Below are 70,685 nucleotides of genomic sequence, written 5' to 3' on the forward strand. Positions count from 1 at the left end.
TCTATGAACACAATTTATTTATCTGGTTGTGGGGTTTTTGGTAATTTATCTCAATAATGTTTTATAGTTTTCAGTCCTAAGATTTGCAAGTCCTGTGTTAAATTTGTTACTCGTATTGTTTCTGTTATTTTTTGATGGTGTTTTAAACGCAGTTATCTCTTATTTTCCGGTAGTTTGTTGACAGAGTATAAAAACGCAATCGATTTTTGTGTATGTTGGCCTTGTATCCTGAGACCTTGCTAAACTCATAGTTTCGCTGATAGTTTTGATGATTTTTTAGGATTTTCTACATAAACAATCATGTCATCTATGAATAGGCAGTTTCACTCCTTCCTTTTCAATCTTTATGCCTTTTGTTTATTTTTCACACAGAACTTGTACTTATTTTGTTAGATTTATACCTGTATTCATCTGTCTCTAATTTGGGGGGGAGCAGTTTTCTCTGTCACCTCAATTCTCTGATGGATCTAAGGAGAAACATTGATTTTCAGTCTGCCCAGCCCTTTTCTTCTGTGAGGATGGGAGTGACGACTTCCAAGCCCTTATATGTTGGGACAGAAACCAGAAGTCCCTCTGCTATTTTCTTCTTAGCCAAACTCTGCATTAATTTCTTGTGTCTGCTGTGGAGATTATATTATGCATCTAATGCAATTTACCAGAACCCAGTTAATGTTGTGCTATTTCATGTAAAATAAAAGAATCTTGGAACGGTATGTTTCTGTCTAACCTCCTCTCATCCTTTTACTATTATTATCATATATATTTTATCTATATACATCATAAACCCCACCATACAGTTTTATAATTTTTGCTTTAAACATTATATATATGGGCCCAGCTTCAGTCTCTGCTGCTAATGAATGGGACCTTCCACAACAGGAGCCACATCAGCACGGGTGAGAGGGGCCCACATCAGGCTTCAGGCCATGGCCTCTTTGCCATCGAGGCTGCCATGTTCACGGGCCCACTGGGTGAGCACCGGAGTGACTAGCTGACACTTACAGAATATCCCGTCCAGCAGATTCTGTGCCTCCTCCACAGTGGATGTTTAAGCTGGGCATTAATGTGCAGTGTAGGGAGTTGCACACTTGGGGCACGTGACCGCTGGCCCATGCACGTGCTTCGTCCTGTTTTCCCCGTCAACAGCAGGGAAACAGCCAACAGCTGTGTGTTGACTACCCATCTGTCTCACTGGGCTGCGGGAACAAGCTTCACAGCTCATTTCATTCCCTACAGAGCACTTCATTCTTGCTACTTTTCATGAGAATGTTGCCCACCTGGCCTCTGCTCAGCCAGAATTCTGGAATCAAACTAACCTCAGTGATGCAGGGAGGCCCATCTTAGGGCAGCATCTCCTATCACCAGTTCTGGTCCACAGAGAACAGCAAGCCCTGCAAAACCAGTGCCCCCAATAACTGGAGCATCCCTCCTGTGTCCATGAAGGGAGTGCCCTCTAGGCCCCACGTGCAGAGTTAGCTGGTGGGTTCTTAGGTCTCATATATTAGAGTCATTCTAACATGTCCACTCTAGCCCCCAGGTGCAGAGTTAGCTGGTGGGTTCCTACGTCTCATATATTAGACTCATTCTAAAATGCCCACCTCACTGAGCCTTTCACGTCCTTTCCTGGCACCCTGGAAATTGCCTGGGCAATTCTGGTAGCATTGGGCAGTACAAGTGGTCTGCCTGTTTCCTAGGTTCCAGGAGCTGCCCCAGTAATGGCTCCAGTAACCCTTGCCAGGGCTGAGAAACCCTGAGTCATGGGTGAGTTCCCCCAAAGAGACAAACTTTCCCTTATCTTGTCTCATATTTTGCATGCACACACACATACACACACATGCATGCACCATCTCATCCCATCTACACACATCCACACACATATCCACACGCCATCTCATCCCATCTACACACATCCACACACATATCCACACACCATCTCCATCCCATCTACACACATCCACACACATATCCACACGCCATCTCCATCCCATCTACACACATCCACACACATATCCACACGCCATCTCATCCCATCTACACACATCCACACACATATCCACACACCATCTCATCCCATCTACACACATCCACACACATATCCACACACCATCTCCATCCCATCTACACACATCCACACACATATCCACACGCCATCTCCATCCCATCTACACACATCCACACACATATCCACATGCCATCTCCATCCCATCTACACACATCCACATACACGTGCACACTCCATCTCCATCCCATCTACACACATCCACACACACATATCCACACGCCATCTCCATCCCATCTACACACATCCACACACACATATCCACACGCCATCTCCATCCCATCTACACACAGCCACACACATATCCACACGTCATCTCCATCCCATCTACACACATCCACACACATATCCACACACCATCTCATCCCATCTACACACATCCACATACACATGCACACGCCATCTCCATCCCATCTACACACAGCCACACACATATCCACACTCCATCTCCATCCCATCTACACACATCCACACCACCATCTCCGTCCCATCTACACACATACACACACATATCCACACGCCATCTCCATCCCATCTACACACATCCACACACATATCCACACGCCATCTCCATCCCATCTACACACATCCACATACACATGCACACTCCATCTCCATCCCATCTACACACATCCACACACACATATCCACACGCCATCTCATCCCATCTACACACATCCACACACCATCTCCATCCTATCTACACACATCCACACATATATCCACACGCCGTCTCCATCCCATCTACACACATCCACATACACATGCACACTCCATCTCCATCCCATCTACACACATCCACATACACATGCACACTCCATTTCCATCCCATCTACACACATCCACACACATATCCACACGCCATCTCCATCCCATCTACACACATCCACACACATATCCACACGCCATCTCCATCCCATCTACACACATCCACACACATATCCACACACCATCTCATCCCATCTACACACATCCACATACACATGCACACTCCATCTCCATCCCATCTACACACATCCACACACGTATCCACACGCCATCTCATCCCATCTACACACATCCACACACCATCTCCATCCTATCTACACACATCCACACATATATCCACACGCCGTCTCCATCCCATCTACACACATCCACATACACATGCACACTCCATCTCCATCCCATCTACACACATCCACACACACATATCCACACGCCATCTCCATCCCATCTACACACATCCACACACATATCCACACACCATCTCATCCCATCTACACACATCCACATACACATGCACACTCCATCTCCATCCCATCTACACACATCCACACACGTATCCACACGCCATCTCATCCCATCTACACACATCCACACACCATCTCCATCCTATCTACACACATCCACACATATATCCACACGCCGTCTCCATCCCATCTACACACATCTACACATATACGACATATATGTATGTATATATACATATATACACACACTCGTGTGTGTGCTCATGTGTGCTCGTGTGTGTGCTCGTGTGTGTGCTGTGTGTGTGCTCGTGTGTGTGCTGTGTGTGTGCTCTGTGTGTACTCTGTGTGTACATCCACACATATATCCACACGCCGTCTCCATCCCATCTACACACATCCACACATATATCCACACACCATCTCCATCCCATCTACACACATCCACACACACATGCACACGCCATCTCCATCCCATCTACACACATCCACACACATATCCACACGCCATCTCCATCCCATCTACACACATCCACACACACATGCACACACCATCTCCATCCCATCTACACACATCCGCACACACATGCACACGCCATCTCCATCCCATCTACACACATCCGCACACACATGCACACGCCATCTCCATCCCATCTACACACAGGGTCGAGCGCTCTCAAGATCCATCCCCAGGCATAGTCTCCGCACTCCTGCTGGTTCCTGTTCGCCATGTCTCAGCCCCACCGGCAGTAACTCATCCCCTCCATGAGCAGGGCTCTCCCTTCCCAGGTTGCCCAGGCTGAGAGTGGACACAAGTTAAGCGCTTCGCAGACAGAAGGGCCATTCTTAAGAGGGCAAGTGTAGTTTTGCTGGGCATGGGCCCTGAGTGGGGCTCCTCATGGGCTTTGAGTAGGGGGGCTGGTGTTTCCAGAAAGGAGGGATGAGTCCCACCCGCCCACACTTCGGACAAGCTGAGGCCCCTCCTTCCCTCTAGGGGCCCGCCTCTGGGAGCTATGCTGAGGCCGAGATTCAGCCGTCTTCAGTTCTCCAGCCTCACGGCCACATCCTGCTCCTGACCCACAGCACAGCCGGCCCTGGGAAAGGAAGCAAGAGCCCCTTCGACTCTGTGAGGAGGCCTCTGTGCCCTTTGCCCGGCCCTCATTGTCCTGGAAACTTTTCTGGGTTTCTGGCGAGACAAGATGCTCCCGGAGACAGCCGTTTCCAAGGCTGAGGGTAACACAGGAGACGGGGAAGGCCAGGGCGGGAACAGTTGCCCCCAGAGCCCTCCCCACCTCCACACACAACAGCCCTCTCCCCACGCAGCAGGAGGGAACAGGATCCAGCTCCTGAGAGGTTGCGCTGGGCATTCTGGGTTCAAGGACAACAGCAGAGCCAATCATGGGAATTAAATAAAAGGCCTCCTGCTGATCAGAAAAGGGGGCCGAGGCCCCGGGTGCAGGTGGCGAGACGTGGACCCCAGGCGTGGCATTGAAGGCCCCTCCAGGGACAGCATTGATTTGGCTGCCCAGGACAGGCACAGCTCATGCTGTGTTCTGGAGCTGTGGATGGAAGCCCTTCCCTCTCAGCAGTGTCTCTGTGTGGATGATAGATTGTCAACACCCTACTTAAGAGATGAGAACTCCAGACGGTGACTATTGCTGGGGCTCCCCTAAAGCAGACAGCCCCGCCTCTTCCCCCGGCTTCTCTCAGGAGCTGACACCCAAGGGCCACCAGAGAGGCAGAGACGAAAAGAAGAAAGGAACTCACTAGAAACTGAGACAATGAAGAAAAAGGAACACCTTTCCAAAAAACCTTAATAAATATCCTCAGAGAAATCAGAAGAAAGGGCTGGGCGCTGTGGCTCACGCCTGTAATCCCAGCACTTTGGGAGGCCGAGGCGGGCGGATCACGAGGTCAGGAGATCGAGACCATCCTGGCCAACATGGTGAAACCCTGTCTCTACTAAAAATACAAAAATTAGCCAGGCACGGTGGTGGGCACCTATAATCCCAGCTACTCGGGAGGCTGAGGCAGGAGAGTTGCTTGAACCCAGGAGGTGGAGGTTGCAATGAGCCAAGATCGCACCACTGCACTCCAGCCTGAGTGACAGAGTAAGACGGTGTGTCAAAAGAAAAAGAAAAAGAAAAAAAAAAATCAGAAGAATGAGGTGCTTTATTTTTAGAAAAGGAACATTTAAAGAACAAGAATTTGTTAATTAAAAATGTGAAAGCAAGATTTTTTAATTAATAAAAGGATTGGAATATAAAGCTGTGAAAATATCCTACAAAATAGAAAAAAGATAAAAATAAGGAAAATAGGAGAGAGAAAAACGGAAATGAGGGACTGAGACTAACAGGCACATCACAGAAGCAGGGGTCCCAAAAGAGCAGAAGAGAGAAGGTGGGAGGAAGAATTGTCCCAGAAATAAGGTGGGGACGTGTCCCAGAGCCCAAGCCTGGGGGTTTCCAGATCGAAAGGGCTCACTGGACGCCCAGTTACCTAAATTAAACACACCCCACAGCCACCGAGAGGAAAGAGGAGCTCATGTACCCGGGTCCGCAAAGCAAAACCGCCCAGAATTCTCAACAGCAGCACCAAAGGCTCAAAGCAACCACGTCCTCTGCATTCTGAGGTTGGCAACCCGTCAAGTGAGTAAAAGAGGAGAAGCGCGTCTGTGGCCAGCAGGCTCTCACCGAGGGCTTTCCCCCCACTTTCTCCCACGGCGACCTCCTCGCGCGGGCAGCTGGTGTGCGGAGGCCTCCTGGGCGGGGCCCGGAGGACGGGGCGTCTCTGGGGAGGACGCTGCGGTCAAGCAGGTGGGGCAGGTGCCTGAGGGTCAGTGTCGCCGGCGGGGGGCGCCTCAGCCCAGGTACTGGGAGCCCGTGGGAAGCCGTGTGCGGGGACCCCCCGGAGCAAAGGGAGGCCCAGGGCTGTCGATGCAGAGGCCCGCGGGGTCCCCGTGGAGACAGGAAGGTCCACGTGGAGAGAAATCCTGGCTCGCGTGGCGCCGCTGAACGCTGAGGGACTGTTTTCACTTCGCTCAAAAGTTTGCAACAACTTATTGGCAGATTCATGGAAAGAAATTAGTCATTAATTTTCAGGAAAATATAAGTTCTGCAAGAAAGAAGATACAGTCAGGGAACACCGCGTGCCTCACCCACAGACAAAGTTTATAACCGTCATAAAGTAGGCACCGAATACTGATTTGGCAATAAATACACATGCATATGCCGTAACTCCAGCGGGAGGGAGGGAGAGAAGGTGGTTTATCCAGCTGGAAACAAAATCCCAAGGCTGCATAGTAAGAAATCAGTGAACTAAAATTAAAAGTGTCTAAAATGGGCAAGGTGCGGCGGCTCACGCCTATAATCCCAACACTTTGAGAGGCCGAGGTGGGCTGATCACCTGAGGTCAGGAGTTCGAGACCAGCCTGGCCAACATGGTGAAACCCCGTCTCTACTAAAAATACAAAAATTAGCCAGGCATGGTGGCTCACACCCGTAATCCCAGCTACTCGGGAAGCTGAGACAGGAGAATGGCTTGAACCCAGGAGGCGGAGCTTGCAGTGAGCCGAGATCGCACCATTGCACTCCAGCCCGGGAGACAGAGTGAGACTCCGTCTCAAAAAAGAAAAAAAAAAAAGTGTCTAACATGGAAACAACAAGGATAACAGTGATGACTTTTCCTTAAATATGGAGGTTTAAGGTGCATTTTCCCAAAGAAAGTGGTTGCTTATGAGGATAGAAAGGAGTTGAAGAAGTGAAATCATAGTACAATTGACTTTTAAACTGTATGTATTATTAGTTTGATTTAAAACTCAAATATATATTAGTGTAATTTACCACATCAACAGGTTAATCTAGAGAAAAAATAAATGATCATACCAAAAGATCTTTTAAATTTGATAAAATGCAATACCTTTTCTGATTAAAAAAAAAAAAAAAAAAACTCCAGCAAGCTAAAAACAGAAGAAATTTTCTTAATTTGTTAGAAGAGATCTACCCGGCTGGGCGTGGTGGCTCACACCTGTAATCCCAGCACTTTGGGAGGCCGAGGCGGGAGGATCACAAGGTCAGGAGATCAAGACCATCCTGGCTAATACGGTGAAACCCCATCTCTACTAAAAAAAAAAAAAAAAAAAAAGAAGAGATCTACCACGGTCCCCGGCAAGCCCCATCCTGACGACTGAACTCAGAAGCGTCCAAGCCTGCAACCCGCCTCTCTTCAAGATCGCAGACCCTGGCAAGAACAATTAGACCAGAAACATGCAGAGGGTTTGGAAAGCAAGAAACAAACACAGATGATATTAAAATAACCTGTTAGAACTGAGAATAAATTTTAGCAATTGTTGCTGGGTACAAAATTAGTCTAACCAGATCAGTAATAGTCTATAAACCAGGAACAAGCAAATACAAAATGTAGTTTTTACACTTGATCTTAGCCAAAAGGCCGAGAAGCGATAAAATGTAGTTTTTAAAAAGACAACATTTAAGCCGGGCGCAGTGGCTCACACCTGTAATCCCAGCACTTTGGGAGGCCAAGGCGAGTGGATCATGAGATCAGGCGTTCGAGACCATCCTGGCCAACGTGGCAAAACCCCGTCTCTACTAAAAAAAATACAAAAACTAGCCGGGTGTGGTGGCACATTCCTGTAATCCCAGCTACTCGGGAGGCTGAGGCAGGAGAATCGCTTGAGCCGGGAAAACAGAGGCTGCAGTGAGCTGAGATCGCGCAATTGCACTCCAGCCTGGGCAAGAGAGTGAAACTCCGTCTCAAAAAAAAAAAAAAGACAATATTTACAACTAACATGCATCTCGGGGAAGATCTAACGAAGATCATGCAAGGCCTTGACAGAGAAAAAGTATCAAACTTGATTGAAAAGCATCAAAGACGACCTTCATAAGTGGACAGAGAAGCCTGTTCAAACATGCAAGGACTAAAAACCGTCAAGATGGAATTCTCCCAAATCAGCCCCAAACCCAATGCAGTTCCAGTCTGAGTCCTGGAGGGCGCTGTGTGGCACTTGATTGTCTTACCTAAATGCAGGTGGGGAGCGGGAGGAGCCGTGGGAGTGAAGAAGAACGACGTGGGAGTCATAAGAGACAATGAAGCCACATGAGGAGAACGGCACAAATGTGGACTCTCCGTCTACGTGACAGACGAGGTCACAGCTTAGAAATAATAGGGTTAATAAAGGCGCCAAAATAATCAGCTCAACACATGATAAAAGAGAAGAGGTGCGGGAACAATTGGTTCTTCACTGTGACGGTTAATGTTGAGTGTCAATTTGGTTGGATTGAAGGATGCAAAGTACTGTTCCTGGCTGGGAGCGGTGGCTCTGGCCTGTAATCCCAGCAGTTTGGGAGGCCGAGGCAGGTGGATCACTTGAGGTCAGGAGTTTGAGACCAGCCTGGCCAACATGGTGAAACTCCATCTCTACTAAAAATACAAAAATTAGCTGGATGTGGTGGCGCATGCCTGGAATCCCATCTCATCGGGAGCGTGAAGCAGGAGAATCGCTTGAACCTGGGAGGCAGAGATTGCGGTGAGCTGAGATTGCACCACTGCACTCAGCCTGGGCGATAGAGTGAGACTCAGTCTCAGAAAACAAGCAAGCAAAATATTGTTCCTGGGTGTGTCTGTGAGGATGTTGCCAAAGGAAATTAACATTTGAGTCAGTGGACAGGGAAAGGCAGTCCCACCCTCAATCTGGGTGGGCACTGTCTAATCAGCTGCCAGTGTGGCCAGAATAAAAGCAGGCAGAAGAACACGGAAAGACTCGACTGGTTTAGTGTTCTGGCCTCCATGTTTGTCCCGTGCTGGATGCCACCTGCCCTTGAACAGGGACTCCAAGTTCTTCAGCTTTGGGACTCGGGCTGGCTTCCTTTCTCCTCAGCTTGCAGATGGCCTATTGTGGAACCTCACGATTGGGTGAGTAAAGACTCCTTAATAAACTCCCTTTATATATACATCTATCCTACTAGTTCTGTCCCTCTAGAAAACCCCAATACAGTCATACAATAAAGGACAAAGTTATAAAAGACGCATATATGGATATCTATAGATGCAGATACACACACATATAATAAGAATGATAAAATGGGATCTCTGCCTCACAATATAAACAAAAATGAATTCCCAGATGGATTAAAGGCCTAAATATGAAAGCAAAACTGTAAAACTTTTACAAGAAAAGGAAACATCAGGATAAGGGAGAATTTTCTAAGCAACAAACAGGAAGCGCGGCCTTAAAGGGAATAATAATAAATGTGATCTGTTTTTTGCCAAATGAAAAGACAACTACATTCCAGGATAAGGTATTTGCAGACTCAGAGGAGTGGTATCCAAATTATGTGACATGGACTCCTAAAAGTCGATCAAAAATAAAAAGAAAACCAGTTTGTTTTTTGTTTTTTTTTTTGAGATGGAGTCTTGCTCTGTCCCCCAGGCTGGAGTGCAGTGGCGCCATCTTGGCTCACTGCAAGCTCTGCCTCCCAGGTTCACACCATTCTCCCGCCTCAGCCTCCCAAGTAGCTGGGACTACAGACGCCAGCCACCAAGCCCGGCTAATTTTTTGTATTTTTAGTAGAGATGGGGTTTCACTGTGTTAGCCAGGATGGTCTCGAACTCCTGACCTTGTGATCCACCCCCCTCGGCCTCCCAAAGTGGTGGGATTACAGGTGTGAGCCACCGCGCCCGGCCGAAAACCAGTTTTTAAAGCTAAGGAACAGGAACACAGAGGAAGACACTGAGCCATCAGTAAAGACGCCTCACTAGTAACTGTGGAAACGCAGATGAGGTCAGCAAGGTTGACCTCACACCAACAAATGACAAAATCACACCAAGTGCTCAGCAAGGCAGAGGAGATGGGTTCCCTGTGCTGCTGGTGTGACTCACAGATGTTGTATGTTGGGACCTTCACGGAGCATAGCAACCCTGCAGTGCCTGGCAGACATGCCCTCTGACCCACGCCTGGGTGTGGGACCTGAAGAAAGTCCCATCTCTGGGCCGGGCGCGGTGGCTCAGGCCTGTTATCCCAGCACTGTGGGAGGCCGAGACGGACGGATCACGAGGTCAGGAGATCGAGACCATCCTGGCTAACACGGTGAAACCCCGTCTCTACTAAAAATACAAAAAAATTAGCCAGGCATGGTGGCGGGCGCCTGTAGTCCCAGCTACTGGGGAGGCTGAGGCAGGAGAATGACGTGAACCCGGGAGGCGGAGCCTGCAGTGAGCCGAGATCACGCCACTGCACTCCAGCCTGGGCGACAGAGACTCCGTCTCAAAAAAAAAAAAAAAAGAAAAGAAAAGAAAAAAGTCCCGTCTGTGAGCAAGAAGGCAGGTCAAAGGATTTCCACTGCAGCGCTGATTAGAATCGTGAAAAAGGAAATAGGCAGAGAGCCTCAGAAGCGGGATCCTAAATAAACTGCAGTTTCTCTGCATGGCGGGATACGATGTATCAATCAGAGTGAGTGAACCAGATTCATATGCATCACCAGGAATGAATCTCAAAAACATGATGTTGAGTGCAAAAAAGCATATTGCATAAAGATTAAATACAATATGACATCATTTATCTGAAGTTTTCAAATATACAAAACAATACAATATCGTGCGTACAGGCACAGTTATGGCACAAGCACAGAAAAATGCCCTCAGCCAACGCCCGGCCAGCCGCAGGCGTGAGGTGACCACAGGGTGGGGGGAGGGTAAGGGGAAGCTCTGGCTACTCCTGTAAGTTTACGTCTTTAAAAATAAAAGGGAAACGTGGATCAAATATGGGGAAAATATTTTAACTATTATAACTTAAATTTTTTGTATTTTAATTTTGATATCAATGCAAACTGAATCTCAATGATAGGTACATCTGTGTATATTATGTCCAGTACTACATGCTCGACAGTTTTCCTAATTCAAAATTAAAGAAGCTTGTGGGGAAAAGAGACTACTCTAAGTTAGACTAGTCAGCAGCCACCAGCTTTGAGCTAGCCTGGGTGACAGAGTGAGACTCTGTCTCAACACCCCCCCCACCCCAAAAAAGAAAATGATTTGGGGCTGCTTTTCATTAAAAAGAAAAGCCTTACCAAGGACTCCCATGCCCTTGCTATCTGCCTAAGCAATTCCTTCTTAACTCCTCTATCACTAGCACCTGGCATGACAGCACCTGGTGTCCCAGCACCTAGACTCCCAGCACCTAGAGTCCTAGCACCTGGGTGTCCCAGCACCTAGAGTCCCAGCACCTGGTGTCCCAGCACCTAGACTCCCAGCACCTAGAGTCCTAGCACCTGGGTGTCCCAGCACCTAGAGTCCCAGCACCTGGTGTCCCAGCACCTAGAGTCCCAGCACCTAGAGTCCCAGCACCTGGCATCCCAGCACCTAGAGTCCCAGCACCTGGCATCCCAGCACCTAGAGTCTCAGCACCTAGAGTCCCAGCACCTGGCATCCCAGCACCTAGAGTCCCAGCACCTAGAGTCCCAGCACCTAGACTCCCAGCACCTAGAGTCCCAGCACCTAGACTCCCAGCACCTGGCGTCCTCGACCTGTTTGATGGGTGTTGAATGAAGAAAATGAAAAAGACTCGTTAGTAGACAGCACTGAGTTGAAGGTCTTAGGGACAGGCATGTGTAGAGCATGTGAGACAGACTGAGGATGGGTGGGTGGAGGGTGGAGCCACCAGCAGAGAAGGGAAAGCTGTCGAGTTTGGGGGAAAGGCTGGGTCTGGGGTCTTGGGGGACCCTGAAGGGGTGGTGAGCGGGCAGATGTCAGCACCCAGAGGTCTGGAGGTAGGTCGTGGTTTTCACAGCGCTCACCCACTACCTGGGCTTATCAAGCTCCCACAAATGCCACCTGGGAACAGAACCTGGGTCCTGCCTTGCAGCTGGAACAGGGCCGAGTCCAGATTCCAGGAGAGCGCCTGAATCAACAGCTGGTGTCAGCTCCATCCTTGATCACGGAAGCATGTTCTACAAGCCTCCATTTTCCCACCTATAAAGTGATTGTTTTCAGGATAAGGGAGGCAGTGAACCCACAGCCCTGGCAAACAGGGTCTGGCCTGTGATATGCCCACAGGACAATTAGCTTTGATGAGGTGGTGCTGATGCCAATGAATTCGGTGTGCACTTGGCATGCGGGCAGCGTTGTCTGGTTCACTGCAGAATCCCAGAGGCTCACGCAGAACCTTCCCTGAATGCTTGTTAAACACGTTATCATAACCTTCAGCAGGTGACAGGCACCAAGGGGCGTGGCTGCCTGGAGCCTAGAAAGTCCTTGGAGCCTTCTGTTCCCAGCGCAGCCTTGAGAAATGGGTGGGGATGGGCCAGACATGGAGAGTGGGGTGGGCTCCACAGGAGCTCGGAGCAAATTCCACACAGAGCGGTTCCTTCCAGCAGCAGCGTGTGTGGGTGGCACAGTGGCAGATGAGCTTCAATGTGGGAGAACGCAAAGTCACGCACTTAAGGAAAAAATAACCCGAGTTACGCTTAAAAAGGCAGGAGGGGCCTCCTGGGCAGGCCCCCGCACACTCTCTGAGAGTATCTTTCCTGTTCCCACGGGGGCTGGGGGAGGTGCAGGCACCTGGAGGGCCTGAGACAGCTGTGGGAAACTCTGCAGCGAGGGGGCCAGCTCCAGGGAGGCTCCCAGCAATGGTGGCCTCTGGCTGGCCCAGGACAGTGGGGAGGGGACAGACCTTAGGGGTGGTGGGAGCAGGCAGAAAGAAAGCTCCTAAAATGAACAGGATTGAGGCCAGCCCTGAAGCTTCTGCGGCTGCGCTGAGGCAGGGAGACCCCCAGGAAGGGAGGGGCCCCCAGAGGGAGGGGAGCCCCCTGGAAGGCGGCACAGCGGCCACTTTGGAGGGGGAGTGACAGCACCCGTCTGGATTTGCAAAATAATTCAGTTATTTGTGGCTGTTATATGAAAATATTTGCAAATAAGCCAAATGTATTTTCAGAAAGGATTTCCCCTTAGGCAATTACTTTTAATGATTCAGCTTTTTTTTTTTTTTTTTTTTCCATCTGACAGATCTATTCAGATTTGTGAATACTCGTGGTCTGCCATGGACTGGGCCTTTGACCAACCACAGGGCAGCATCCTTGCCGCCAGCTGCCTGAGCTCCACAGCAGCCAGCCTGGCACCCGCATTGCAGGAGGGAGACGCCAACCTCGAGCTTCCACTGAGCTCTGCATCAGGTTGAATGGTGTCCCCCCAAATTCTTGATCCAGAACTTCAGAATATGGCCTTATTTGGAAATGGGGTCTTCACAGATCACACTGGATTAGATGGGCATAAATCCAACAAGAGTGTGATTGTAGGAGACCGAGAAGGGCACACGGACACACGGCAGAGAGCCCCCATGAGGGCAGCAGAGGCTGGCACAATGTGGCTACAAGCCACGGAAGCCCAGGGTGCCAGCAGCCATCAGGAGCCAAAGGCCTGGGACAGATTCTCCTTCACAGCCTCTAGAAGGGGCCAGCCTGGCCAATGCCAGGATCTTGGACTTCCAGTTGAGAATCCACAGTTACTGTTCTAAGACACCCAGGGTGTGGTAGTTTGTTACAGCGCCCCAGGAAATTAATACAGGTCCTAAAATGTCTAGGCCTCTGAGGCAGTCCAGACCCCTGAGGCAGTACAGATCCCTGAGGCAGTGCCAGGCCCTAAAGCAATACAAACCCCTGAGGTAGTACAGGCCCCTGGGATAGTCCAAGCCCCTGATGGAGTGCAGAGCCCTGAGTTGGTATGGAACCCTGAGTTGTTGGTATGGAACCCTGAGTTGTTGGTGTGGAACCCTGAGTTGTTGGTATGGAACCCTGAGTTGTTGGTATGGAGCCCTGAGTTGTTGGTATGGACTTCGAGTTGTTGGTATGGAACTCTGAGTTGGTATGGAACCCTGAGTTGTTGGTATGGAACCCTGAGTTGTTGGTGTGGAACCCTGAGTTGTTGGTGTGGAACCCTGAGTTGTTGGTATGGAACTCTGAGTTGGTGTGGAACCCTGAGTTGTTGGTATGGAACCCTGAGTTGTTGGTGTGGAACCCTGAGTTGTTGGTATGGAACCCTGAGTTGTTGGTATGGAACCCTGAGTTGTTGGTATGGACTCTGAGTTGGTATGGAACCCTGAGTTGTTGGTATGGACTTCGAGTTGTTGGTATGGAACTCTGAGTTGGTATGGAACTCTGAGTTGTTGGTATGGAACCCTGAGTTGTTGGTGTGGAACCCTGAGTTGTTGGTGTGGAACCCTGAGTTGTTGGTATGGAACCCTGAGTTGTTGGTATGGACTCTGAGTTGGTGTGGAACCCTGAGTTGTTGGTATGGAACCCTGAGTTGTTGGTGTGGAACCCTGAGTTGTTGGTATGGAACCCTGAGTTGTTGGTATGGAACCCTGACTTGTTGGTGTGGAACCCTGACTTGTTGGTGTGGAACCCTGAGTTGTTGGTGTGGAACCCTGAGTTGTTGGTGTGGAACCCTGAGTTGTTGGTACGGAGCCCTGAGTTGTTGGTATGGAACCCTGAGTTGTTGGTATGGACTCTGAGTTGGTATGGAACCCTGAGTTGTTGGTACGGAGCCCTGAGTTGTTGGTATGGAACCCTGAGTTGTTGGTGTGGAGCCCTGAGTTGTTGGTATGGAACTCTGAGTTGTTGGTATGGAACCCTGAGTTGTTGGTATGGAACCCTGAGTTGTTGGTGTGGAACCCTGACTTGTTGGTATGGAACCCTGAGTTGTTGGTGTGGAACCCTGAGTTGTTGGTACGGAGCCCTGAGTTGTTGGTGTGGAACCCTGAGTTGTTGGTGTGGAACCCTGAGTTGTTGGTACGGAGCCCTGAGTTGTTGGTATGGACTCTGAGTTGTTGGTATGGAACCCTGAGTTGTTGGTATGGAACCCTGAGTTGTTGGTATGGAGCCCTGAGTTGGTGTGGAACCCTGAGTTGTTGGTATGGAACCCTGAGTTGTTGGTACGGAGCCCTGAGTTGTTGGTATGGAACCCTGAGTTGTTGGTATGGAACCCTGAGTTGTTGGTATGGACTCTGAGTTGGTATGGAACCCTGAGTTGTTGGTACGGAGCCCTGAGTTGTTGGTGTGGAACCCTGAGTTGTTGGTGTGGAACCCTGAGTTGTTGGTACGGAGCCCTGAGTTGTTGGTATGGAACCCTGAGTTGTTGGTGTGGAACCCTGAGTTGTTGGTGTGGAACCCTGAGTTGTTGGTATGGACTCTGAGTTGGTATGGAACCCTGAGTTGTCGTGATTCTTGCTTCCAGTTCCATCATGTCACTCCAGACACCTGACACGTCCTCACTGCCTTGTCCAATCAATATCACAGTCATTTTTGCTCCTACAAATCTCTTGGACCTCCACCTCCCTCTCCTCCCTGCAGCTTCAATGACCCTTGGAGGCCCCTCATCCCTTCAGAGGTTCTCCCCTTCCTTTGCCAGGGCTCTGTCCCCTCACTGCCTTTATACCTTCCGGGTTCTAGTACCCAGGTGTGCACGCACTCCTCCCTAGAACCGCCACCCTCCCTGGAGCATCCCCCATTTGCTGCCATCCTATCACCTGGGTGCTGGACTGGGGCATTAAGCACATTTTCAACAATGGCGGGAGCCGAAGTCAGTCTCCCGTGCCAGACCAGGTTGTCCTTTGTCACCTAACAAAGCTGAGTCTACACACAGTAGCTGCCTCCTTAGTGCCCTCAGTGAATGAATATGAGGAGGTAGTACCAGTGTTGAAAGTCTCCAAGTTCACGAGGCAATCGAGAGCTCTTAGAAAGCTCTTACCTTGTCAGAGCTGGTCTGTCCATCCCACCCATCCTTACAACAAAAGCTTGCACCCACCAGCTGCACCCACAACCTGCATTACATCAACTGCACCCCACCAACTACACCCACCACCTGCACCCACCCCCTGCATCTGACCCCTGCATCTCATCCCCTGCATCCCACCCCCTGCACCCCACCCCCTACATCCCACCCTCTTCATCCAACCCCCTGCATCCCACCCCCTGCATCTGACCCCCTGCATCCCACCCTCTGCATCCCACCCCCTGCATCCAACCCTCTGCATCCCACCCCTGCATCCCACCCCCTGCACCCCACCCCTGCATCCCACCCCCTGCATCCCACCCCCTGCATCCCACCCCTGCATCCCACCCCTACATCCCACCCCCTGCATCCCACCCCCTGAATCCCACCCCTTGCATCCCACCCCCTGCATCCCACCCCTGTATCCCACACCCTGCATCCTACCCTCTGCATCCCACCCCTGCATCCCACCCCCTGCATCCCACCCCCTGCATCTCATCCCCTGCATCTCATCCCCCTGCATCCCACCCCCTGCCTCTCACCCCCTGCATCTCATCCCCCTACATCCCACCCCCTGCATCTCACCCCCTGCATCCCATCCCCTGCATCTCACCCCCTGTATCTCACTCACTGCATCCCACCCCCTGCATCTAACCACCTGCATCCTTCATGTATCCACCACCTGCATCTTGCCACGTACCTGCCACTACCTGCATCTTGCCAGGTACATCTTAGCACCTGTGTCCCACCATGTACATCCTACCCCCTGCATCCTATGACCTGCATCTTGTGTACATGGCTGGTTCTGTTGATAGAAGGTTCAGAGGATTCTAGTCCTGCCTTCAGAAGCTCAGGGGCTGACCAGGGGTTAGGCTGGAAGCTTAGGCACTTCTCCCGCTCAGAGAGTGGCTGATCTGGTTGCTACAGGCTCCTGTGCAGATGAATGTGTGCATATGAGGTCCAGACAACTCCATGGGGAGGCTACTCTCAGGCCTTACGTTGAATAAAATGTTGGCATTTTCCAGATAAAAAGGCAGAAAATGATGCTGTGCATGGAGGGACAGCCTAGGAGGGCTTAGAGGCTGAACATGGTGCCCAGGCAGGTCTTGGAGCTGGAGTGAAGTGTGTGGCTGAGGATGACTACAGCAAGGCCCGGTGAGTGGTCCTGTCTGTGACCCGAGGGGCCTGGGGAGCTCTTGGTGGGCCTGGAGGGCAGGGCCTCCTGCCTAGTTTATGTCCTGCCCAACACTGCTGGGTACTTGGCAGGTTGTGGAGAAATACTCACAGGCAACCTGGCTGCCCCGAAGGAGCCTCTCCCAGGCATATGGTGTGAGGCTTTGCCACTCCTGGGGGCGAGACACTGGGGCTGGCAGCAGGCTGAAGATGCAGGCATGCAGGCACTGCACTGTCTTCTGTCTTTCTGATGTCTCTTTCCCAAGTCCCTGGGGAGAGGATGATGAATGGTCCTGTGTGGCCTCTGGGAGCCCCTTGAGAAAGCATCTAATGCCCCTTTACCAAGCTGCAGAGCCTGCAAGTCCAGACCCAAGAGGAGGAGTCAGGCACAGCTGTGTGGACCAGACATTTATAGCATCTGGATGCTCCTCTGAGGAAAAGAGTTGAGAGTGTCCTACTATTGTAAAATGCACAGAAATGCACGACTAGGTGGGGATAAGGCTGGGCCTGTGGTCCTTCTTCCCCTGAGGGCCAGCTTCATCTGGTGCAGGTGGGTCTGGGAGGCCAGGGGACCTGAACACATGCTTTGGGCAAGTCCCTTTGCAGCTCTGTCTTCTCATCTGTAAATAAGGCAACACGGGCCTTGCGAGGACAGACCAGGCCAACGGCATGAGCACTGGAGCCACGGACTTGTTCGCTGCCATGTGGCTGCCACTGTCCCATCATTCCCACAAGTCCTGCCTGCACTGGCTGTGTTCCTTCTCCCAGCCTCCCTGCATTCACCTCCAGTCAGTCGCCTGCCTCCCCAGTGCATGCCACCTGCCAAGAAAGACACATGATCCCCTCAAAGTGTCTCTGGCCTTGGCCTCAGCCTCAGCACTTTCCTGCTGACCCCATCCACCTGTCTAGTCCCATCCCTCATCCCCCTTCTCAGTCCCAGAAGGCCAGGCCCATCTCAGGGATCCCCTCTTCCACAGGGCCATCCCCACCACACCCCTCAGGCCCCCAGTGTTTGCCCAGGGACCACCAGCTTCAGTGGTCACACCCATTTTCCCAGGTACCCACGAGGCAGGACCCCCCTTACCACTTCCTCCCTGGCTCCCAGTTGCCTGAAGCAAAGGCTGAAAAGTTGGCCTGAGGGCCCACAAGGTTTTACTTTCCTTCTTCAGAAAAAGCACAGCTCTTGAAGGTTAGGGTAACCTGATCTGATCTGAGTTCTATGAAAATGTTGCATCAAGAATGGAGGTGAAGGCCAGGCGCGGTGGCTCACATCTGTAATCCCAGCACTTTGGGAAGCCAAGGCAGGTGGATCACCTGAGGTCAGAAGTTTGAGACCAGCCTGGCCAACATGGTGAAACCTCATCTCTACTAAAAATACAAATATTAGCCGGGCATGGTGGCAGGTGCCTGTAATCCCAGCTACTCAGGAGGCTGAGGCACAAGAATTGCTTGAACCTGGGAGGTGGAGGTTGCAGTCAGCAGAGATCACGCCATTGCACTCCAGCCTGGGCAACAGAGCAAGACTCCATCTCAAAAAAAAATAGAGATGAAGTAAAGAGATCAGGCAATGATGTTCAGACCGTGTAAAAGGGAACTAGCAAAACGTGATGGGGCCATGGCAGGTGCACAGAGGCTGAACCCAGGCCCTGGAGGATGGGAGGAGGGCAGTGGAGGTGCAAAGCCCTCCAGGTGCCATTGGAAGTGTGGGCTGGGGCTGCCCAAAGCCGCTGCCAAGTCCATGGGGGAGGCAAAGAGCCCCCCTGCTCTCAGCACACTGTCTGGCCACTTGCTACCATATAGTCCACCAGAAACAGGACAATGACCACACAGGTGAGGTGAAAGATTGTTTTGTGGAGTATATTGTATTTTAAAACAGCTTTTATTGATCCAAAAGTGACATTCTGTTGAGGATCAATAGCAGATAGAAGGCAAAATGTAGATCGTATCAGCTGAAGCCTCTCCATGTGAAATCCACGTGAATAGTTGGACTCTCTGGTAAACGTGGAGGTTTTAAGAAAGCTGCTATGGACCAGGCTCTGGCATGGAGCCCTCAGGCTTTCCGCTGTCACCCCAAGGAGTCCTCAGGAGAATTCAGTTGTGGGGACATAATGATATTTGCACACTAGTTTCCTAAATTATTTTCTTCTTCCATTTTGTTGCTGTTTTTCTATCACATGCTGGAAGGCAGCAAGTTAAGCAAAGGCACAAGGCCACTGAGAAACCGAACCCGCTGCCATCAGGCCGCTGCCTCTGCCTCATTTGAAAAGGCAGGTACATCAGTGCACAAACAATGCATACTTATTTACATGCCAGAATTCACTTTTCTTAAGGTTTCTACCATTTAGAAATTTTCTCTTGTATTTTAGTGAAAAAAATAACGCTTTGGAGTAATGATGACTTTGTGGGGCACTGAAGGACACCATTGCTGCTCAACAGAAGAGCTGGCCTGAGGGTGACACATGGGGGTGCTGGCCTGGTCAGCACCAGAGTCAAGTGTAGCAGTGCCTGAACACCATGGACCTGCCGTGGGGCCTAGGAACTCCTCCTGGCACATCCGCCTCTCCGCCCCTCCTCCCACTGCTCACCCGAACTCCAGCGCTCTCCCTAAACGGCTCCACCGTGCTGTGCTGGCCCACAGGTGATGGCTGCCCCGCGAGCCTGCTCCCACATGGACATGACACAGCATTCAGGGAACCTGCATGCAGCTCAGCACTGACAGGGCGCCCTCCCAGGGACATACTTCCTGAGTGCTTATGCTAAGATGCTGTGGCAAGGGCGGCCAGGACAGCATGACCCAGTCCACAGCCAGGCCACAATGCCTTGCACAGGTTCCTCCTGCACCCTAGATGCTCTGCACAGGGCTGCTGGCCTGGCCCTCAGACACTACCCAGGAGGCCATGTGTGTGCATGTACAAGTGTGCACCCACGTGTGGATGTAGGTGTACTGTGTGTGTGCAAGCATGTGAGCGTAGGTTCATATATACACGTATGCATACATGCACACACACACGAGCATGTACCCATGTGTGTATGTGCAGGTGTACTCTGTGTACGTGTGTACACATGTGAGCACGTGTTCATATATACATATACGCACACACACACATTCAAGGCTTCTTCCTGCAGTGCCTCAGGACACCAAGCAGGAGTAAAAACTTCAATCACCTGCAGTTTGATCTTCACAACAAAAAACCATCTGACTGATTTTTAGAATTAAATTATTGTTTAATTGCGTTTTCAGTCAAAAATCTCAGTTATGTGGCTCAAATTCATGTTGTCAAGGCCAGAGCACCTGCTCCAACCAAGGAAAGGTGTGGAACTTCAGATACCTAAGACCCTGGCTTGCTTGGTGACCGTGCTGCCCAGTTCTGCACAGCATCATGTGTTACCTCTGGTAAGCAATCCCTTAAAGTCGATGCCTCGCCAGCCACATGAGCTGTGAGCTCCTACTGCTGAGCCGAATCACAGCTTTGTGTTTAAAACAGTAACTTACAAACTCAGCATTTTCCCATGTAAAAATGCTAAAATGTGTTTAATTTTTTATCTCATCGTCATGATAAACTCTTGACAGGGAAGCAGAATAAGACTCATTTTTAGAAAGGTCCAAGAACTGGCTGGGCGTGATGGCTCACCCTGTAATCCCAGCACTTTGGGAGGCTGAGGCGGGCGGATCACCTGAGGTTGGGAGTTTGAGACTAGCCTGACCAACATGGAGAAACCCCGTGTCTAGTAAAAATACAAAATTGGCCGGGCATGGTGGCACATACTTGTAATCCCAGCTATTCGGAAGTCTGAGGCAGGAGAATCGCTTGAACCCAGGAGGCAGAGGTTGCAGTGAGCCAAGATTGCGCCATTGCACTCCAGCCTGGGCAACAAGAGTGAGACTCCGTCCCAACAACAACAACAACAACAAAAGAGAAAGAAGGAAAGAGAGAAAGAAAGAAAGAGAAAAGAAAAAGAAAGAAAGAAAGAAAGAAAGAAAGAAAGAAAGAAAGAAAGAAAGAAAAAAAGAAAGAAAGAAGAAGAAAGAGAAAGAAAGAAAGAAAGAAAGAAAGAAAGAAAGAAAGAAAGAAAGAAAGAAAGGGAGAGAAAGATCCAAGAACTGGCATTATTTTGCAAGTAGCACAACAAAGAACCCACTCTCAACCACTAACTTCAAGTTTTAAAAAGGTACAATGAGCATGAATAAAACTGCTGCCGTGAGTTGGATAACCTCATTATTCAGCGCTAGGGCAGTAACTAACATGTCAGTGGTAATTAGGAAGGAAGATTGATGTCTTCGTGATGCTCCACTCATTTCCCTGAGAATTGATCTTTGGGGCAATTTGAGTTTAGAGGTATGAGGGATTCTATTTCCTCTGGTAAACTAAAACAAAACAAAAAAAAACCTTAGTATGCCACATCAGTACACGAACACCTATGACAGTGGAGGTAAGAATAGTCCTGGAGTTAGGGACACTCAATCTTAAAACAACTCATCTAACTTTCTGGTATGGAAGAGGCCAGTTTGCCCCAGCTGGGTCTTTGTGCACCCCTGGATTATCCTGCCACCCCGGCCAGGGAGGTGTACACAGAGACAGGAGGGTGTGCACGCAGGGACAGGAAGGGAGTGCACGCAGGGACAGGAGGGTGTGCACGCAGGGACAGGAGGGTGTGCGCGCAGGGACAGGATGGGTGTGCAAACAGGCGACAGGATGGGTGTGCCCGCACGTACAGGAGGGTGTGCCTGCAGGGACAAGAGGATGTGCGGATGTGCGTGCAGGGACATGAGGGTGTGCACGCAGGGAAGGAAGGTGTGCATGCAGGGACAGGATGGGTGTGCACGCAGATACAGGAGGGTGTGCCCGTGGGTACAGGAGGGTGTGCGTGCAAGGACAGGACGGTGTGCACGAGGGATAGGATGGTGTGTATACAGGGACAGGAAGGTGTGCATGCATGGACAGGAGGGTGTGCACGCAGGGGCAGGACAGTGTGCACGCAGGGACAGAAGACTGCGCACACAGGGACAGGAGGGTGTGCACGCAGGGGCAGGAGGGTGTGCACGTGGGGACAGGAGGGTTGCACGCGGGGATAGGACGGTGTGCCGGCGGGGACAGGAGGGTGTGCACACAGGTACGGGAAGATGTGCACGCATGTACAGGAGGGTGTGCATGCAGGGACAGGAGGGTGTGCACGCAGGTACGGGACAGTGTGCATGCAGGGATAGGAGGGTGTGTCCGCAGTGACAGGACGGTGTGAAGCCTACTCCTGGCCATGGGCCTCTGCCTTCTGTTCTGTCCCAAGAAAAGCCTGACACTTTAAACAGGTCGCCGATTTTGATCACAAGTTTGAAAGACTCATAAGGCATCTAACATTTTAAGCTGTACAAACAAAATTAAGACTAAACACTTTGGAAAACAAAAAGCACACAGGAAATTTGGCTTTTTGCATCTGCGCTGCCCATGCATTTGCTCCAGCCAGGGCAGCGCCAGGCAGCCTTCTGCAGGGAGCCACCAAGTGCCCATCCCCGGGCAGATCCACCTGGCTCCCCTGTTGCGTAGTTCTGGGAGGCTGGCCTTGCAGCCACCTGAGAGGCCTCTACTCAGAAAGCAGGAGGCACCTGGTAATGCCACGCTGATTGGATGTAGGCAGACAGAAGGAAGTATCTTAAAAGTCACACTGCTCTGCCAGCGATCACATTTTTGCTTAGGTTGATGACTGCTGGGCTGGTCGTCCTGGGGCAGGAGAGGATTGAGCTGTAAATGGACAGTGGGACCAGTCAGGTCATGCCCTCTGTCCGGCTGGACCCCCTTTCTCACTCCACCATTCAGGGAGACCTATTATGAGCCAGTATCTGAAGAAGCCTGTGGATAGAAACCTAGTAGATTGGCTGTGATTCTTTGTCCTCTAGCAGCATCCACATAGCAAGGAGAGGACACTGGCCCATGGCATCTTTGACCAGATTCCCGAGCTTCGCAGTAACGGAGCAGGCATCAGCAGGGGAAGGTTTGCCAGCTCTGGAGATCAGCCCCCTGAATGGCGACAGGTTTCACTTCTCATCATGGAAATGGGGCTGCAGCCTCCTCCCTCTTGTGGCCCCTGCAGCAGCAGGGAAGCCCAGCCAGGTGCCAGCAGGGATGGGGGCCTTGGTCACCAGGGGTACAGGGAGCTCCAGCTTTGGGCAACTAGGGGCTGAGGAGAGGCCTCACTCCAGAGCCTGCACCTGAAAACTATGCTCTGTCCTTAAATTTGGATACTTTTTCACAGCTCTAAGTAGACTTCCATACACAATACAGATATTACACGTGGTTTCTGTAGCTTCTCTCTCCTAACTGCTCTGTGCTGGCACTCACCCCGCAGAGCACTGGCTGCCTCTCCGGTCCCGGGGCAGGAGGTACTCATCTTTCCCACCAGGCTGTGGCTCTGCTCCCAGCTGCTCAGGGTCAGCAGCTTCCTGCCTGATGCCACAATTCCAGCACGTGGGAGTCGGATCACCTTTTCCCAAGACTTGGAGCCGGACTGGATCCCAGCCAGCCCAGCAGACAGATGGAAACACACTCCACCAGCATATGGAACTCATTTCATATCATGTGTGAAAACACACACACATAGCCTCATCATTTAAAAGTACGACCTTCACATCAATTAAGGCGATTATGGGGTATATTTTAAATGAAATGCTATCATACTGAAAATTACCAGATTAATGAAATAATCAACAGGAAAATTATCTATGCCAGAAAAACTACGATTAATTTTCCGAAATAGGATTAGATTGTTCATATGTATTAACCAAAAATAAGGTCTGCTTTGCAGTCGAAACCACACAACCAGTTTCAAAAAAAAAAAAAGAAAAAAGAAAGGTATGGGATGTGGCATCAGTGTCTCTACACACACGGAAAGTTAGCTTTAGAAAGAGGCTGGATTCAGTCAACTAGCTAGCAGAATACAACTGTTCACACTCAACATTTGTCTGACCAAATGAAGCCATTTCCCCCCACACTGACTTGTGCGTAGACATTCTCTAATTCCAATTTGATGAATATTCTCCAATAACATAGCAATTAATTTAATAAAGGAACTCACCAATTTTAAATTGCAATAAATTTACCAAACATTTTCACTATTTATGGAGAGCTTTACAGTAAGAAAGTATCAACAAAAGCAGGCACATCCGTGTACAAAGTGTTGCTGTTGGGTGTTTTCACTTCTTCTTTCTGAATTACCAGCTGCTCTGCGTCTCCGTCTGCTCTTCCTCCGTGGGAAGTCGCCGTCCTGGGGCGCTCGCTGTGTCCCCCTCGCCTCGGACCACCAGGCAGAGCAGCCCCAGGGTTTGGACTTGCCAAGAAAAGTGCAGTCGGGCTAGCCAAGCCCAAACATTTATTGTAAACTTGAAAATGGAATCCAGATATGAACGACACAAATAAGAAGAGAAACCTCCCAGACACAGAAATGGTCACATCAGGGGCCCCCTCCTGTGGTCACGGAGCCCGCAGAGGGAGCCAGGCCGGAGGCTGCAAAGCCACGTGGAAGAGGCGGCGCCCCTGAGGCCTGGCCCTGGACCCCGCCCCGCTGCCCGTCCTCCCTCGCCGCGGGGGTCCTGAGCGGGGCGGGGGGAACGCAAGCGCGGTCCGCGGGATGGGGGTCCGGCCCGCAGGCTCAGCAGGCCCGACGGGTTTCCCAGGGCCGCGGCGTCTCGCAGGGCGGCCGGCAGCAGTAGGGGTAGGAGGCGTTGAGGTCGGGGTCCGAGGGCGCGTACCCCGGCAGCTCCACCGACGGGTGCCCCCCGCAGCGCACCTCCGCGCCCGCCTCGTCCCGCGCGTGGAGGACGCCTACGTTGATGTAGGAGACCGCGTGGTGCGCCGCGAAGCCCGCGCAGTCCCCGGGGGCGGCCAGGTCCGACTCCTCCGGGGACAGGATGGAGGCCTCGCTCGGCCGCGGCTGCAGCCGCCGCCCCCGCCGGCCCCGCCGGCCCCGGCGCGCCCGAGAGGCGGGCGGCTGCGCGCGGAGCCCGGAGCCGCCGCGGGGCCGCGCCAGGGCCCGGCCTCCCCTCCGCCTGCCGCGCCGACCGCGCCGGGCCTGCGACGACTTGTAGTTCTTGACGAGCAGGAGGCTGAGCAGGCCCAGCAGGCACTCGAGCGAGTTGAAGACGGTGGAGAGCACCAGGCCGCGCTGGTAGTCCTTCAGCTGGCGGCACTTGGCGGACGTGGCGCTGTCCAGGGTGCTGCGAGCGCGCGGAGCGCCGGGGGCCGAGCCCGGGGCCGAGCCGGGGGTTGAACCTGGGGCCGAGCCGGGGCTCGAGCCTGGCGCCCGCGGGGGCAGGCAGTAGTGCGAGTACTTGCGCTCCACCAGGGACACGGTGTCGCCGTCGATCACGGCGCCCGCAAATGCGCTGAGGACCCCGAGCATGAAGACCAGGACGCCGAGCAGAAGCAGGTTCTGGCTGCTCACCGGCCCCGGGGCCCCGGCCGCGGCCCCCGGCTCGCCCGGCGCGGCCTCGGGAGCTCCCGCCGGCGCCGCGGGGACCCCCAAACCCGGGCCCGGCTCCGACCCCGCAAGGGGCGCGTCCCGGGGTCCGCAGCAGAGCAGGGCGGCGCCGAGCAGCGAGAGGCCGGCGGCCAGCAGCAGCCCGGAGTAGAAGGCGCCGGCGGCGGCCCCCAGGCGGAACGGCTCCCCGCGCAGCTCCGAGCCCAACGAGAAGCACTTGAGGCCGACGGCGGCGGCGCTGAGCGCGCAGGCGAGCAGGAGGCAGGAGGAGAGCGCGGCGCAGGCCCCGCGGACGCTCCACTTCATCCTCCGCGCCCGAGCCGGCCCGCACCCCGCGCGCCCGCCGCCGCCCGCCGCCGCCCCCGCCGCCTGCGCCTCCTCCCGGCGCCGCGCGGCCGGACCGCCGGCCTCCTCCTCATCCTCCCGCGTCCTCCCGGGCCCGCGCCGCCGCCGCCGCCGCCGCCGGAGCCCGCATCCTCCGCCTCCCGCCGCCGCCGCCGAAGCCGCCGCGACCCCGCGCCGGGAACCGATGCGGCGCAGAGACCGCAGGGCGCGCGCCCCCTCCCCAGCCCGCGGGGCCCCTCCCAGGACGCTCGTTCCCCCCCAACCCCCCACCCCGCCCGCGGCCCCGCGCGCCTCGCCCTGGCGCCGCCCTTCCCCGCCCCCGGCAGCCCCTGCCACCCCCGGGACGCCCCTCCGCCTCCTCCTCCCGGAGCGGGGGCCCCTGGCCGCGTCTCTCCGCCTTCCCTCCCTATCCGGCGCGGGCCGCTGCGGAAACGCAGCTCTCCACCCCCAGCTGGCTCTCCCGGACCCCCTGGGCCCCACCCCCAGCGCTCCCCACCGCTCGGCGCCCCTGCGTCTGCGCTCCCCTCTCTCCCCTCTCTATCCACTGGGTCTGGGCCGCACTTCCCGCCCACCCGCCTGCCAGCGGCAGGGAAGCCTGTGGAAGTTATGGGGATGCAGGGAGAGGGGAGCTCGTGTGCTAGGGGTGAGTGGGTATGGGGGAGAGCCTGGGTAAGGAGAAGGGGAAAGGGGGAGCCTGGGAGAGGAGGGAGGAAAGGAGGAGAACCCGGGTGCTGGGGTGGGGGGGAAAGGAGCCCGGGGAGGGAGGGGGAGGGGCCGGGTGCTGGGGGGGGTGGGAAGGAGCCCGGGGAGGGAGGGGGAGGGGCCGGGTGCTGGGGGGGTGGGAAGGAGCCCGGGGAGGGAGGGGGAGGGGCCGGGTGCTGGGGGGGGAGGGAGGAGTGAGCCCGGGCGCTGGGGGGGGAGGGGGTTGTTCAAGGGATGGGGACGATCAGGGTCTCTGGGAAGTGCTGACGTGTGCGGTGTGTTGCTTGTGGGTGCGTGTGTGGTGTGTTTCGTGTGTGGTGTGTGCATGTGTGTGCGCGCGCGTGTGTGCGGGGTGTGCGGTGCGCGTATGCACGCGGTTCGGGGGATGAGCAGGGGCGCTGACTTTTAGGACTAGCCATTTGAACCAAGTTGGAGGCGACGTCTTAGAATCTAGGATGAGTCTCGTTTGGTTTTAGTCTGCAAAGCTCGTCTGGATCAGACAGGAATTTTCCCCAGACGCGGGTGCACGTGAATTAATTCATCAGAAGGCGGTTCACGGCCTGAGTGAGGGGGACTAGGGCGGCGAATTCCTCCGCCTCATTCCTACCCTGACGATTCGAGGTGGGTGAGAGGAAGGCGTGGGGCGGCTGGGTGCGTGGGGTGGGGGAAGGTCACCTCTCCGGCCTCTCTGGGCCCTCCAGCCTCTTCCTGAGACGAGCTCGCCTTGGCCCCTTGGCTGGGGGGATGGGAGCGTCTCCGGAAGGCCCTGGGCCGAGCAGCTGGGCCTGCACCCCTGGTCCCTTCCAGTTCGTTTCTGCTGCGGCGGCAGGAGGCTGGGGAGCCGATGACTCACCCTGCCGGCTAATTGCAGCGTTAAATAACTTTGCGCCGGATTCGGTGGCTGCAGCAGGGAACGCACTCCGGGCGCCGGGGGAGGTGCAGGGACGCCCTGTGAGAATGCACCTCCGTCCCTGTCACCACCCTTAGCAAGTTCTGGCCTGTGGAGCCCTCACCCAGAGCGCACAGCTTCATGCCCCTGAAGGGCGCAGTGTGTCCCGTGGTGCCCGGTGGGCCCGGACAGAGCCCCCAGAGGCTCTGTCTGAAGGAAGCTGCACCCACAGGCTCCAGGCAGCGCGGGCGCGGGCCCGTCGCCCACCTTTCTCGGAAACCATCTGCCCATGTGAATCTGTGTGAAGGCCCTTCATGCGCTCCTGGACATCTGCGTGGGATTTGCTTCAACTGCTATAGCTGCGAGGAGGACGAGCATGTTTCACTGTATTTTTAGCAGAGAGTGCAGATTTTAGAACCTCGAGAACGGTCCTGTACCTACTGCACGATGACTCGCCAGAACAGTAGGAATAGTGACCCTTCCTTTGCATTTATGGTGCATAGGTTTTCAAAGGACAGTGTGTAAATCAGCTTGTGTAATAATTGTGGCACCCACGCGCGCAAGCAGACTTACCATGAGCTGACTTCCACTGATTATTTCAGTTTCCAGGGAAACGAGGTTTGCAGCCCCCTCCAGTGAGGGCGGAGCGGCCTCTCCATTCCCAATGCAGCAAGGCTGCTGCAGCCACGATGATTAGGCTTTGGAGGAGGAAGTGAACGGATGGGGCCTCATCCTCCTCCCTCCCTAAAGGATGAGGGTGGAAGGATGCGGCTGTGCCCTCTTAGGACAGGGAAAAACAGCTTGGAGGGGTTTCTGCCATCAGAGATCCCGTAGGAGGCAGGTCAGTCCTGTGGAATTCCTCCCCAGTCTGGCCTCCAGCCTCCCTGGCCCCTTCTAGAGGCCTCCATCCCACTGGTGGCTTGCTCCTGCCACCGGGCCTTTGCACGGGCACCTCCTGCAGCCTAGGGTGTGTCGCTTCTCCACGTCCTCACCGGCGTCTGCCTTTGTGTTTCCCAGATGCTCGCTTCACCCCACTGAGGAGTAACTCAGTTTTGTGGGATCCCACTGCCCTCCAGGTGCCGCTCCGAGTGCTCTACACAGATTTTCATTCAGTCCTTGCGGCACACGAAGGTAGGCGGCCCCACTGTCCTCACAGGGGCTTCCCATGCAGAAGCCAGTGACTGGCGGAGCGCCACTCACACTCAGGCTCCGCGAACTGCCTCCCTGCCCTCCCCTGCCCCGGACAGACGGTCTTCCATAACAGGCAGGATTTCCCTGTCGTCCAAAGGTGTGTGTCCCTGCCAGATTGGGAGTTCAGCTCACTGTGGTCCTGTCCAGCTTGCCCCCATCTCCCGTCCCCATCAGGATCTGGCTATCCCCAGCTATGTGGAATGAATGCATGAACAAATGAATGGGTGGGTTGCCCCATCTTGTGACAGGACAGCAAAGTCAGCTGGTTCTGCTCCTATGGCGCTCAGGGTCAGGTGAGGCAGGCTGGCCCGCAGGCACACAGGCCCTCATCTCTGTATTGGGGGCGGGGAAGGGGCTCTGGGAGGGCGCATGCCCCAGCAGCAGGAACGTCAAGAGCAGAGGCCCTGGAGGAGACAGCCCGGAGCTGGCACACAGTAAAGTCCTCAGATAGGAGGGGCAGAGTGAGGTGCCACCGTCGGGCAGCAGGTGCCCACCCAGAAGGGTCTTTGAGCCTTGCAGGGAAGTTCAGACTTTACCCTGAGGATAAGGGAGGCCCTGGACCCGCAGGAGGATGCCCTGGTGGGTCTAGAAGGAGCCCTGCCACTGGGGAGCTGGTGGGGTTTCCGCCCTCACGGTGCAATCACAGGGTTGCCTGCTCATCTCCCCCACCCTTTTCCCATCACTTCCTGAGACTCTGCAGATGGTCAGCAGTGTTCCTGAGTGGATGACATTGGGTTGGCAGAGAGAGGGGAGGGCAGTCTGTGGTCCCAGTCATGCAGAGCTTCCTTGGACAGTCTGTTGAGCTCACAGAGACCCCTCAATGGCCCTTCACTCCCAGGGATGGCCTCTGCGCTTGAGCTGGTTTCTGACACCTAAAAACAGAGGTGGAAATGGGAGCAGACGCAGCCACATTTTGAAAGCTGATTCGGTTGCTTTCTGGCAGAATCCGTGCCCCCAAGCACCTGCTAGGCCCACCCATGAAGCCTCTTCCCACCCCTTAACTCCGCCCCATGAGGGGACCTCAGGCAGCTGCAGTCTAATCAGGTGATTTGCAGGGCTCAGGGCTCAGGGAGGGGCACCCACCTCAGAAAGAAGCACCGTGCTTATGAGAAATGACTTCTACAGGTTGTTGGGGAAAGAGGAGTTATTTTAACGATGACAGAGCCTGTGATGTGCCAGGCGCGTTCACACAGGGCATATAGTCCCCGCAGCTGCCTCTGTGCTGGGGCCACGTCACCGTCCTGTTCTAAAGACAAGGAACCCGAAGCCCAGAGATGGTGTCTTAAAACAATCGTGTGGTTTTTTCTGATTACAACAGCAATTGTGTTAATCCAACAATATTTTTCCTATCAACTGTAAACCTTATTTTACTATTTACATAATTATTAGCATTTAAAATTCAGTCTCCTAGAATATTGACTTCAATTAGTTTGGCTGATTGTAACTTTTTTTTTCTAATTTATTTATCACTTAACTTTTTAAGTACATTTTTTTTGAGACGGAGTCTCGCTCTGTCACCCAGGCTGGAGTGCAGTGGTGCAATTTCGGCTCACTGCAACCTCTGTCTCCTGGGTTCAAGCGATTCTCCTGCCTCAACCTCCTGAGTAGCTGGGACTACAGGCTCCCACCACCATGCCCGGCTAATTTTTGTATTTTTAGTAGAGATGGGGTTTCACCATGTTGTCTAGGCTGGTCTCTAACTCCTGACCTCAAGTGATCCCCAACCTCGGCCTCTCAAAGTGCTGGGATTACAGGTGTGAGCCACCATGCCTGGCCTCTTTTTAGTACTTTTATCCTTTATCTTTTTAACTACATAAGTACTCAACATTTTAAATTATTAATCTTCACTGTGTTATTTCCAAGAACAATCACTATTGATCTTTCACTTACACAGCCACAGTGTGCACCTCTCTGTGTAACTGCACAGCTGGTGATTTATTGAAAGAACTTACTCTCAAAACCACAGCCAGCGAGTTCTCAGAGACACAATAATGCACCTTAATTATGAGTTTAAAAGCTCTTGTCTTGTGAAATGTAATCGATCCACAGAAAAATCATAAAGTATACATGTAATAGCTTAATGACTTATAAGTGAAGATCTGTATACTTCCCACTCGAAAAACAGAATGTTGCAAGATTTGAGTACACAACCCATACCTTTCCAACAACAGCCTCCCTCCCACCAGAGCTTCTGCTGAGTTCACTTGAAATCACTTCCTTGCATTTATTTATACTTTTATTACCTTGACATGCATCCCTAACCATTCTAGTTTGAATTTGCCTGGTGTTTGAACTTTATATTAATGGAATCATAGGACATATTTCTTATATCTCTGGCTTCATTCATTCAACTTTGTGTCTGTGAAATGTATCCATGTTGCATGCAACGGAGGCTCATTCATTGCTGGTTACTGATTCACTGCATGAATGTGACACAGTTTATTAACCATTTCACTGCTGATGAACATTTGATCGTTTCTAGTTTGGGAATACTATTAATAATTTTTGAACCTTCTTATTTGTGTGCCCTGATGTACATGGACATGCATTTTTGGGGTGTATACTTAGGGAAATTGCCAGTTCATGAGTAACACCTATCTTCAGGTATTACTTTTTGTGCCCTTTTATACTGAGATACAATTTACATGCAATACCAATCATTCATGTTAAGTGTACAACTCAGTGAGTTTAGACAACTGGACACCTTGTTATGAGTCACCACCACCAAGATGATCCAGCACTGTCCCAACTCCCCCCAAGTTCTCCTTTGCAGGCACCCTCTCCCTCCATTCTGGGCACAGGCAACCATGACCTGCTATCTGTCATCATAGCTTTAGTATAAAATTTCACATACATGGACTCAGGGAGCATAGAGTCTTTCCTGTCTGGCTTCTTTCCGCTGGCAAAATGCTTGGAGACTTTTCCATGTTGCTGTATGAATCAATGGATCATTTGTTTTCGTGGCTGAGCAGAATTCCACCAACATTTGTTTACTCATCCATGAAATGATGGACATTTGGTGTTTTTCCATTGAGATTGTTATGAATAATGCTGCTATTGTCATTCAAGGACAAGTCTTCTGTGAACATCTGTTTTCACTTCTCTTGGGTACATCCTTAGAAGTGGTATTGCTGGACTGTATCAAAAGTTAATATTTAACTTTCAAGAAACTTACAAACTGTTTTCCAGAGTGGCTGTACCATTCTGCATTCCCAGACCGAAGTGCGAAAGCTGCAGATGCCCCACGGCCTCAATAGCCCACGATGTTGTCAGCCTTAATAATGCTGACCATTCTGGTGGGTTTGCAGTGTATCTCATTGTGTTTTAATTTGCATTACCTTGACAACTAATGGCGTTGAGACTTTCATATATCTTTAGTAAAGAGTCGTTCCAAATCCTCTGCCAATTTTTTAAAAATTGGGTTGTCTTCTTGTAATTGAGTTGTAAGAATTATTTATACGTTCTGAACGTAAATTATTTATTGGATAAATGTTTCGCAAGTATTTTCTCCCAGTCTTTGACCTACCTTCTCATCTTCTTATCAACATCTTTTAAAAAGCAAAACTTTCCATTTTGATGACATCCAATTATTACTTTTTTCTTTTATGGTTTTTGTGTACTATTTAGGAAATAATTGTCTAAACCAAGAATACAAATATTTTCTTGTCTTTCAGAAGTTTTATGGTTTTAGCTCCAAAGTGTACATCTGTGATCCACTTTGAATTAATTTTTGTATATGGTGTGATGTAATGGTCAAGGTTTTTATTTTTGCATATGGATATCCAATTGTTCCAGTACCATTTCTTGAAAATAATCACCAATACCATTAAATTACCTTGGTACTTCTATTGAAAATCATTGACTGGAAAATGTGGATTGATCTCTAGGCTCTCAGTTCTGACCCATTGACTTATATGTCTGTTCCTTTTTTTTTTTTTTTTTTTGAGATGGAGTCTCACTCTGTTGCCCAGGCTGGAGTGCAGTGGTGCTATCTCCACTCACTGCAACCTTTGCCTCCCGGGTTCAAGCAATTCTCCTGCCTCAGCCTCCCGAGTAGCTAGGATTACAGGCGTGTGCCACCACACCCGGCTAATTTTTGTATTTTTAGCAGAGACGGGGTTTCACCATGTTGATTAGGCTGGTCTTGAACTCCTGACCTCATGATTCACCTGCCTCAGCCTCCCAAAGTGCTGGGATTACAGGCATGAGTCACCGCACCCAGCCACATCTGTTCTTATGCTAACATCACAGTATCTGGATTATTGTAGCTCCATAGTGAATGCTGGAATCAGGTAATGTGAGTCTTCCAACATTTTTACTCTTTTTCAAAATAATTTGGCTATTTTAGGTCCTTTGCATGTCCATACAGATTTTAGGCTCAGCTTGTCAATTTCTACCCAAAAATGTCTTTGAGATTGTATTGAAACTATATCTTAATTTGGGGATAATTAGTATGTTAGCAATATTGAATCTTCTAACCTACATTTACTTAGTCTTCATTAATTTATCTCATCAATATTTTGTAGTTTTCAGTGCACAGGCTTTGCACACATTTTGTTAAATTTCCCTATAAGGATTTCATATTTTGATATTTTTCATTTTGTAAATGTTAATTTAAAGAAATAAGACTCCCTCGTTATTTTTCTTTTTTTTCTGGTTTTTTTTTTTTTTTTAATTTTGTTTTTTTATAGAGACAAGGTCCCACTATTTTGCCCAGGCTGGTCTCGAACTCCTGGGCTCAAGCAGTCCTCCCACCTCAGCCTCTCAAAGTGCTGGGATTACAGGCAGGAGCCACCACACCTGGCCAGATACCCTCATTAGATTTTTGTGTCTATTCTTATTTCTTTAAAGTAACATTTACTTTAATAAATGTTACTATATAAACATATAGCATTACTATAAAATTGTTTGTTACTAGTACATATAAATACAATTAACTTTTTAGATTGCCCTTTTACCCTGTGACCTTGTTAAATTCACTAATTCTAGCAGCCACTTTTGTGTATTTGGTAAGATTTTCTACATAGACAATCATGCCACAGGTAAATAGAACACATTTTACTGCTTCCTTTCCAAACTGCATGCTTGTTTTTTTTTTCTTGCTTTATTGCATTGGCTAGGTCCTCATGCATAATAGTGAATAGAAGTAATGAGAGTAAACACCCTTGCCTTGTTTCTTCTCTTAGTGGGAAACCATTTCACCCTTAAGTATAATGTAAGCTGTAATTTTTTTGTAGATGCCTTTTATCAGGTTGAAATCTATTTCTGTTTTGAGTGTTTTTATCATGAACAGTTGATGAATCTTGTCAAATGCTTTTTCCCTCATCTTTTGAGATTATCATATGGCTTTTCTTTTTCAGCCTGTTAATATGATGAATTACACTGATTCAGTTTCAAATGTCCAACCAAGCTTGCACTCCAGAGATGAAGCCCACTTGATCACATGTATTATTCTTTTAATATATGATGGATACAACTTGCTGCTCTTTTGTTGAGGATTTTTGTGTTTATGTTAATGGGGATATTATTTGTAGTTTTCTTTTCTTGTAATGTTTTTGTCTTTGTTCAGTGTCAGAGTAATGCTGACTTCATAAAGTGAGCTCCCTCATTTTCTCTTTTCTGTAAAAGAATTGTATAGAATTGATGTTATTTCTTCCTTAAGTGTTGAGCAGAATTCACTTGCAAAGCCATCGGAAGTTGACATCTTCTTTGGGAATGACTTTAGCTATAAATTCAATTTATTTAACAGATATAGGGCTATTAAGGTTATTTAATTTTTTTCTTGAATGAGCTTTAGTGTCCTGTGTTTTTCAAGGAATTTTTCCATTTTATTTAAGTTTTTAGATTTGTTGGCATAAAGTTATCCCAATATTTCCTTAGAAGTTGTGACTTTTACTGCATATAAAACATACCTCAATAAAGCTAATATATATATATATATATATATATATATATATATATATATATATATGAATCCTTTTTGGCCAGGTACAGTGGCTCATGCCTGTAATCCCAGCACTTTGGGAGGCCAAGGCAGATGGATCACCTGAGGTCAGGAGTTCCAGACCAGCCTGGCCAACATGGGAAACCTGTCTCTACTAAAAATACAAAAATTAGCCAGGCGTGGTGGTGTGCGCCTGTAATCCCAGCTACTTAGGAGGCTGAGACAGAATCGCTTGAATCCGGGAGGTGGAGGTTGCAGTGAGCTGAGCAACAGACTGAGACTCCATCTCAAAAAAAAAAAAAAAATCCCTTTTTATCTAAAGGATCTGTAGTGAAGTCCCCTCTTTCATTTCTGATATTGGTAATTCATGGGTTTTTTTGTTTTTGTTTTTGTTTTTGCGATGGAGTCTCGCTTTGTCACCCAGGCTGGAGTGCAATGGTGCAATCTCAGCTCACTGCAACCTCCGCCTCCCGGGTTCAAGTGATTCTCCTGCCTCAGCCTCCCAAGTAGCTGGGACTACAGGTGCCCACCACCATGCCCGGCTAATTTTTGTATTTTTAGTAGAGACGGGGTTTCACCATGTTGGCCAGGATGGTCTCGATCTCTTGACCTTGTGGTCCGCCCACCTCAACCTCCCAAAGTGTTGGGATTACAGGTGTGAGCCACGGCGCCTGGCCTCGTGTGTTCTCTTTTTTCTTAATTTGGTTAGAGATTTATCAGTGTTATTGATCATCTCAAAAAACTAGTTTTTGGTTTCATCATTATCTTTATATTTTGTTTTCTATTCATTGATCTCTGCACTTTTGCTTATTATTTCCTTTTTCTGCTTACTTTGGCTTTCGTTGCCTTTCTCTAGTTCTCATTTGAGACCTTTCTTTTTTTCTTATATAATTTTTAATGCTATAAATTTTGCTTTAAACATTTCCTTAATTATATTCCACAATTTTCCTTATGTTATGTTTTTATCATTATTCTGGTAAAAATATTTCCTAGTGATATTTGTGATTTCTTCTTTGACTCATTGGTGTTTAGAAGTGAGTTAACTTCTAGAGACATTTGGGGTCCTTTCTAGATTAGTTGTTGCAGATTCCTAATTTATGACTGTTGTGGTCTGGAAACACTCTGCAAGATATTGACCTTTTGAAATCTGTTGAGACAAGCATGTGGCCTGTCCTGACGAATGTTTCACATACAGTTGGAAAGAGTGTGCGTTCTGAAGTTGTTGCTGATTATTTTCTCTAAATGTCAATTCAGTTTAGTTCGTAGTGTCATTTGAATCTCCTGTATACCTTTTTCTTTTTGTCTACTTGTCGTATTACTGAGAACAGCATGTTAAAATCTCCAGCTATGATTGTAGATTTTCTATTTTTCCCTTTGGTTTTATTAGTTTTTGTTCATATATTTTGGCATTCTCTTATTAGATGTGTATATGTTTGTAATTGTTGTCTCTTCCTATTGTATTGAGCAGGAATTATCCTTTTTGTCTCATATACTCATTCTATTGAAGAATATTTTGTGTGCTATTAATACAGCTGCTATAGGCCATGTGCAGTGGCTCGTGCCCGTAATCCCAGCACTTTGAGAAGCCGAGGCAGGAGGATTGCTTGAGGCCAGGAGTTTGAGACCAGCCTGGGCAACATAGTGAGACTCCCATCTCTTAAAAAAAAAAAAAATGTTTAGGACATCGGCCAAGCATAATGACATGCGCCTGTGGGTCCTACAGAGGAGGCCCAAGCAGGAGGCGGCTGAAGCAGGAGGATCTACATAGGAGGCTGAAGCGGATCGCTTGAACCTAAGAGTCGGAGGTTACAGTGAACTCTGATCACACCACTGCACTCCAGACTGGACAACAGAACAAGGCCCTGTCTTAAAACACACATGCAGGGCCAGGCGCAGTGGCTCATGCCTGTAATCCCAGCACATTGGGAGGCCGAGGTGGGCGGATCACAAGGTCAGGAGTTCGAGACCATCCTGGCTAACACGGTGAAACCCCGTCTCTACTAAAAATAGAAAAATTAGCCAGGCGTGGTGGTGGGCACCTGTAATCCCAGCTACTCAGGAGTCTGAGGCAAGAGAATGGCGTGAACCCGGGAGGTGGAGCTTGCAGTGGGCCGAGATCATGCCATTGCACTCCAGCTGGGCGACAGAGCAGGACTCTGTCTCAAAAAAAAAAAAAAGAGAGAAACATGCACACGCACACAACCTTAGCTATGACAGCTTTCTTTTTTTTTTTTTTTTTTGAGACGGGGTCTTGCTCTGTTGCCCAGGCTGGAGTGCAGTGGCGCGATCTCGGCTCACTGCAAGCTCCGCCTCCTGGGTTCACGCCATTCTCCTGCCTCAGCCTCTCTGAGTAGCTGGGACTACAGGCGCCCGCCAGCACGCCCGGCTAATTTTTTGTATTTTTAGTAGAGACAGGGTTTCACCGTGGTCTCGATCTCCTGACCTCGTGATCCGCCCACCTTGGCTTCCCAAAGTGCTGGGATTACAAGACAGCTTTTTTATGCTTGCTGTTTTCATGGTGTATTATTTTCTATCCTTAAATTTTAATTTCCACCTCTTTCTGTCTCTTGAAGACAATATAAGGTTGGTTCTTGCTTTCTTAAGTCAGTCTGACCATTTCTGCCTTTTGCTCGGGATACTTCATTTATGTTTGATGCAATTATTTAAATAGTTATAGTTACATGATATTCTCTGTCTCATCTGTGTTTTGTTCCTCAGTTTATTCTTTTTTGCCTTCTTATTCGTTCATTAATGTTATATTTTCTTTGGAGATATTTTTCTTCATTCATTGGTGGAAGTAAATTTCCTTATCATTATTTTATCCATTAAGACCAAGCTGCACTGTGTTTGTTCAAATTTACATTCCCCGTCCCTTTCTCAGTTACCTTTTTCAATCTTTTAACTTTTGTTTTTTTTTTAAATTTTATGTCTCTCTATAGTTTTCTGGTTATATCCATTCTATTTCCTTCTATATATTCTTACTTTATAAATGGTGGGCAACAAGCATGCCCAGAGACAGGACGCGAAGCAGAAAGCTGACCGTGAGAGTGATGAGAGGAGGCTTATCCCCTGCTGCCTTGCCCCGGAGCTGCTCTTCTGGTAGCTTGAATCCATTTCTTTCACATCCAGTCTTCATCCCTCAGCAACCCAATTGGAGCCACTCAACACCCATGAGCCAGATGGACGACCATCGTTATTCTGGGGCAGGCAGCAGCTTCCAAGAAGATGGCCTTGTAATTCCAGGTCACGCCTGCCTGCTGCCTTCAGAGGAAGGACTCACCACAAATCCAGATTCTGCTGTGCGTGGCTGTCAAATGTGAGGCCATCTGGGGATGTGTCACGGGGACTGGGGTGGCCGTAAGTCACCTTTCTAGCTACCTGTTGGATAACCTTTCTATATTTGATGAAAAGTAGTACCTGACTTCCGGACCTGGAGATTGAAGCTCAGTTTCCAGCTGCCCTGAAACATGCTTGGGAGACTGACTTGGAAGACAGAGCGGCAAGGAAGCGGCGTCTCAGCGTCACTTCCTGCGGGGAGGGTCAGCCTTTGGCGTCTTCTGAGGCTGACTTCTCAGCAGAGGATCCCTGTGCTTGAGGCCGCAGTGCCTAGAGGTGCCAGGTGGGGCGGGAGACATGGTAACTGGGATACGTAGCCCCGAGCCCAGTTACTGCTCCTCTTAGCTAGGTAGCGAGGATTCAGTAGTTTGCAGGACTCTGCCTGACGCCGTGCCCGGGCGTGGTCTGGGCAGTCTCTTCACATCATCCGCGAAGGCATCTGGGCTTTTTTCTGTCGGTCAGCGGGTGACTCCTTCATCCGTCGTCCCTCCATGTGTGCGGCCATCTTTTCAGCAAAGGCATCTGGGCTTTTTTCCTGTCAGCGGGTGACTCCTTCCTCCGTCGTCCCTCCATGTGTGCGGCCATCTTTTGTCACGTGCCTGCACTGTCGATGTCAGGCTGGGGACACACAGGACCGACTGAGCATGGTGAGATCTAGAATTTATGCCTCATTCAGTTAATGTTCTTTAGATATTTGTTCAACGTTTATTTGGTAAGCGGGTAAAAGTTTCCCTTACACTTTCTCAGTAACCTATGTACCAGCTGTCCTTTCGCTCACACCTTTGAGCTTTTCTCCCTGTATTAGTCAGGGTTCTCTAGAGGGACAGAACTCATAGGATAGATGTATATGAAGGGGAGTTTATTAGGAGAATTGACTCACACGATCACAGGTGAAGTCCCACAATAGGCCGAATGCAAGCTGAGGAGCCAGGAAGCCAGTCCAAGTCCCAAAACCTCAAATGTAGGGAAGCCGACAGCACAGCCGTGTCTGTGGCCAAAGGCCCGGGAAACCACTGGTGTAAGTCCAAGAGTCCCAGAGCTGAGGAGCTTGGAGTCTGATGTTCGAGGGCAGGAAGCATCCAGCACGGGAGAAAGATGGAGGCCAGAAGACTCAGCCGGTCCAGTCCTTCCATGTTCCCCTGCCTGCTTTTATTCTGGCCGTGCTGGCAGCTGATTAGACGGTGCCCACCTGGATTGAGGGTGAGTCTGCCTTTCCCAGACCACTGACTCAAATGTTAATCTCCTTTGGCAACACTCTCACAGACACACCCAGGAACAGTACTTTGCATCCTTCAATCCAGTCAAGTTGACACTTATTATTAACCATCACACTCCCCAGCTCTAGAAAGCAGAGAAAGAAACAAAATCCCCCGAAACAGAACTCGACTTTCTCAGGAGTGTTTGTGAGCAGAACTTGCTTAGGATTGCAGGGGTACAGTGGCTTCTAGGTCCACAGCACCTCCGGAGAAAATTTCCTTTATCTTTCCTCCTGCCACGCCTCCCTCCCAGCCTCAGGAAGGCGGGCGTCCCACCTCCCGACCCCACTGTTCAGTCTTCCCAGCTCCTCCTTTCTGGCCTTCCCTCAGGTCCCTTTTCCCGTCCCCCCTGGAATGCAGGGCAACTCAGCTCTGTCCTCCCAGCTCCTGTCTTCAAGCTTGAGCAGCTCCCTCCAGCATCTCCAGGTCATCAGACACCACCTTAGAAAGTTGTGGGGGTATTTTTAAAATGGATTTTTCTTTTATGAGTTCAAGTTTAAGGGAGTCAATTTACTCGCTAGTTTTTCTATTTCTGCGTAACAAATTATCACCATTTTAATAACTTAACACAAATGCATTTTCTCCACTTTGTCTTTTTTCTTTTTTCTCTCTTTTTTTTTTTGTTTTTGTTTTTGTTTGAGACGGAGTCTCGCTCTGTCACCAGGCTGGAGTGCAGTGGCCCCATCTCGGCTCACTGCAACCTCCACCTCCCAGGTTCAGTGATTCTCCTGCCTCAGCCTCCCAAGTAGCTGGGATTACAGGCACCCCCCACCATGCCCAGCTAATTTTTGTATTTCTGGTAGAGACAGGGTTTCACCATATTGGCTAGGCTGGTCTCAAACTCCTGACCTCAGGTGATCCACCCGTCTTGGCCTCCCAGGGATTCCAGGCATGAGCCACCGTGCCTGGCCCTCTCTTCACTTTCTATGGGGTCAGTTGGGTCTTCTGCCCCTTGCGCCTCCAGGCCAAAATTAAGGCATCACCGAGAGCTGTGATCTGATCTGTGGCACAAGGGTCTCTTCCAGGGTTGTTCTGGTTGTTGACTTGTCAACGATCAGTTGTACGGCCGAGGCCTTCACCCTTTCCAGAAGTCACCACCCTTCCCAGGTGGCCCACACGGGCCAGTCTGTGTCCTTCCTGCTCCTGCTTCTGCTCGCTCCTCTCAGGGCTCACCTGATGAGGTCAGGCCCACCAGAGGAGCCCAGGAGCCGGCATATGCTGGAGTCGACGTGCATTGCCTCCCGGAGCGGGTAGCTGCACTGCCAGGAGCTTTGCTGTTAGATACAGACATTGCCGAAAAGTAAATGATATGCACTTACAATAAAATAAAGCTTAGTTAAAACATAGGTAATAAATACTCGAAGCCATTGCTTTCTAATTATTTTACTACATTTTACATTGCCTGCGTTCCTGAGGTCACTGATATCGGCTGTATCTGTAGGGTTAAAAGCCGTAATGGGCTACCATGGTCTCTTCCTAGCACCGTGCTCGGTGACTTTTTGTGTGTGGCTCTAAGTTGGCCACGAGGGGGGCATTTACACCACAGAAACTGGCAAATGCTACAAATGCAGGCTGGATTGTTGCTTTATTGACTGTCTAGATTTAATGAAGTTATGGGAAAATATGAGTAATGTAGGTTAAATTTAAACATGTGTTGTGGCTGTAACCATTACATTGTGAATACTACCAAAAATCAAGGAAATGTTCTTCCAGTATTAGAAAACTGTCGTCTGACTCAGGAGAGGCACTCATGTCATTGATGAAGTGACATTCCAATGTCTTTGTGATTTCAGTTATCTTTTACTTATTAACATAAATGAAAGTATGAACCACATTCAACGCAGAACTGCACTGTTCATTAATAATGTGAGGAAGCTCTCTGCTGGGTCAGATGATAATCACGTATTTATTCAAAGCCTGTTTTTGTGATACCATTGTTGGTGATACAATTATAAAAACTGAGAGTGGCCCAGGCGCAGTGGCTCACGACTGTAATCCTGGCACTTTGGGAGACTGAGGTGGGCAGATCACTGGAGGTCAGGAGTTTGAGACCAGCCTGGCCAACATGGTGAAACCCCTTCTCTACTAAAACTATAAAAATTAGTCAGGTGCGGTGGTGCACACCTGTAATCCCAGCTACTTGGGAGGCTGAGGCAGAAGAATCGCTTGAACCCAGGAGCCAGAGGTTGCAGTGAGCCGAGATCGCGCCACTGAACTCCAGCCTGGGTGACAGAGTGAGACTCGATCTCAAAACCAAACAAAAAACTGAGAGTAGATTTTGTAAGAAATAGCAAGTCACACTGGAGTGATAGGTACAAAACAAAAAACAGATAAGAATTTTAGCTTAAAATATATGTTATTTCTTTTTTTTTTTTTTCGAGACGGGTCTCACTCTGTCGCCCAGGCTGGAGTGCAGTGGCGCAATCTCAGCTCACTGCAAGCTCCACCTCCCAGGTTCACGCCATTCTCCTGCCTCAGCTTCCCGAGTAGCTGGGACTACAGGCGCCCGCCACCACACCTGGCTAATTTTTTGTATTTTTAGTAGAGATGGGGTTTCACTGTGTTAGCCAGGATGGTCTCGATCCCCTGACCTCGTGATCCACCCGCCTCTGTCTCCCAAAGTGCTGGGATTACAGGCGTGAGCCACTGCGCCTGGCCTGTTATTTCTAAAATTATATGAAGAAATTACTGATGGAAATTTTATGTTAAACTCTCAAGTAGTAGCACGGATTTTAATAACGTAAAATTATTTTTCAAATTTTTATCCCTAACCCACCAAGAAAACAGAATAACTTATGTTTTTTAAGTGTGACAATGGTAAAAACACAGAGAAAAGAATCCTGGTGCCCTTCACTCATGCACTTGCTTATTGACTTGTTACTGTCAGGCAGCCAGGGGTTGCTGTAGGCCTTGGGGTACAGCAGTTTGCAAAAGGACAGGGCTCCTGCTCACTGGAGGAGCGTGGTGGGAGGGATGGAGATGAATCACATCTTCACAAAAATACCCAGTTACAAACTGTAAGTCCAGCTGAAACATACAGGAGCACGTGGCAGGGGATGCTGTCTCATGGGGGCTGGGTGGAGTCCCCTTCACACAGGTGTCCCTAAGGCTCAGCCCTTGATTCTGTCCCTTCTGTCTATACTCACTCCCTTGGTGACCTAGTCTAGTTTTTCTTTTCTTCCTTCCTTTCTTTGTTTCTTTTTCTTTCTTTCTTTCTTTTCTTTCTTTCTTTCTTAACATTTGAAGGTTATTTTTTTTTCTTCAGCTTTTAAATTCAAGGGTACATGTGCAGGATGTGCAGGTTTGTTTCACGGGTAAATGTGTGCCATGGTGGCTTGCTGCACAATCCATCCCATCCCCTAGGTAAGAAGCCCGGCATCCATTAGCTATTCCTCCTGATGCTCTCCCTCTCCCTACCTGCCACCACCCTCCAACAGGCCCCAGTGTGTGTTGTTGCCCCCCACCCCATGTCCATGCATTCTCATCATTCAGCTCCCACTTATAAGTGAGAATACGTGGTGTTTGGTTTTCTGTTCCTGCATTAGTTTGCTGAGGATAATGGCTTCCAACTCCATCCAGGTCCCTGCAAAAGGACATGATCTCATTCCTTTTGATGGCTGTATAGTATTCCATGGTATAAATGTACCACATTTTCTTTATTCAGTCTATCGTCAATGGGCATTTAGGTTGATTTCATGTCTCTGCTATTGTGAATAGTGCTACAGTGAACATATGTGTGTATGTATCTTTATAATAGAATGATTTATATTCTTTTCTTTTTTTTTTTTTTTTTTTTTGAGACGGAGTCTCGCTCTGTCGCCCAGGCTGGAGTGCAGTGGCGCAATCTCGGCTCACTGCAAGCTCCGCCTCCCGGGTTCACGCCATTCTCCTGCCTCAGCCTCTCCAAGTAGCTGGGACTACAGGCGCCCGCCACCACGCCCGGCTAATTTTTTTGTATTTTTAGTAGAGACGGGGTTATCACCGTGGTCTCGATCTCCTGACCTCGTGATCCGCCCACCTCGGCCTCCCAAAGTGCTGGGATTACAAGTGTGAGCCACCGCGCCCGGCCTCTTTTCTTTTTTTTGAGACAGAGTCTCACTCTGTCACCAGGCTGGAGTGTGGTGGCACGATCTCTGCTCAGTGCAACCTCCACCTCCTGCATTCAAGCGATTCTCCTGGCTTAGCCTCCTGAGTAGCAGGGACTACAGGTCCTTGCCACCATGCCTAGCTAATTTTTGTATTTTTAGTAGAGACAGGGTTTCACCATGTTGGCCAGGATGGTCTCGATCTCTTGACCTCATGATCCACCCGCTTCAGCCTCCCGAAGTGCTGGGGTTACAGGCGTGAGCCACCGCGCCCGGCCAGAGTGATTTCTATTCTTTTCAGTATACACCCATCAATGGGGTTGCTGGGTCGAATGGTGTTTCTGCCTGTAGGTCTTTGAGGAATTGCCACACTGTCTTCCACAATGGTTAAACTAATTTACACTCCCACCAACAGTGTAAAAGCATTCCTTTTTCTCCACAATCTTGCCATCTTAGCATCTCTTATTTTTTGACTTTTTAATAACAATCAGTCTGACTGGCGTGAGATGGTATCTCACTGTGGTTTTGATTTGCATTTCTCTAGTGATTAGTCATGTTGAGCTTTTTTCATAGGTTTATTGGCCACATGTATGTCTTCTTTTGAAAAGTGTCTGTTCATGTTCTTTGCCCACTTTTTAATGGAGTTGGTTTTTTCTCATAAATTTAAGTTCCTTGTAGACTCTGGATATCAGGCCTTTGTCAGTTGGATAGATTGCAAAAATTTTCTCCCATTCTGTAAGTTGTCTGCTCACTCTGATGCTACTTTCTTTTGCTGTACAGAAGTTCTTTAGTTTAATTTGATCCCATTTGTCAATTTTTGCTTTTGCTGCTATTGCTATTGGCATTTTGGTCATCAAATCTTTGCCCATGACTATGTCCTGAATGGTATTGCCTGAATTTTCTCCTGGGGTTTTTATAGTTTTGGGTTTTATAATACATTTAAGTCTTTAATCCATCTTGAGTTAATTTTTGTATAAGGTATAAGGAAGGGGTCCAGTTTCAATTTTCTGCATATGGCTAGCGAACTCTCCTAGCACAATTTATTAAATAGGGAATCCTCTCCCCATTGCTTGTTTTTGTCAGGTTTGTCAAAGATCAAATGGTTGTAGATGTGTAGTCTTATTTCTGAGTTTTCTATTCTGTTCCATTGGTCTATGTGTCTGTTCTTCTACCAGTATCATGCTGTTTTGTTTACTGTAGCCTTGTAGTATAGTTTGAAATTGGGTAGCATGATGCCTCCAGCTTTGTTCTTTTTGCTTAGGATTATCTTGGCTATTTGGGTTCTTCTTTGGTTCCATGTGAATTTTAAAATAGTTTTTTTTTTCTAATTTTGTGAAGAATGTCCATGGTGGTTAGATGGGAATAGCATTGGATCTATAAATTACTTTGGGCAATATGGCCATTTTCACGATATTGATTCTTCCTATCCATGAGCACAGAATGTTTTTCCATTTATTTGTGTCATCTCTGATTTATTTGAGCAGTGGTTTGTAGTTCTCCTTGAAGAGGTCCTTCATTTCCCGTCTTAGCTGTATTCCTAGGTATATTTTTTGTGTGTGTGGCAATTGTGAATGGGAGTTCATTCATGATTTGGTTCTCTGCTTGCCTGTTGTTGGTATACAGGAGTGCTAGAGATTTTTGCACATTGATTTTGTATCCTGAGACTTTGCTGAAGTTGTTTATCAGCTTAAGAGGCTTTGGGGCTGAGACAATAGGTTTTTCTAGATATAGAATTATGTCATCTGCAAACAAAGATAATCTGACTCCCTTTCTTCCTGTTTGAATACGCTTTGTTTCTTTTTCTTGCCTGATTGCCCTGGCCAGAACTTCCACTACTATGTTGAATAGGAGTGGTGAGAGAGGATATCCTTGTGCTGTTTTTCAAGGGGAATGCTTCCAGCTTTTGCCCATTCAGTGTGATATTGGCTGTGAGTTTGTCATATATGGCTTTTATTATTCTGAAGTATGTTCCTTCAATACCTAGTTTATTGAGAGTTTTTAACATGAAGGGATGTTGAATTTTATCAATGGCCTTTTCTGCATCTATTGAGATAAATATGTGGTTTTTGTCTTTGGTTCTGTTTCTGTGATGAATCACAGTTATTGATTTGTGTACATTGACCCAGCCTTGCATCTCTGAGATGAAGCCAACTTGATCGTGGTAGATAAGCCTTTTGATGTGCTGCTGGATTTGGTTTGCCAGTATTTTACTGAGGATTTTCGCATCAATGTTTGTCAAGGATATTGGCCTCAAGTTTTCTTTTTTTCTTGTATCTCTGCCAGGTTTGGGTATCAGGATGATGCTGGCCTCACATAATGAGTTAGGAAGGAGTCCCTCCTTTTCAATTTTTTGGAATAGATTCAGTAGAGTAGTACCAGCTCTTCTTTGAACCTCTGGTAGAATTCAGTTGTGAATCTGGTCCTGGGCCTTTTTTGGTTGGTAGGCTGTTTATTATTGCCTCAATTTTAGAACTCATTATTGGTCTATGCAGGGATTCAATTTCTTCCTGGTTCAGTCTTGGGAGGGTATATGTGTCCAGGAATGTATCCATTTCTTCTAGATTTTCTAGTTTATGTGCGTAGAGGTGTTTCTAGTATTCTTTGATAGTTGTTTGTATTTCTGTGGGGTCAGTGGTGATATCCCCCTTATTATTTCTGATTGTGTTTATTTGATTCTTCTCTCTTCTCTTCTTTATTAGTCTAGCTAGTGGTCTATCATATTAATTTTTTCAAAAACCCAGCTCCTGGATTCGTTGATTTTCTTGAAGGGTTTTGGGCATCTCTATCTTCTTCAGTTCAGCTCTGATCTTGGTTATTTCTTGTCTTCTGCTAGCTTTGGCTGGGGCTTGTTTGTTCTTGGTTCTCTAGTTCTTTTAGTTGAGATGTTAGGTTGTTAACTTGAGATTTTTCTAGCTTTTCAGTGGGGGCATTTAGTGCTATACATTTTCCTAACACTATTTTAGCTGTGTCCCAGAGATTCTGGTACATTGTCTCTTGTTCTCATTAGTTTCAAAGAACTTCTCGATTTCTGCCTTAATTTCATTATTAAGAGTCATTCAGGAGCAGGTTGTTCAGTTTGCATGTAGTTCAGTGGTTTTGAGTGAATTTCTTAATCTTGAGTTCTAATTTGATTGCACTGTGGTCTGAGAGACTGTTATGATTTCAGTTCTTTTCCATCTGATGAATTGTTTTGCTTCCGATTATGTGATCAATTTTAAAGTAAGTGCCATGTGGTAATGAGAAGATTGTGTATTCTGTTATTTTGGGGTGAATAATTCTGTAGATATCTATCAGATCCACTTGATCCAGAGCTGAGTTTAGGTCCTGAATATCTTTGTTAATTTTCTGTCAATGATCTGTCTAATATTGTCAGTGGGGTGTTAAAGTCTTCCCCTATTATTGTGTGAGAATCTAAGTCTCTTTGTAGATCTCTAAGAACTTCCTTTATGAATCTAGGTGCTCCTGTATTTGGTGCATATATATTTAGGATAGTTAGTTCTTGTTGAAATGAACCCTTTACCATTGTGTAATGCCCTTCTTTGTCTTTTTTGCTTTTTGTTGGTTTAAAGTCTGTTTTGTCGAAAACTAGGACTGCAACCTCTATTTTTTTCTATGTTTCATTTGCTTGGTAAATTTTTATCCATTTATTTTGAGCCTATGTGTATCTTCGCATGTAAGATGGGTCCCTTTATTTTATTATTATTATTATTTTAGATGGAGTCTTGCTCCGTCGCCCAGGCTGGAGTGCAGCGGCGTGATCTCAGCTCACTGCAAGCTCTGCTTCCCGGGTTCATGCCATTCTCCTGCATTAGCCTCCTGAGTAGCTGGGACTACAGGCACCTGCCACCACGCCCGGCTAATTTTTTGTATTTTTTTCTGATGGGTCTTGGCTCTTTATCCGGCTTGCTACTCTGTGTCTTTTAATTGGGGCATTTAGCCAGTTTACATTTAAGGTTAATATTGTTTTGTGTGGATTTGATCCTGTCATCATGATGCTAGATGGTTATTTTGCAGACTTGCTTATGTGGTTGCCTCATAGTGTCACTGGTCTGTGTATTTCAGTGTGTCTTTATAGTGGCTGGTAACAGTTTTTCCTTTCCATATTTAGTGCTTCCTTCAGGAGCTCTTGCAAGGTAGGCCTGGTGGTGATGAATTCCCTCAGCATTTGCTTGTCTGAAAGATCTTATTTCTACTTTGCTTATGACACTTGGTTTGGCTGGATATGAAATTCTGGGTTGGAAATTCTTTTCTTTAAGAATGTTGAATATTGGCCCCCAATCTCTTCTGGCTTGTAGGGTTTCCACTGAGAGGCCCACTGTTAGTCTGATAAGTTTCCCTCTGTAGGTGGCCTGGCCTTTCTCTCTGGCTGCTCTTAACGCTTTTTCTTTCATTTCAACCTCGGAGAATCTGATGATTATGTGTCTCGGGGTTGATCTTCTCATACAGTATCTTACTGGGGTTCTCTGCATTTCCTGAAGTTGAATGTTGGCCTGTCTTGCTAGGTTGGAGAAGTTCTCCTGGATGATATCCTAAAGTATGTTTTCCAGTTTGGCTCCATTCTCCCCATTTCTTTCAGGTATCCCACTCAGATGTAGGTTTGGTCTCTTTACATAATCCCATATTTCCCAGAGGTTTTTTTCATTGCTTTTCATTCTTTTTTGTTCTTGTTGTTCTTGTCTGCCTATCTTACTTCAGAAATACAGTCTTCAGGTTCTAAGATTCTTTCTTCTACTTGGCCTATTCTGCTATTGGTACTCGTGGTTCCATTGAGAAGTTCTCAGGTTGTGTTTTTCAGCTCCATCGGGTCAGTTATGTTTCTCTCTAAACTGGCTATTCTGGCTATCAGCTCCTGTATTGTCTTATCGTGATTCTTAGCTTCTTTGCATTGGGTTACAAATGCTCCTTTAGCTCAGCGAAGTTTGTTATTACCCACCTTCTGAAGCCTACTTCTGTCAATTCAGCCATCTCAGCCTCAGCCCAGTTCTGTACCCTTGCTGTAGAGGTGTTGCAGTCATTTGGAGGAGAAGAGGCCCTCTGAGTTTTCAGCATTTTTGCATTGGTCTTTTCTCATCTTTGTGGGCTTCTCTACCTTCAATCTTTGAGGTTGCTAACCTTTGAATGGGGTTTTTGTGGGGACTGTTTCACTGATGTTGTTGTTGTTGTTATTTTCTGTTTGTTTTCTTTTAACAGTTAGGCCACTCTACCATAAGATGGCTGCAGTTTGCTGGGGTCCACGCCAGACCCTAATTGCCTTGGTTTTTCCCATACCTGGAGGTATCACCGGTGAAGACTGAGAAACAGCAAAGATGACAGCCAGCTCCTTCCTCTGGAAGCTCTGTCCCAGGGGGGTACTGACCTGTTGCCAGCCTGAACACACCTGCAGGAGGTGGCTATAGAGACCTGTTGGGGGATCTCTCCTAGTCAGGAGAAATGGGGTCAGGGACCTGCTTAAAGAAGCAGTCCTGGCTGGGCGCGGTGGCTCACGCCTGTAATCCCAGCACTTCGGGAGGCCGAGGTGGGCGGATCATGAGGTCAGGAGATCGAGACCATCCTGGCTAACAGTGAAACCTCGTCTCTACTAAAAATACAAAAAAATTAGCCATGCGTGGTGGCGGGTGCCTGTAGTCCCAGCTACTCGGGAGGCTGAGGCAGGAGAATGGTGTGAACCCAGGAGGCGGAGCTTGCAGTGAGCCGAGATTGCACCATGTCACCTCCAGCCTGGGCAACAGAACGAGACTCCGTCTCAAAACAAAACAAAACAAAAGCAGTCCTGCTGCTTTTTCATAGAGCAGGTGTGCTGCGTTTTGTTGTAAGGGTTGGGGGGGAGGTCCTTCCTAATCCACACCATTTGTATTCTCCAAAGCTAGCAGGCTGGAATGAGTAAGTCAACCAAACTGCAGAGATGGTGGCTGCCCCTCCCCACAGGAGCTCCATCCATAGAACCCTGGCTGGAGTGGCTGAAGCCCCTGCAGGGAGGACCCACCCAGTGAGGAGAAGTGGATGGGATCACACTTAAAGAACCACTTTGGCCATGATCTGGCAAGGCAGCTGTGCTGCCTGTGGGGGACCCCTTCTCATCTGAACCACTTGTGTTCTCCAAAGTCTGCAGGCTGGAACGGCTGAGTCTACCGAATTGCAGAGATGGCAGCCACCCCTCCCCTGGGAACTCGGACCCTTCTCAGGCAGAGTCCAGCCTGTTGCTGTTGGCTGGCTGGGATTCCAAGCCAGTGGGTCTTAACTTGTGATGTGCCATGGAAGTGAGGACTGCGGAATGATTCTGCTTGGCTCCATGGAGTCAGCCCTCTTCCCAGGAATCTGGAAGGATGGATTTCCCACCTTGCCAGGGATCCTGGGGCTGGAGTATGTAAAACGCCTGGGTCTCTCTGTGTGGCTGAGTGGCTGCTCTGCTGAAGTTCCACAAAGCTCTGTGTATCGGGCCCAAGCGCTTTGTGGTGGGGGCTCATGAAGGGATCTCCTGATCCACGGTTGCAAAGATCCATGGGAGAAGCATGATTTCCCAGCAGGGTCCACAATCGCTCACCACGTCCTTGGCTGGTGGTAGAGGTTCCTTTGGCTCCGTGCCACTGCTGAGTGGGCCATTGACCCTCCCACCACTTCTTTTCATTCTCCGTGGGTCGAGTTGTTTGCCTAGTTAGTCCCAATGTGAGAACCTGGATATTTCAGTTGAAGGTGCTGAATTCACTCACCCGTTTTCATTCTTCTCTGTAAGTGCCTCAGACCACAGCTGTTTCTAATCAGCCATCTTGGATTCACCTGAAGGTTATTTTAAAGTCATCTAGTTTCATGGCTTTAAGAAACACCTGTATTCTGGCCACTCCCAAATTCATATTTCAGCTCAGATCTTTCCCTGGGCCTCCAGATAAGACAGAGCCGCGTGTCCAACATCTCCCACCCATAACATCGAAACTCAAGCGTCTGTTCTGCTCACACAGATCAGACCCACCCTGTTGTCCCCTGTTTGGGGACTGGAAACCCCTACTTTGCTCTGGCCAGAAACCTCAGGGACATCCTCTACGCCCCCCACTCACAGCCAGGCAGCAAATTCTGTGGCCTCCAACCTCGACGTGCATCGGATCCTGACGGACCCCTGCATTTCTGACCTGGGTGCTGAAGGAGCCACCCCTGGTCTTCAGTCTATTCCAAAGGAGCAGCCACAATTAGCCTTCAAAATTTTAAGTCAAGTACATCATCCTGTGCTCAAAATGGCTTTGGGCTCATTCGGAGTAAAAGCTGAACTCACTAAAGGAGACTGGGTCACTGTGTGAGCTTGTCTCTGTCCACCCCCAGCCCTGCGTCAGCCTCCGCCTCTGACAGCCACAGGGCTGCCCCTCCCCCTCTTCATGTCTTTACCCAGACATCGCGCAGGGAGGCCTTCTCTGACTCAAAGTGCACCCCCGGGGCTCCCAGTCTCTTTTCTCAGCTCTATTTTTCCCATAAAGGAATCACCTTCGTGTTGTAGAAGTCACTTGTTTGCGATGTTTATATTTCCCATAAGCTCTGGAAGACAGTTTTGTCTCTTTTGTTCACTGATGTTCCCAGGAGGAAGAACAGTGGCTAGCACAAGGTAGGTGCTCCATGAGTATTTGTGGAATGAACTAGCTAAACAGTTTAAGTAATTAAAATCCATGGATGGAACCTTAAGCTCTTTGCTAGGATGGGCTACAGTGAAACGCCCTTCATTACCCAAATCCTCCACACACCTGCTACTCACCAGGGTCGCTGACGGGAGTGAGGGGCAGGGCCTGGTGTCCAGGCCTGGGGTGCTGGATTTTGTTCTGCTCACACAGATCAGACCCACCCTGTTTCCCTGTTTGGGGACTGGAAACCCCAACCTTGCTCTGGCCAGAAACCTCAGGGACATCTTCTGTGTACTGGGAGACTGCTAGGACGTCTTGATCAGGAAAATGACGGGACCAGATCGGTCGTTTCAGAAAAATCTCACTGGCCACAGCATGGAAGAAGGATGGGGTGGACTAAGCTGAGGCTTGGACCACTCTCGCCGCTTGGTCCCCGCACACGCCTCTGCCTTGTTTCTGCTCAGACCTGGGCACTGGCAGCCGCCCTGCTGGGCAGATCAAGGCAGCGAAAGCATTTGTTCAAAATGCTGACAGGAGATGGCTTGCCCCAGCCACCTTGGTTGTGAAAGAGGAATTTCAAAAGCAGTTGCTGAGGATCCCACTAGGCTTCAAGAACACGTGGCCTCTCTCAAATTCAAGGCACCAAAGGTGGGGGCGGACTGAAGGGACGTGAGGGAGCCCCACGGGACAGACGGGGGCAAGCGGCCCAGCCAGGCCACAGGGGCTGCCTCAGCCCAGTCACCTCCCTCCTCGGGCGTTTGTTCTGCCCCTTTCTACCCAAAGCCGGCCACCCACCTGCCCTATAACAACCCACCCATGTCTCTGTCGAGGGCAGCAGGCACCCCAGGCTGCTAAGACATGCACTCTGAGCGCCCTCCCAGCCCAGGGACTGTCCCCAAGGTCCAGCTGCCCTGGGGCCCTAAGCAGCCACTCCCACTTCTTGTCATCACAGCCGATTAAGGACCTGCAGATGAGGGCATCCTATCCCACCCCAGCGCTGGGGGCTATGTTCAGGCCAGGAGAAGCCACCAAACACTGCCACCATCTTCCTGGCTCCAGAGGCTCTGTGCCAACACCAGGCCCCCTTGGGCCCACCTAGCCCACAGACCTTGGAGGCAGGTGCATGAGCAGGTGCATCCATCCCATGGACTCTGATGGGCTGTCAGGAAGGACGCAGGTAGGAGCCCAGGTCTTGCCCAGCAGGTGCAGTTCCAAGGCTGCCTCTGGGTGGCGTGCTTGGACCAGTCAGGTGCCCTGTGTTCACCTAACACCGCAGAACCCGTTTCCGGCTGCCAGGGCGATGCAAGCCAGTGGAAGCACAAACGCAGTCATTGCTCAGCCCTGCCCAGGCCTTGAGGGTGGAGGGTCAGGGGCCTCTGCACAAAGGCTTTGATCCCCCAAATACACACAGACCCCCACTTTCCTTGTTAGTTTTCTAACACTTGCATTGCAAGCTACCACAGAGTAGGTGGCTTCAGCAGTGGAAATGTGTCCTCTGACCATTCTGAAGGCTGAGCGTCTGGGATGAAGACGTTGGCGGATGTGGTCTCCACAGAAGCCTCTCCTTGGTCTGCAGACAGCTGCTCTCTCACTGCCTCTTCACGTGGTCTTCCCTCCACGCGGGCTCACCCAGGGGACTCTGTGACCGGGTCTCCTCGTCTTACAGGAATGCCAGTCATGTTGAATTAGAGCCCCACCTTCATACCTCATTTCTACTTAATCACCTCTTTATTTTTAAAATTTATTTATTTTATTTATGTCTTTTTTGACACTGAGTCTCACTCTATTGCTCAGGCTGGAGCGCAGTGGCACAATCTCGGCTCACTGCAACCTCCACCTTCTGGGTTCAAGCGATTCTCTTGCCTCAGCCTCCCGAGTAGCTGGGATTACAGGTACATGCTACCACACCCAACTAATTTTTTGTATTTTAGTAGAGACAGGGTTTCGCCATGTTGGCCAGGCTGGTCTTGAACTCCTGACCTCAGGTGATCCACCCGCCTCGGCCTCCCAAAGTGCTGGGATTACAGGCGTGAGGCACCGTACCCAGCCTAAATTACCTCTTTAAAGATCTTACCTTCAAATATGATCACATCATGAGGTACCGGGGGCTGGGACTTCAACATGAATTTTGTGGGACACAATTTCAATCCATAACACTGACGTAAGGTTCTTGCACTGTATGTGAAGTGGTATAATATGTAAATGTGACAATTCATAGAGAAAGAAATGTCTTTTCAACCAGTGATGCTGGAACTATTGAATATGCATGTGCAAAAAGAAAAGCCTCAATCTATACCCGGACCACATATAAAAATAACTCAAAATGCACTGTAGACGTAAATGTCACACCTAAGACTACACAGTTTCTAGAAGTAAACATACGCGAACACTTCTGTGATCTTGAGTGGACAAATATTTTTTAGCCGTGATATCAAAAGCATCATCTATAAAAACTATAAACCAGCACAACTTTTCTTCAGGGTTAAGCATTGCCTCTTTTTTTCCAAAAGAAGAAAAAAATGCATTGTGGTAAAATACATAAACATAAAATGTACCATCTTAACCATTTTAAGTATGCAATTCAGAGGTATTAAATATGTCATGATGGCTGCACATCATGAATATATTCAACATGTAAAAGGTTTAATATGTAAAAGGATGTAAAAGGTTTCATCTCCAGAACCTTTTAGTCTTCCCAAACTGAAGCTCGCCACCATTAAACATTCACTTCCCCCTCTCCCGTCCCCACCCCGGCACCCAACATTCCACTTTCTGTCTCTGGGAATGTGACCTGTGACTGCTCCAGGGACCTCTTACGTGGAATTACACAGTATTTGCCCTTTTGTGTAGGCTTATTTTAGTCAGCGCAGTGTCCTCAAGGTTCATCCGTGCTGTGGTGAGTCTCGGAATCTCCCTCCTTTTTAAGGCTGAATAACATCCCATCGTATGAATGGGCCACGTTTTCTCATCCACTCGTCCCTTAACGGAGGCTTGGGTTGCTTTCATGTTTTAGCTGTTGTGAATAGTGCTGCTATGAACACGGTGTACAAACGTGTCTTTGAGACCTGTGGGGTGGTTTATGGTAAAGAATTGCGTCTCCTTTTCTGCAGCTGTAAACAGAGGGAATTGTTTTCACTACTTACTTTGTCAAGATTTATTTCACCAGAAATTGGGAGAGCTGGCAGGTTTTTTTTTTTCAAAGGGATACTGTCTTGCTCTGTAGCCCAGGCTGGACATGAACTCCTGGGCTGCAGTGATCCTCCTGCCTCAGCTCCCGAGCGGCTGGGACCACAGGCACACACCACACGCCCAGCTAACTGGCAGGTTTTAAGGCCAGGTGTACGAATTCCATTAATTAATTCTAAGAGGGAAAAAAGACCAGAGTGGGAAGTTCAAAGTTGACAGAACATAAAAAAGCCAGAAATATGTTATTGACCCATGGAAGATTGACACATGGAAGATGGACCCATGGAAGACTGACACATGGTAGATGATTGACACATGGAAGATGATTGACCCATGGAAGACTGACACATGGTAGATGATTGACACATGGAAGATGATTGACCCATGGAAGACTGACACATGGTAGATGATTGACACATGGAAGATGGTTGACCCATGGAAGACTGACACATGGAAGACTGACACAAGGAAGATGATTGACCCATGGAAGACTGACACAAGGAAGATGATTGACCCATGGAAGACTGACACATGGAAGACTGACACAAGGAAGATGATTGACACATGGAAGATGATTGACACGTGGAAGATGGGATGTGCCCTGTTTTGCAGGTACAGCGCACGGGTCCTGGTGAAACCGCTGAGGAGGGAGTGTGGCGTGGAGGAGCCCTGCCCCTTCTGGCTCAGGTGGGGGCATGAGGGTGGAGCCTGAGGCAGAGTCAGTGAAGAGCAAGAGGAAGGTGCGGAAGGGGGTCAGGGGAACACAGAGCCCCTGAGGAGCTTAGCAGTGAGGGTTGTGGGAGGGCATCTGAGCACCTTTGTGTCAGTGGGGAGGCGACCTACCCAGAGAGAGCTGTTGATGCAGCAAAACCCTCAAAGTGGTGACAGGGTGGTAGCGTAAGCCAGGAGGGATGGGAGAGAGGGAGACACAGGGGATGAAGGTCTCATTGCAGGTGCTGAGTATCAATGTCATCCTTGCAGCTGAGAACCCGGCTCCCATGCTGATGGAAAAAATTAAAATTAAAGCTTCACTGATCATCCTAATGCTGTCTCAATGGACTCCTTCGCCTTCCCCCAGATTTTCAGTCACATCATCTAAATAACAATGAGAAGTTCATCTCTCCCTCCCTGGAGTTTAGGCTCCAGATTCCTGTTTCCTCTCTTCCAAAGTAACATTAGGGACAGTGTTATGGCAGTTGTCTCAGACCGGCATCGCGGGACGTCTGTGAAGATGGTACAATCCCTCCCTTTGCCTCGTGCCTCTGCAATGAGACTCTGCTGCTCTGTTATCAAAAGGTGAAGCCTTTTCTCTGCCCCTTGGATCGAAGCTGGGCTGTGACTTACCTTGACCCACAGAGAGTGGCAGAGGAGCCAGGAGGGACTGTCCCAAGGAAGGCCTCCAGGCCGCTCAGCTCTGCTCCTGCCTTGCAGAACCTTGCCTGAAGGCTGTGAGGCAGCCAGGTCTAGCCCTCTGGAGTAGCAGCAGCTGCGTGGAGCAGCTGAGGCCTCCTGGACCAACCTGTCAGGGGCGGGCGCCAGCTGCCAGGCTCATGAGAGCTGTTGCCACATCCAGCCCAGGACAGCTGCCAGATGGCCAGGCTGCACAGTAACCATAGAGAACTGCCCAGCTGAGCCCAGCCCAAAAGCCTGACCCACAGAATCATGAGCAAATAAAATTGTTTAACCCACTAAATTTGGGAGCAGTTTGCTATGCAGCAAAAGACAGCTGATACTCCAGGACTGCCTAGAAAACAGCCTGGGGCAAGGGTTAAGCGTGAATCATTTATTAAGGAGATACAATTCCAGGCAGTAGTGATTCAGGGAAGAATTGGCAGCAAAGCCAGGAACAGCGTTCGTGTCTCACACCTGGCTTGTGACAAGCTGCAAAGAGACGCAACGGGTTGCTCAGCACGTGTGCTCTCGGCCGCTTGCAGGGCGGCATTTCACCCCTGTCTAGAAGTGGCAGAAAAGAACAGCCAGGAGGGAGATGGTGCCCTCCCAGCCCCCGTGATGGGTCAGCACCAGGTGGCACCACAGGGACCCAGGTGGGCCAGGCGGAGGTGGCTGAGGCAGAGACCAGGAACCTGGGGGACAGCGGCCCTAGGACCATCTAAGGGGAGAGACTACACAAGCAAAACCTGTGCACCGTCGGAAAGTGAGGAAAGCATCACGCCTTCACCTGCACGCAGAGGCTGGGTGTGAAGTGTCAGGAGAGCAGGTGCTGGTCTTTCTCAGTCACACCTTCACCTGCACACAGAGGCTGGGTGTGAAGTGTCAGGAGAGCAGGTGCTGGTCTTAGTCACGCCTTCACCTGCATGCAGAGGCTGGGTGTGAAGTGCTGAGGGAGCAGGTGCTGGTCTTTCTCGGTCACGCCTTCACCTGCACGCAGAGGCTGGGTGTGAAGTGTCGGGGAGCAGGTGCTGGTCTTTCTCGGTCACACCTTCACCTGCACGCAGAGGCTGGGTGTAAAGTGTCGGGGAGCACGTGCTGGTTTTTCTTGGGAATGCTATTTCCATTCAAGAGCTTTATGCTGGGCCAGGCACAGTGGCTCATGCCTGTAATCCCAGCACTTTGGGAGGCCAAAACGGGCAGATCACTTGAGGCCAGGAGTTCAAGACCAGCCTGGGCAATATGGTGAAACGAAACCTTGTTTCTACTAAAAATACAAAAATTATCTGGGTGTGATGGCCCAGGCCTGTGGTCCCAGCTAACACTAATGCATAGTATTAGTTTCTTTATTCCCAAGTGCATCCATGTCAGATAAGCTGCCGATTCTTTTCTCCAAGAGCCCCTCCTCCCAGGCTGTGTCTTTGTCCTCTGTAGCTGGGCAAAGGCTCCTTCCTGGGTTCTGGGCTCTGTCTTAATCATGCCAGTGCCTCCCTCCAGGGTTAACTCTCTGGGGAAGCCACGTGGGTCCTGCCTCACTCTGATGAGGTGGCGTTAAAATGCCAGAGCATAGGAAGCCTGGCTCCGTTGTGGTCTAGCAGTGAGCACCACAGCTAGAATGAGGCAGGTGTAGCTCCTGGGACAAGGTGGCACCGGTGGCCACCTGGAGAGCAACGAGTTGAGGGAAGGTCCTGGCAGGGGCTGTGGCTCAGGCATTGGGGAGGCATGGGGCGGAGGGTGGCTGGGCATCGCCAGGTGGTGGATGCCGGTGGAAGAGCAACAGGAAACTGAAGGCAGATGCCAACTGTGAGAGCCCGAGGGGCCCCTGAAGAGAGGCACTCATCTCCTCCGAGGAAGGGCGGCCAAGCTGAGTGGACAGCGCAGGCCCCAGTTGTGAGTGACAATGCCCCAGGGCGTTTAACTGCTCAGCCAAGGCAGGGCTGGGGTGAAGGGACTTCTGGCTGCATCAGCCGCCCTGCCATGGAGAAGCTTCTGGACTGAGAGGTACCGGAGGGTTGTTTGCTGGAGGCACAGCCAAAGCCCCCTTTGGAGTCAGCCCTGTGTGATGGGGGACAGTGCACCACCTTCCAGGTACACGAAACCCAGGGCGCCGTGTGACATCCGACGCCACCAGGAAGACCAGCATGAGCCTGGAACCAAGAGGCAGAAGTGGGGTGCTCTACTCCCTCCCCCCAGGGACCCTTGGGGCCTGGTGCTTCCTGAGCCTGAAACACTGCCTGGCGAGGCTGGGGGTCCTCATCTCCTAAGGGGGCATGCTGCTAACAGGAGCCACAACTCAGGTCCTTGCTGCCGGGAACTGGGACTCTGGTGTCCAGGGTTGAGGAGGGAGAGGAGTGGCTGTCTTGGTGGAGAAGCTGGGCCCGAGCAGCGGAGGATGTGGGGCAGCTGCACACAGGCAGGAAGGGACCTCATGGGGCCAGGCCAACCTCAGGGCACCCTTGCCCTGCGTCACTGTGCTGGGCAGGTGCAACCACCCCAACCCAGTAAGAGTGTGATCATTAGGGGTTCAGTCCCCTCACGTAGCCGGAGAAGACCCCCAAGACCTACAGAAGTGATAGTCAAGGGAGAGGAGGTGAAAAGTGAGGATGGAGGAAGAAGAGAGCCCCTGTCATGGCCCAGTGAGAAGCGATGATGGAGGCCAGCTGCAGGGCTGGAGGCTGTGGCGTGCCCCACTAACTGTGCAAAGCCTTCTCTCAGGGGGACAGGCCCCAGGAACCATGAGGAGCTCCTTCCCCGGCGTGGATGGAGAAGTTGGACTGTGTGGCCTGGGGCATGGACTGGCTGCCATGGTGCCTGCTCAGACCTCCCTTCTAGAGACCCACACTGAGGAGTGGGGCCACGGCCTCCAGGCATCCGCGCCACCCACTCAGCGGAATTGGAGTTGTCTCATTCTGCTCAGGCTGCCATAACAAAATACCACCCCGACCCAGTCTCTGACACAGCAGACACTTATTTCTCATAGTTCTGGAGGCTGAGAGTCCAAAATCAGGGTGCCAGCACGGTCAGGTTCTGGTGAGGGCTCTCTTCCTGGCTTACAGACAGCCGCCTTCTTGCTGTATCCTCACATGGCCTTTCTTTGATACATGTGTGGTGGAGGATCTCATCCTCTTTTTAGAAAGCCACCAGTGGTGTTGAATTAGGACCCCACCCTTGTGAACTCATTGCACCTCAGTTACCTCCTAAAAGCCTTTTCTGCAAACAGTCACATTTGAGGTCAAGGCACAATAAATAAACTTTTGGGGAGACAATTCAGTCATATCTGACTGAGCGTGTTAAAGTCTCCAACCATGATCATGGATTCATAGCTTTCTCCTTGTGGTTTTTGCCTCACATGGTTTGATTCATATCCCTTAAGGATTGTTATGTCTTCTTGAACAACTCGACTCCTTTATCATTATGGAATGCTTTTTCATCCCTGGTAGCTTTCTTTGCTCTGAAGTCCACCTTGTCTGAAATTAAAATAGCTACTCCTGCTTTCTTTTCTTCAGTGTAAACATGGTGTCTCTTTCTCCACTCATTTACTTTTAGTCTATACGTATCTAACTGTAAAGTGTGTTTCTTATAGACAATATATAGTTGGGTATCATTTTTTATCCACTCTGATATAAAAATCTCTCTTTTTTTTTTTTTTGTTTGTTTGTTTGGTTTTGTTTTTCGGAGTCTCGCTGTGTCGCCAGGCCGAAGTGCAGTGGCGCCATCTCAGCTCACTGCAACCTCCGCCTCCTGGGTTCAAATGATTCTCCTCCTGGGTTCAAAATTTCTTCTGCCTCAGCCTCCCGAGTAGCTGGGACTACATGTGCATGCCACCATGTTTTGTTTTTTTTTTAAGTAGAGATGAGGTTTCACCATGTTTGCCAGGATGGTCTTGATCTCTTGACCTTGAGTCTGCCTGCCTCAGCTTCCCAAAGTGCTGGGATTACAGGCGTGAGCCACCGCACCCTGCCAAAAATCCCTGTTTTTTTAATTGTTGCGTTTAGACCATTGATGTTCAAAGTAATTATTCATATAATTGGATTAGTATCTGCCATTTTGTTACCGTTTTCTATTTGTTGCCTTTGTTCTTTTTTCCTGTTTTTTTTTCCCACTTTTTTCTACCTTCTGTGATTTTAATTGAGCATCTTATATGCTCAGTTCCATTTCTCTCCTTTCTTAGAATACCAATTAGTGATTGTACTAGAATTTGCAATATCATCCCCAATTAATCCAAGTCTACTTTCAAACACTCCACTGCTTCACAGATAACATGAGTTCCTTACAGCAACAACATAATCTTAATTCCTTCTTCATGTCCTTTGCATGATTTATGCCATTTGTTTCCGTCATGTCTAAGCATACATAAGCATATATGTACATAAGACACATGCAAGATACATAAGGAACCATACATAATTGAATGCATTGTTGTTATTATTTAGAGCTGTTATCTGTTAGATCAGCTAAGAAGAAGCATATTAACAATTGTATTTTACCTCACTATTCCTTCTTTGGTGTTCCTCCTTTCTTTATGTGGATTTGAGTTTCTGATCTATATTACTTTCATCTCTCTAAAAAGCTTCTTTTAAGATTTTTGCAAGGCAAGTCTACTGACGACAAATTCCCTCAATTTTTGTTTTCCTGAAAAAGTCTTTATTTCTCCTTCACTTTTGAAGGATAATTTCATGGGGTGCACAATTTTAGCTTGCTGGGTTTTTTTCTCTCAACACTTTAAATATCTCACTCCGCTCTCTTCCTGCTGCGTGGTGCTGTGGTTCGGATGTCCTCTCCAAAAGTCCTGTTGAAATTTAATTGCCATTGTGACAATATTGAGAGATGGGACCCCTGAGAGGCGATTAGCTCCTGAGGGCCTCACCCTCGTGAACAGATCAGTGCCATTATCTCAGGAGTGGGTGCGTTGTCTTGGGAGTGGGCTCCTGATAAAAGGATGAGTTCAGGCTGATTTCCTCTCTGTCCCCCCTGCTTGCGTCCCTACTCTGCCCCTCACCATAGACTGACCCTGGCCAGATGCCAGCACCAAGCTCCTGGACTTCCCAGCTCCCAGAACTGTGAGCCAAATAAACTTCCTGATAATTTACCCCATCTGTGGCATTCTGTCACAGTGGCAGAAAATGGACTCAGACACATGGTTCCTGAGAGAAGGTGGATGTCATTCTTATCCTTGTTCCTCTACAGGCAAGGTGTTGGTGTTGGGAGGTTTTTTTCTGGCTTCTTTCAAAATTTGTTCATGTTTGATTTTATGTAGTTTAAATATGAGATGCCTAGGTGTCATTTTGTTTACTTGTTTTCTCCGGGGACAGAGTTTTTTGTTTTGTTTTGTTTTGGCATTTATCCTGCTTGGTATTCTCTGAGCTTCCTGGATCTGTGGTTTGGTGTCTGACGTTAATTTGGAGGAATCCTCAGTCATTATTGTTTCAGTTTTTTTGTTGTTCCTTCCTTCCTTCTTCCCTTCCTTCCTTCCTTCTTCCCTTCCTTCCTTCCTTCTTCCCTTCCTTCCTTCCTTCTTCCCTTCCTTCCTTCCTTCTTCCCTTCCTTCCTTCCTTCTTCCCTTCCTTCCTTCCTTCTTCCCTTCCTTCCTTCCTTCTTCCCTTCCTTCCTTCCTTCCTTCCTTTCTTTCTTCTGCTTCTGGTATTATTTGTGTTACACCTTTTATGGGTGTCCTACAGCTTTTGGATATTCTGTTCTGTTTTTTTTTTTTTTTTTTTTTTTTTTTTAAGTGATTGTTCTCTTTGCCTTTCACTTTTGGAAATTTCTACTGAGCTGTCCTCAAGCTCAGAGGCTTTTTCCTCAGCTGTGTCCAGTCTACTAATGAGCCTATCAAAGGCAGTCTTCATTTCTGTTGCCGTGTTTTCTATCTTTATGTTTCTTTTTGATTCCTTCCTAGACTTTCCATCTGTCTGCTTACATTGTCCATCTGTTCCTGTGCTGTCTACTTTACCCACTAGAGCTCTTGGCATCTTAATAATTGCTGTTTTAAATTCCTGGTCTGATAATTCCAACATAACTGCCATGTGTGGTTTTCATGGTTGTTCTGGCTCCTCAGATTCTGGTGTGCGGTTTTTTTGTTTGTTTGTTTGTTTGTTTTTTGCCCTTTAGTATGTCTTGTAATATTTTCTTGATAGCCAGACATGACGTACAGAGTATAAAGACCTGCCGTAAAGATGCCTTTAGTGATGCGGTTGTACGATGTGGGGGGAGGGGAAGCATTCTAGAACCTTCTAACCAGGCCTCAGTCTTTAGTGAACCTGTGCATTGGGCTGTGAACTTCACAAGGGTTTCTCAGCCGCCCACCCCTCACCTTCTTAGGTGGGACAGGATGCCTCGAGGGGGCAGAAGTTGGATATTTCTCTTCCCCCGCAGGTTATATTCTAGTTGAACAGTTTCTCCTGAGGGCAGATCTTGTTAAGGACAGAATGTTCTGGTGTGTTTTAAAATGATTCCATTTTCCATCCTCCTACCTGCGGAATGAGATTTTTCTCTGATATTCACTGTGAGAATGTGGTAGAACTCCTGGGGTAAAACACACATGTGTGGTGTCCGCCATGACTGGGTCCCCCCGTGCTGTCCCCCATGACTGGGTCCCCCCGTGCTGTCCCCCATGACTGGGTCCCCCCGTGGTGTCCCCATGACTGGGTCCCCCCGTGCTGTCCCCCATGACTGGGTCCCCCCGTGGTGTCCCCATGACTGGGTCCCCCCGTGGTGTCGCCATGACTGGGTCCCCCGGAGGAGTTTGGAGTTGCCCGCACTGAGCCTCCAGGGATATATCAGCTACAGTTCAGGTTTCCCCGCCCTGGAACAGGCTCCTGAGGTGGTTTCCACTGATGCATCTCTGCTCTGGCAAACCATGGCCCCTGTCATTGACAGGCCAGTGCCTACCAGCCCCTCAAGTCTTGGGTGTACCAGGTACCCTCACATTTCAAGCTATTTTGAGTGTGGGAAGAATTGTTGATTTTCAGTCTGCTCAGCTGACTTGTTGTTAGGGTGGAGCAGCAGCTCCTGAGCTCCTCACATGAGGTGCCAAAGGCTGGAAGTCCAGTTTGGGCAATGGCAGGTGCTAGACTCAGAATGTTCCATGCGCGGGGCTCCCCCGAAAGGCGTTCTTTCCCCAGGGCTCCTCCAAGCCTGGCTAGTACGGTCTCGAACTTCAGTCTGAGGCTGGTCCTGCCCAGCCACCTTCCTTCCCTCTCCCTCCACAGGTGCCACAACCACACCCCCACCTGGTTCCCCACCTGCTCCTCCTTCATCTCCCTTCTCCCCCTCACAGGGAGCCCCCATCCCATAAATCCACTTCCTATTCTGCCTTGGCATCTGCAGGGCAAGTCCCAGATGACCTTGGAATGAACAAGCCCCTCCCTTCTCGTGCGCAGTTCTCGAGAATACCTGAAGAATGTGCCAGGAATGCAACCACCTGGTCTAGGGAAGGACCGGCCGGACAGCCCTGGCTCTGCTCCTGTGCCTCCTAGGGCAGGATGTCCCACACACTGTAGCCCCGTGAGTCACCCCTGGCTATGGAACCCAGAGCAGAGTGCACCTTTGGGATCCCTCAGCTGTGTGAAGGGGGGCACACATAGACAAGGCTCCATTCGTTCTGGGCAGCTTTCCCGAGACTCGGGGACCCGCTCACCGTGGATCCTAGGCTTCTGCTGTTCCCTGCTGCCTGCCTGTGAGTAATAAAGTTGCTTTCATAACTGGTTGTGTGCGTGTTCTGTCTCCCTGGACTTGTGCATGTGGGTTGATGCCAGTTCACGCTATTGGGAGGTCTCTAGAGTCCTCCCCTGAGGCTGAGTCCAGGGCACGCTGTCTTAGTCCAACTGTGTTGCTGTAAAGGATCACCTCGGGCTGGGTCATTTGTAAAGAAAGAGGTTTCTCTGGCTCACGGTTCTGCAGGCTATACAGGAAGTCTGGCACCAGGGTCTGCTTCTGGTGACAGCTTCAGGAGCTTCCACTCGTGGGGGAGGTGAAGGGGACCTAGCATGCCAGGGTCGGAGAAGAGGGGGGTGGGGCCAGGCTCTAACAACCTGAGCTCACAGGAGGTGAGAGACAGAACTCAGCCCCACAAGAGGAGCACCAGCTGTTTGTGAAGGATCCACCTCCATGACCCAATCACCTCCCACCAGGCCCCAGCTCCAACATCAGGGATCACATTTCAACATGAGGCTTGGAGGGGACCAACATCCAAACAAATCAACCGTGAACCTGCTTCCCAGCATCTGCTTCCTGGGGAGTCCCAACTGACACCAGCCCCAGGGTCTGAATCTCTTGATCCTCTGGAGCTGTGGGGTAAATCAGTGCTTCTCACAGGGGGACCTTCCTGTGGCTTTTTTTTTTTTTTTTGAGGCAGAGCCTCACTGTATTGCCCAGGCTGGAGTGCAGTGGTGTGATCTTGGCTCACTGCAACCTCCGCTTCCCGGGTTCAAGCAACTCTTGTGCCTGAGCCACCCAAGTAGCTGGGATTACAGGCACCCACCACCACACACAACCAATTTCTGTATTTTTAGTAGAGACGGGATTTCACTATGTTGGCCAGGCTGGCCTGTGGCCTTTTTGGTGGGCCTCCCCTGCCCCTTTAAATCAGGCAGCCATAGCTCTCATCTGCTGGTAATCCTCTTCTGTTCAACTGTTCTTTGTAATTTCATTCCTTTCTACCAGTTCAGTGATTGTTTCTCCAGAGAGTTGCCATTCTCTTTTTTTTTTTTTTGGAGGGGGGGACGGAGTCTCACTGTGTTGCCCAGGCTGGAGTGCACTGGCACAATCGCGGCTCACTGCAAGCTCCGCCTCCTGGGTTCATGTCATTCTCCTGCCCTAGCCTCCCGAGCAGCCAGGACTACAGGCACCCGCCACTACGCCCAGCTAATTTTTTCTATTTTTTTAGTACAGACAGGGTTTCACTGTGTTAACCAGGATGGTCTCAATCTCCTGACCTCGTGATCCGCCCGCCTCGGCCTCCCAAAGTGCTGGGATTACAGGCATGAGCCACCGCGCCTGTCCCAGAGAGTTGCCATTCTAACATTCATACCTATGCCATCTACATTTTAAATATTTTATGGATGATCACTATGGGATAATAGAGGAGAAAATAATTTTTAAAAAGACTGCAAAATTACAATAGTTCTCCTAATCATGAGATGCTTGCTTCAGAGTTTCAGGATCCATCCAACATGGGAAGTCAAAGCCTCTCTGGGATTCTACAGGGCTAAGATGCACAGTTGCTCAGGTTGTGCACAACACAAGGGCACCCCATTCACATGAAAACATCTTCATTATTTTGAAAATCTGCAGAGCACTGTGTAGACACATTAGGGATTACCTTACATGAGGCTCTACTAATTTATGATAGCAATTATTTATGTGTTGTTATGGAAAACTGGGAGACAAAAATGAATTACTGTTTTGAGATCTTATGAAGCTTGGAAGACAGATTGGCCCTGGGGAGGCAGCGGTGGCTGCAGTTTGCAGGGAAGATTGCTGCCGAGGAGGAATCTGTGCACACAACAGGCCCCAATGATCTGCACAGGGCCACATGGGGCTTTGGCTGAGGACTAAGCTTCGCACGCATGGCACAAAACCCCAAGAGCTGAGCAAGAGTGGCCACCTGGGAGCCCCCTGAAGGCTGCACCAGGACGAGGCCCCTCTGACCAGGGCAAGTGGAGAGCCCTGAGGAACCTCGGTTGGTTATGGAGACCTCAGAAAGTCCCGGCCACTAGAAAAGAAGTGTTTACCTGATTGAAAAAAACGTTTGCAGAAAAGAGGTGAAATGACAGAACGAGGGAAAGACTCAGCAGAATGTAGCCCAGAGACATCTCAATGGAGATGTGAGCTCACTTTCTGTCTCCTCATCAACCAAGAACCCCATAAACAAGGGCAGAATGCTCCCTGGGTCCAGCACTGAGACCGAGACTGAGATGCACCAAGAGATTGAGAAACTGAGACCCACAGACGCGCAAAGACCTACAGACGCACAAAGACCCACAGATGCGAAAAGACCCACAGACGCGCAAAGCAAAACACGTTCTGACGCCCGTGTCAGATGCGTCCTGAAGGATGAGCGATGGTTTCTACCCACTGAGAAGTATCCATCTGGAGCTGAGATTTAAGCCCCTCCACCCCACCGCAGCAGGAGTCTCTCCCCACGCTGGTGTGACCCACATGCAGGACACGCACACATGTGAGGGGCGCCAGCTGAGAGGAGGTGGTGCCTGCGCCCCTTCCAGGCTGCACCTCAACCTGTCCCACCCTAAAGTGAGACAGACTGGATCCCTCACCGGCCAGGGCTGCCTGGCGTCACACCAGCTCCCTCTGCTCTCTGCGCCATCGTCCCCTCCATGTGGCTTCCCAACCCACGGACACCCGGCATCTCCATCAGCCTTGGCCCTGGGCACAGTGAGTGTTTTCCATGCATCGGTGGGATTTTTAAAATAAACTTCTGTTGCCCTCGTTAGATTATAGGCCTCGTGAGAATAGGGACCAAGTCTTTTATGGATGAGGGGCGGGTGTCCGGAGTTTCAACATGGCACTTCCAGGGCTACGAGGAGGTAAATGGATGAAGAGCTCCTGTTGAGTGGAGGCAGAGGAGCCCTGGGTCCTCTTCATGAAAAAGCAAAAATAAGCACCATGGAGCAGGTGGTGGTGCCGCTGGTGGGAGCGGGATCATCCTGCTAGGCACCAACCGCCCCCAACCAACAGAGGAACACAGGCTCTGCCTCCTGCTCCGCACCCCCTCATCACACACAGAAACGTCCTCGGCTGTATTCAGATCTGAGCAGGAGCGGGTGCCGCCCTCACATCTGGAGGGAGCCTGAGACTGCCCGACAGGAGCCACAGGTACCACATAATGAGGACCCCCTTCCAGACAGCCCCCTGCCCGGCTCCTGTGGACCCTCCCCCCAACCTTTGCCAGGCGGGGACCGTGGTCCTCTGTGGCGCATCGTCTGCACCCGTCTTCATCGGGGGCACTAGCACCTGCCACATACTCAAGGGGCAAAGTGGGGGCGTCCAGAAGGGGGTTGTGAGGAACTGGGGGACGGGAAAGAGCCCGCAGAGGAAGAAGGAGGCGGGGAGGGGCTGCGCGTGCATAGACCTCAGGGCAACCGAGAACCTGAAGGCTCCGCCCGGCCGCCATCCTCACATCCAGGTGCAATGTGAGCTCCGTCCCTGGGAGTTGGGAAATGCGCCCGGCAGGCTCTGGAGGCTGTTCTGAGACTGAATGCAAAGCAGGCGACCCTCCACCCTGGCCCCAAACCCAAGCACCGCAGCGGCCCTGCAACCCCTCCCCCCACCCGCATCCCCACTCCTCCGTCCCCAGTGAGAATTCACTGTTTTTAGGAAAAAGGGGAAGCCTCTCAGCAGATCCTTGAAAGGAAGTGACTTTGTGACTAAGCAGACGCAGGAACATCATGGCACAAGGGCACACGTCGCGCGCCCAGCTGGGCCCACTGTGGACAGTGAAAGGGGCCGAAAGGGGCCGGGCGGAGACCAAACTACACCGGTCGCGGTCAAGAGATCTTTATTGGAGGTATCGAGGGGAGAAGGAAGGGAAAAGAGAAGAGAGAGAGAGAGTTGCTGGTGTGCTGGGTTTTATATCCCTTGGGCCTATGTGGGGCGGCCCCAAGGGAAGGCGGGAGATGCTTCTTTCTGATTGGCCCTCCTTTGGCGGGTTCAGACAGTGCCCAGTCAAGGAGGGGAGAAGAACCCGGAACCGGCGCCATTAAGGTACCCCTGTTGCCTGACAGAGCAGCCTCCGAGACAGGCAGCTGCCGCGGTGCAGCCCAGGGCCCTGGCAGAAGCTTCCCTGGGGCCCGGCCTCGTGCTGAGAGAACTCTGCGCTCCAGAGGGCAGCCGGCTGTCATGCACACGTGCTCATACAAGAATACACACACCTACAAGTGCGCACACTCACACTCCGTGCACACACATATGTGCACACTCATGCATGCGTGCACACATGTCTACCAGCTGAGTGCAGTAAAAGAACCATATGAAAACCATCCTGGTTAAAAGCATGGTGACAACATGGACAGACAAACTGGAAAAGATGGGAAGAAACCTTAAGCCCAGGATCTGGCAGCACAAAGGTGCCTGGAAAGCTTCAATCAGCGTTTTCATATTCAGGGAAGTCAGGAACACTGCCACCCGCCCACCAGGCCGGCGCCCATGCCAGACCCAGCCAAGGTGCTTCCGGCCACATCACCCCTGCTGGCCCGCGGGGAGCTGGCCCAGGAGCCGAGAGGCCTATGGGAGCAGGCAGGGCTTGCTGTGGTGACGGCGGAGAGGAGAGGCCGGGCTTTGTGGCCAGGCAGCCCCCAACATTCAGGTCCTCCTGCCACCGACAGCCATGTGGCCTCAGAGCGGTGTCACTCCAAAGCTTGTCCCAGCCGGGGCCTGACAGCAGGTAAAGGCTGACTAGCGACTCTGGATCCCTCAGAGTGTGGGGGAAGGTGGATGTGGTCCCACCTCCACGTCCAGGGTCCCCTTGCTGGCCTCTGGGCATTTGGGTCCTGGTGTGATTACCCGGCCCCCTCTCCCTGCACAGGGTGAACTGCATCTCCTGGAGGCAAGGCCAGTGCCCCAACACCTCCCCAGCACACCCCAGCCCAGGTCTGGGCTCCCAGGAGGGCCTGGGGCCACCTGTGGGACCAACCCAAACCCTCAGGCAGCTCTGCCAGCAGAAAGCATCATGCTGTGTGTGGGATAACCTCCTCAGGGGATTAGCTCTCAGGGCCTGGTCCGCTGGAAGCCAAATGCCTGTGCCCAGCCGCCCGTGACCCCTGCAACAGGCAGGAGATCCCCCAACAGTTACTCCCAGCCTTCATTCCACGGGGTCTGGTTTTCCTGGAAGGCGGGAAGTCCCGGGGTCCGAGGAGAGGGAGCGCAGGCCGCCATTTGTAGGAGTGAGTCAGCTGACCCGCCCCCGGGGTTCCTAATCTCACTAAGAAAGACCTTGCTGATGACAGGGTTTCCTGGGAGTCCACGCGTGCCTGGAGCAGCAGTGTCTCGGGGGACAGGCAGCCACCATGAGCCTCAGTGAGGAGCAGGCCCGGAGCTTTCTCGACCAGAACCCCGATTTTGCCAACCAGTACTTTGGGAAGAAACTGAGCCCCGAGAATGTGGCCGCAGCCTGCGAGGACGGGTGCCCGCCGGGCTGCCACAGCCTCCGGGAGCTCTGCCAGGTGGAGGAGAGCACGGCACTGCTGGAGCTGGTGCAGGACATGCAGGAGAGCATCAACATGGAGCGTGTGGTGTTCAAGATCCTGCGGCGCCTCTGCACCCTCCTGCAGGCCGACCGCTGCAGCCTCTTCATGTACCGCCAGCGCAACGGCGTGGCCGAGCTGGCCACCAGGCTCTTCAGCGTGCAGCCGGACAGCGTCCTGGAGGACTGCCTGGTGCCCCCCGACTCCGAGATCGTCTTCCCGCTGGACATTGGGGTCGTGGGCCACGTGGCTCAGACCAAGAAGATGGTGAACGTCAAGGACGTGGCCGAGGTGGGTCTGTGCGGAGCCTCGGTGTTGTACCCAGGCGGGTTAGAGAAAACGCCACACTTTGAGACGAATTAAGAGTCCGTTTATTTAGCCAGCGACCAAGAGATGGCTAACGCTCAACGTTCTCTCGGCCCTGAAGAAGGGGCTAGATTTTCTTTTATACTTTGGTTTAGAAAGGGGAGGGGGGTCTAGTGAAAACAATTTTACAGAAATAAAGTAGGCAAAAAGTTAAAAGGATAAATGGTTACAGGAAAGTAAACAGTTCCAGGTGCAGGGCTTTAAGATTATTACAAGGTGATAGACGCGGGGCTTTTGGGTGTTATCAATCAGACGAATTCCTGGGAACTGCGGATATTGCTCGCCACGGTATCTTATCAGTTAATTGCATTCTTGGATGTGCTGGGAGTCAGCTTGCACGAGTTAAGTCCTGGAGGAAGGGGCTGCAGTGAAAGAGCCAAGATGGAGTCTGTCTGGCTCTTAGCTAAGGGAGAGTCAACTCAGGTGGAAGCAAGGCTAGGTGATTAAAGGAAGAGGGAGAGTCTAAAAACAGGGTAGTAAAAATCAGGTTGGCATTACATCGGGGAGGCGGCTGTGTGCATCTTTTGCGCCTGTCCCAGGTGTCCGAGGATCAGCTCGGATCCTCAGGCCCCCAGGGAGGCCTCTTGTCAGGCCACAGGCTTGTTCTGTGCTGAGGAGCAAGTACCTAGAGCCCCCTCCCGGCACTGTGCCCTGGCCGCCTGCCTCTCCTACTCGGCTTCTGGCTCGAGCTGACACCACGTGGCCACTGAGTTGGTTACACCTGAGTCTAGGAGCCTCCGCTGAAGCAGACTCAGGCTCAAACCAGGTGCCCCTGATTCTGCATCCACGTCCCATGGTGGGGACCATGTGGTCCATGTGAGGACCCCTGGCTTCCAGGAAGACTGACCAGGTGGGGGCTTCAGGGCTCTCTGGGCTGGGAGGGAGGCCCTGCCTTGGGATTTGGGAAAAAGAGGTCACAGTCGAAGGTGGTGCAGACGCCCACAGGGAGAGGGAGCCGGGGGAACCCCAAACTCCCACTGTGGCAGAAGCAGCTTTATCCCATGGGAACCCACGCCGGCCGCCAGGGGAGAACAAACCTGGTAGCCACTGAGCACAGGGGTCCAGGGTGGGACTGGGGAGGGACAAGAGACTGAGAATCGAGACAGGCTCACTGGAGTCACTGAAGGAGGGAAGGGCAGGGCCTGTCAGGGCCTGTCCATGCAAAGCACGGGCTGGGGCAGACGCTTCCTGAGGACAGAGGCAGTCCTGGTGGGACTGGAGAACAAGCGGGATGTGAGGTGCCTGCCAGACTGGGTGAGGGCAGCGGCCAGCAGAGACCTGGAACGGCCCTGAGGAGCTGCCCGGCAAGGGGGCTTTGAGGAAGAGGGGGAGTGGGGAAGCCCCTTCTCCCTGTCCTGCACCTGTCCCAGCTTCCCCTCCCCTTTCCTGTCCCCACAGCTAAGGAGGCTGCAAGAGGCCCAGGCAGCCTCCGCTCTTGCTGGATGAGCCTTGGGAATTACCCACCAGGCTGCCAGCCCAGGGGCAGGCATGG

The 70,685-nt window shown here is 50.3% G+C and overlaps 2 protein-coding genes and 3 long non-coding RNA genes across 7 annotated transcripts in view; 4 read left to right on the plus strand and 1 right to left on the minus strand.

Annotated features, from left to right (window-relative positions):
* Positions 1 to 24,273: 24,273 nt before the first annotated feature.
* On the minus strand, positions 24,274 to 26,249 carry TMEM271 (transmembrane protein 271). The gene has a single exon (XM_055245977.1). The coding sequence runs from the start codon at positions 26,011 to 26,013 to the stop codon at positions 24,880 to 24,882; it is 1,134 nt and encodes a 377-aa protein (XP_055101952.1). The 5' UTR covers positions 26,014 to 26,249; the 3' UTR covers positions 24,274 to 24,879.
* Positions 26,250 to 27,389: 1,140 nt separating this feature from the next.
* On the plus strand, positions 27,390 to 34,315 carry LOC134732779 (uncharacterized). The gene is made up of 2 exons (XR_010116301.1): positions 27,390 to 28,774; positions 29,673 to 34,315. It is a non-coding gene; the product is annotated as an uncharacterized lncRNA (long non-coding RNA).
* A 3,449-nt stretch (positions 34,316 to 37,764) lies between these two features.
* LOC129464590 (uncharacterized) lies at positions 37,765 to 49,827 on the plus strand. Of its 3 annotated transcripts, none has more exons than XR_010116300.1 (3): positions 37,765 to 39,314; positions 48,646 to 49,247; positions 49,558 to 49,827. It is a non-coding gene; the product is annotated as an uncharacterized lncRNA (long non-coding RNA). The 3 variants fall into 3 exon arrangements; XR_008651640.1 differs by having other exon boundaries at positions 48,646 to 48,841; positions 49,319 to 49,827; XR_010116299.1 differs by lacking the exon at positions 49,558 to 49,827 and having other exon boundaries at positions 37,765 to 38,761; positions 48,646 to 49,243.
* A 123-nt stretch (positions 49,828 to 49,950) lies between these two features.
* LOC134732780 (uncharacterized) lies at positions 49,951 to 55,283 on the plus strand. Its single transcript, XR_010116305.1, has 2 exons — positions 49,951 to 54,851; positions 55,193 to 55,283. It is a non-coding gene; the product is annotated as an uncharacterized lncRNA (long non-coding RNA).
* An 11,744-nt stretch (positions 55,284 to 67,027) lies between these two features.
* PDE6B (phosphodiesterase 6B) overlaps positions 67,028 to 70,685 on the plus strand; it is a 45,288-nt gene continuing 41,630 nt past the window's right edge. Inside the window, exons 1-2 of the mRNA XM_055245975.2 lie at positions 67,028 to 68,028; positions 68,591 to 69,118. Of these exons, the coding sequence (XP_055101950.1) occupies positions 68,651 to 69,118 (468 nt within the window). The 5' untranslated portion in view covers positions 67,028 to 68,028; positions 68,591 to 68,650. The remainder of the gene's footprint in view (positions 68,029 to 68,590; positions 69,119 to 70,685) is intronic.

The sequence above is a fragment of the Symphalangus syndactylus genome, chromosome 16, assembly GCF_028878055.3.
Source record: "Symphalangus syndactylus isolate Jambi chromosome 16, NHGRI_mSymSyn1-v2.1_pri, whole genome shotgun sequence".
Taxonomy (NCBI): Eukaryota; Metazoa; Chordata; class Mammalia; order Primates; family Hylobatidae; genus Symphalangus; species Symphalangus syndactylus.

Excerpts from the sequence above, each read along its gene's own strand:
- TMEM271 (XM_055245977.1), bottom strand. The coding sequence starts at position 26,013 with ATGAAGTGGAGCGTCCGCGGGGCCTGCGCCGCGCTCTCCTCCTGCCTC.